This window comes from Lissotriton vulgaris, chromosome 7 (assembly GCF_964263255.1).
Source record: "Lissotriton vulgaris chromosome 7, aLisVul1.2, whole genome shotgun sequence".
In the NCBI taxonomy this organism is placed as follows: domain Eukaryota; kingdom Metazoa; phylum Chordata; class Amphibia; order Caudata; family Salamandridae; genus Lissotriton; species Lissotriton vulgaris.
Genome location: NC_141695.1, coordinates 210,867,505 through 210,939,593, shown reverse-complemented (window position 1 = coordinate 210,939,593; position 72,089 = coordinate 210,867,505). Strand labels below are relative to the sequence as shown.

General features: G+C 45.1%; 1 protein-coding gene across 1 annotated transcript; it reads left to right on the top strand.

The window, feature by feature from the left end:
• Positions 1-15,674: 15,674 nt before the first annotated feature.
• On the top strand, positions 15,675-48,951 carry LOC147701219 (uncharacterized). The gene is made up of 3 exons (XM_086929321.1): positions 15,675-16,219; positions 16,265-16,525; positions 48,802-48,951. The coding sequence occupies exons 1-3, from the start codon at positions 15,752-15,754 to the stop codon at positions 48,949-48,951; spliced, it is 879 nt and encodes a 292-aa protein (XP_086785447.1). The 5' UTR covers positions 15,675-15,751.
• The last annotated feature ends 23,138 nt before the right edge of the window (positions 48,952-72,089 follow it).

Here is a 72,089-nt window from a genome sequence, read left to right as displayed (position 1 = left end):
CTGTCACAAACAGTAAAATGTTTTGCATTTCAAAAACCCATGATTTAGTCTAACTATGATAATTCTTTCTCACAATGTAATAATAATAATAATAATAATAATAACTATTATTATTATTATTATTATTATTATTATTATTATTATTATTATTATTAATAATATTAATCAAATAGATGGCTCCTGATTAACTAGTCTTGTCAGGATCAGATTTTGTGGTAGGAGTTTAAAGGTGAATGGGTCGCAACGTATTTGATTGATTCAGTGCTTTTAAGAAGTTCCCTGGGTTTGAACATTATTTTTATATTGTGATGTATTCCTTTACGTGTGTACTACAGGTGTTGATTAATTTGATGCTTCTCATTTTGTCTAATTCCGTAGAAATGTCCTCACTTGAACCTCTATATTCAGGTTTAATCATTCTAAATTAGATTTGCTTGCGTTCGTGGTCAGTCAGATTGCTTTAAAATGTCTCTTTGAATAAATGAGAAGGGAGAAAGGGAAGAAAATACTCATCAATGTCTGTAGCACAATAAAAGATTTTTGACTGGTGCTATTTCATCTACTAGGTGGTAGCTAAAAGAGGAGCTTCATACAGACATATATTCCCACTGTGATGAAATATTGTGTGACAAACATATTTCTGTTGTACTGTAATGCTTTTTTATGGGGGTGTTGTGCTCTTGTTTTATGTGTTATTCTATTTTGTTCTGCATTATTGCAGTCTTATTGTTGTGTTGTAGCTTGGCACTTGTGCTTTTTTGTTTTGACTGTTCTGTTGTGTTGAGCCCTGTTATGTTTTTGTCTTGATGTTATTTTGCTTGTTATTGTGCTGCGTTTTGCTATGCCATGAGATGTCAGCAAATGTTACTTCATTTGCTGGACCATTTTAAGGTATGTGCAGCTGGGACTACTTGCCCAGGGCTCCAGTATGGGCGGACACAGAACTTCAGCTGAGAAATGTTGGAATTCTGTCTTTTCTGTGTTGCCACCCCAGATTTCTGCTGGCTTTATAACTTTGTGTACTTTATCCCTGCTAACCAGTAGTGAAGTGTTTTTGCCGTCCCTTTACCCATGGTTAAATTGGCTCATTTCTAATTGGAACCTTTAACTGTACTATAAGTCCCTAGTATATGGAGTAGAAACTGTACCCAGGACCCAAAAGTTAAAATGCCTTTTGTGAACTGCAGCTCCTATTGTGCCATGCACGACAGTGGTAGTGCAAACATTGCTAAAAGACTACCCTGTATAGCCTGACTGTAGAAGTCTAAAGACTGCAATTCAATATGTCTATATAATCCTCGTTTGATGGGTTAATAACTTCTTTGAAATATTAATGTCACCCCTATCTACGCTTTGGACCACAGGAAGCAGGGTGCATGGTATTCACAAGTATTCTAAGGTTTTCTAAAAGTAACCTTTCCTTAATATTTATTAGAAATCTGAATTCAACAATGTTGGGTTCTAGTTATTGTAAGTACATGTTAATATTAAAGCTCTAATTGTGAATACCATGCACTCAACAATTAATTTCAAAGTAGGAAGGCTGACTGGTTTATAGAGAAACACAGAGAAGTGATTTTAAATATTCATGGTGTACCTCAGGAAAGATACCAGCTAGTTAAAACATATTTTAACCACTATTTTCAATAGCTATCAAAAGTAAGTACAGTGTTGATGTCAGGTTTTAAATAAATATTAGGAAAGGTTACTTTTAGAAAGTTACCTTTTTGTCTGCCTAAAGTTCCAAGAGACAAATTTGACTAATTTGCATTGGATCTCCAATTTCTTCCAGCTAAGGATTAGTATTTGAATAGATGTGAAATGGAGCATAGGAGCGAAGAATAGGCTGACGTGAATGGGCAGAGACTCATCTATACTCTACAGAATACTCAGCCTGAAGCCTGTGGGCCTCCTTTGACAGCACAATTTGAAATCCTGCTTGACAAGTGTGCTGGGTTTACATATAACACAGTGGGTCCACTTTAAAAAAGGAAGAACAGGATGCCAAAATAATTCTGGTGTATCAGATATCCCATCTGCTGGATTACAACTGCCGTTGGATATAATGTACTTGTAATACTATGTATATCCCTCATTTGTGATGGAGTAACCCGTCTGCCGAACTCTAATCAGGCTCAGAGTCAGAATGTAAAATCTTTGAAATGGACGGCCCTGGTTGGTGTATCCACAATGCACTCCACCTGGGCCGTCTCCACGGATAACCTAACTACCACTCTCCAACAGTGCCATTCATCTCTTCACAGCCACAGATGTATTCAATTTGTTTTATAGTGCTACTCATATCAAAGCATTATATATCACACACATATTATACAGAGACAATGAAACATACATGTGTAAATCTTTGTATAGGAAATGTTAACTAAAACAATGAGACTAGCAAGGTGGAATAATCACTAGTCATCCACACTAGCAGGTGGGACATTTTAAGATCATTTGGGCTGTAGAATCACAAACTCAGAGTTGAAAATGTACTAAGGTGGTTGGTTTTTTTTTTTACTAATAAGAATGCATTTGACCCAAATGACCTCTTTTTAGCAACAATAGAATAATGAAACTGGGGACAGAATAAAATGTTCTAACCTATACCATGCAGTTTTCTTGCAGTTGACAATTCAGAGATCACGGTGCTAAAGTAGGATTGTAACTTATGGACTACAAGCAACAAAAGGATCTCTGTGACAAAAGTGGTAACCCACTGAACTATCCACATAGTTCAGTGGTCTGCATTTTCCATGTTCTTTATAATAAGCATATTAACCCTATACTCTATAGTATGATGACTCAAAACTGACACTAGACAAAACTCTGGTCTCCCACTTCAGCAGGAACATTAATCATTAGAGTGATCTTGACATTTTTAATGTTGCCTGAAAGCTGCTGAACTCACAAGGAACTCTGCAGCAGGTGTTTTTAAACACAAAATGTATTTCCAAACACAACACACAGCGCCCCAGAGGTGAGCACCATGTGCGGCTGAACTAGTCGCACTGCCCTGAAGATGGGCTACGCTCCATAGCATTCAGCCTCAAATTATTTTTAGAGGAGCCTAGACCACCAAGACCATTGACAATCACTGGGGTGTTGTGCTTTTTGGTGCACTTGCAATTTTAAAAAATCATATCTCTCGTTCCCTCAATTCGAGTTTTGTTATTTTTGCGTCATTTTGTTCACTAATTCTATTCTTTTTTTCAAATTCGGTTTGAGGTTTTTATTGTTTTGCATTTTGACTTGGACAGAGAGAATTTTCATCAGTTTGCTCTCCAATTGCTCCTTTCTTCGGACCAAAGTTGCTTGTTCAGCAATGTTCAAAATATCATTCTTTTGTCTGCATTGGTCATCTTCAGTGCCATCTGACATGAGGTTGAGATTAAAATCTCCTCTGAGTAAAATCATTCTTAATTTATTGCTGTTTTGATATTATGTAAAAATAATTGCATATAAGCTTTTGATTCCAAAAATTGAACTGCTGGCTCCAGGTTGTAAACAAATGTTGAAAATTGTGATTGTAGAATAGCTAAATGGTTTGACTGGAAGACACATGCTTATTGGGAGGTTTCGGGGATGCTTTATTTATTTATTTTTTATTTATTTTTTTACAAAATCTTTTTATTAACACAATAACAAAGAAAAACATCAGGTAACTTCAGCAGTTATCACACTTGTCAATGTTACATTCCCATACTTACAGAATATTAAATACAATGATAGGAATAAGGGATCACGGGGACTCTTGCTCCACTTCTTCAAGACGTATCGGGGGCGTACTGATATCTTCACAGTCTCTGTTCCAGGCCTCCCATACCTTTACCCACTTGTCAGAGCAACCCCTGGCTACATAGACTGGCATCTCCCTGAACATGCACCAATCTAAGTCTTACGCCCACTTCGCAACCCAGTCTGGCTGACTGGCTCCCCACAGCTGAGCTATGCTCCGATTAGCTATCATACATGCCAATTTTACCCATTGTTTCCGGTACACATTCAGATCTATGTGATCCCAAACATTTAATATGCACCTGCAGGCCTCCGGTAGTATCTCCAATCCAAGGACATCCTGCAGAGCCTCATGGATCTTCACCCAGTCGTCCTGCACCACTGTACAGTGCCACAAGATATGCATAAAGGAGCCAAGCTCCTCGCAGCCTCTCTGACACTTCCCAGTTTCCACTCGGCCCATGCGAACCAGACGTGGCCCCGTAACATATGACCTTTGTAAAATCTTTAATTGCACTAATCTGAGCCTCATCTGTATCGCTAACACCCGCGGAGAGAAGACCGCCTCTCTCAAATCCTTGTCGTCCAGCTCCAACCCGTCTTCACTCCAGTGTGCCCTGATAGCTACAAGCGGGTCTTCCATATTATTTATAAGCTTTTTATATATTAAGGAAACAGTCCCCTCTGGAAGGTGCCCGTCCAACACCCGGTCTTCAAGAGGGGAAGCGTCTGGAAGTGTTGTGTCCCTAGGGATATGTGTAAGTAGAACATGTCTGATCTGGAGGTAACGATAGTGCTCATTATCATGAATTGCTCTATTGCTGCTTAAGAGAATTAACTGTGTGCACTGTGTCCTTCCCCCACACGTCTTTGATCTGCGTGATCCCTATAAGGTCCCATTTGTCAAATCCCTTGGACTTCCACAAATTTCCCAGCTTCTCAGAACTCCATAAGGGGGTGGCAAGTGTGAGCTTCCCCTCCCACTGAGATATCTGTTGGCCGCATGCCACACGTGCACGGCGTGCGCCGTTGGTCCTGCTAGGAGAAACCGGCGAGGTCTGGCATACAGTGCCCTGGTAAAATCACTCCCTGGCACCTGCCAGTGATCCATAGCATACCCCGGGTCCCCGTGGGGCCCGTACATAACATGATTCCCTGCTGCCAGTTGGGAGGCCCAATAGTATTTCCATAGGTCTGGCAATCCTATACCCCCGTCATACCAGGGGAGAGTGAGTTTAGTGAATGCTATTCAGGGTCTACCGTCCCAGAGAAGGGCCTCTACGTCCCTAAAATAGGATGCTGGTACTGGGTCCATTGTGTTCTGGAGTGCGTATAAGAATCGGGGAAGGGCCATCATCTTGAAAAGCACCGCTCTGCCCAGGAGAGAGAGTGGAAGATCCTTCCAGCTCTCCACATCTCTCTGAAAATGAGTCAAAGGGGGGCCGAAATTATTAGCATACCGTAGCTTTGCGTCGAGCGTGACATAGATACAGAGGAACCGAAACCCCAACGGCTCAATTTGTATTGGGCAGGCCTGCGGTATTACCGGCGGATCTCCCCTAAGGACGAAGAGCACTGATTTTGTCCAGTTTATTGTGAAACCGGAATACCTCCCAAATATAGCTAGCACATCCAGAAAACAACTCAGGGATCCCCTAGGATTGGTGAGGTAAAGTAGGATATCGTCAGCATATAATGAAATCTTGTCCTCCCATTCCAACGTCCGCCGCAGGCCTCGTATCGAACAGTCCCAATGACCCCCCATGCCGCCAAGGGCTCTAGGGTGAGAGAAAACAGAAGCAGGGACAAGGGACATCCCTGCCTTGTGCCTTTACCGAGGGGAAAGTCAGCAGACTTGTGATTATTTACAACTACTCTGGCTAGGGGGTTTGAGTATAGTAGACGTATCCAGCTGACAAATTCCGGTCCAAAGCCCATCTTCCCCAGTACTGCAAATAGGTAGGGCCACTCAACTCTATCGGACGCCATGGTGGCGTCTAAGGACATCAACACTGCCGGCTCCTGGATCTTTGGGGTCCTGCCTAGTATCCTGTGTAGCCTGCGCAGATTGAGGGTTGTGTTACGGCGGGGCATAAAGCTGGATTGATCCGGGTGTATCAAGGTGGTGATTACCTTGACCAGTCGCGTCGCTAGCAACTTTTCAAGAATTTTAGGGTCAGCAATTGGCAGCGAGATTGGTCTGTATGAGGAACAGTGCTATCAAAGACAAGTGTCCTTAGCTTTATAAGATCAGGAGGAGAATAAAATATAGGCCATGATAGGAGACTATATTATTCACTGCCCAGCCCGACAGGATATTTCTTTAAATCAATGCAACCAAATTAGAACAATATTTGTAAGGCACAATCCTGTACCATACCGGGGAAAAAACAAACAAACAACAGATAAGGGAAAGTTTTACAGGCAAAAAACGAGCATTATTGGCCACTTTTAAATCAGTGTCAAAATTAAAGTAATGCCAAAGAAGTGCTAAACACAACAGGATACAACACAATAGTTTAGGTTGTGAAAGCACTGTAAGTAGTCGACGTTTCGATCCCTTATGCTCTAGTTATATGGGACCATCATCAGGACTGACATGTTACAGCATTTGCCTGCCTGGCATAATAAAATTACAACCGCCCGGATGAGCGGGCTAAGACCCAAGGTGTTAAGGTGGCTGAATTGCTGTCACTCGCGAGTATGTATCTGTTGGGACGGATTGTCAGGTCTAGAGATAGGTAGGAGTCCGGGCAGTCTCAGTCGGAACTGCGGGAATAGTTTAGATTCCACCGGGTGGTGGTCGCTTTGCGAGGCTGCTCTAAATGGCATCGATCTGCAGTCAGGGAGCAAGGGGAGCGGTGTCCCGTCCGTGTGCTGCCAAATTGCCAATCTGCAGGCCTTGGTGAGTGCGCATACTAGGGAAGCGGCATGAGAATGCTGCTACTCATTGTGCCAATATCGACAACACTCACCATCCCCCATACAGCATTCTTTTAGAGTAATTACCAGACAAGACACCTTCTTTGTGGAGAAAACTGCTGCAGGTTTATTAGTATTACAAATATGCCAACATTGGTGGGTTATCTTACGGGCGATCCTAAGGCAGGCTGCCCCTCGCCACCTGCCACCTGATGAGCCAAATTACACTGTGGCCCTGGCCAGCGGTGTTTGCCATATTTTGGGGAGGGAAGACCCCTCCCACTGTTGGGCCAGCAGCCCACCCCTTTGCTCACGCCTGCAAGGCATCCCGCGGTTGCTCAGGTCCAAAACCACCAGTAGGACTAACGGGGTGCCGTCGCTCCTCCAGGGTCCAACGCGAGGGTCCGTGCGGCCCTGTTTGGCATGTACCGTGTGCCCCTTGACCAAGTACCTGATCCTTGGCAAGTGCGACGTTTGGCATCATATCTGTCATCACTGTGCGATCACTGGAAGGGAAAACCAACAAGTATTAGCATATCCCACTGCCTGTTAGTTAACCCCCTCAATCAATAGTCACTGGCACAAGCCTGAGATTTTTCAGCCACTGAACATAAAACTAACACAGAAAACACTTGCAACTACGGGACTTCCCCTGTTAAGTAAAACCAGGGCTCTTTGAGGGTGTCACACGCGACATGTGCAAGAATGATTCTTTTTTATTTTATTTTTTACAAGGGAGGGCGCCGGGCACTACCCATAGGCCTGCCGGGAGGGACCGTAAGTACACTGTATTGCAGGGCCAGCACAGCGGTAGCTGCCCTGGAAGGCCCGGTAAGCACAAGGAGCCGGGGGAGGGTGCCGCCTCCTCCACGGGCCTGTGCGGGCGAGATAGCCAAGACCAAACTGCGGGATCAGCATGGCGGAGTGTTAGACCTGGCACATTGGCGTTAGTTTCCCTTCCACTTTTTGCTGATGTGCCTCAGATGTTTTGCTGGTGTTTGATGCTCAGGGCACTGCGCCACGGCCGATCCGTGCCGCAGTGCAAGTGCTCCCAATGTAAAGTGTATGTGTAATTGATTTCCACAATTGGATTATTTGGTTTACTTTCAGTCCCCAGTAAAGTGCACGAAGAGTGCTAGGGCTTGTAGATACAAATGCTGCTAGTGGGCCTGCAGCGCTGGTTACGCCACTCACACAAGCGGCCTAGTAAGATATGTCTCGGCTCTGCCATTGCTGACCCCGCGAACAGTCCCGTACTGTCACGCTGACTGTGCAAGTGCCCACACTTGCCAGTCCCGGAACCTTCCCTCCCCTTCATATCAGTCACCCCTATGGTAGGCCTACGGGGAGGGTGCATTGTAAGCGTAAGGTAGGACAAGCCTAGAGTGTCGCGTGTCCTCGTACTGAATTACCGCCCTTCCTCGTTCTTCACTATTGAAGGGCTACCTGTTCTCTTAGGCCAGATGAGCTGTCGGAGCTATTACACTCTATAGTCCTGGCAGGCTCAGAAAACAAGGTAGCAGGTCGAGTTTCGTATGCCTGAACTCAGAATAATAAAATACTTCCTTTAGTAAGGTTTATTTTAATATCCTGTGTTTGCAAATGCTACTTTTAGAAAGTTAGCCTTTGCTCACCTAACTGCCAGCCCGCCTCTGCCAGGATGTGTATCTGCTGTCTGGGTTTGTGTGAGTGACCGGGCTGGGGGATTCCCAGGGATAGTCGGGTGCTCCAGGTGGTGAATGGGGTGCTTACACCAGGATGTGTGGGCAGAGTAGTCCTTGACTCTGAATAGGGTTGTGCTCCACCACCACAATGCTGGCTCCACCTCCTGCGGAGCGTCTGATGTCTCTGCCCTGCACCCTGAAAGAAGACGGCAGCGTCCTGTCAACAAAGTACTTCAGAACCTGGTTGAACTAGGCTCAGGCCCCCTGGCCTGCAAAGACAAAAGAAACGCAGTATAAATATAGGAGCTCCGCTCCTTACAAATCAGATCCAGTTTTGACCATGACGAACCTCTGCCTGACAAGAAGGACCAAGAGAAGCTGAAGGACGGAATTCGGTCTGTATCCTGTTAGACTGGCCTGCAGTGGTGCCTTGCTGAGAACGGAGAGGAAAGGACCAGAGAGGACTTTGTAGACTTGTGCCTAAAACAATCTCCAAGGGCTTGATAGAGAACTTGCCCCCTGAACAGTACCCCAGGACCATTGGGTTCTATCTGCTTGTGCCCGTCTGCTGTTGGGCCTCAGTTCTTATTCCCTCGCCAAAGTTGTGACTCGGGGGCCTTCGCCCCCTCCCAGGTCGTGACAGCTCGGAGCCTGGTCGCCCCGCCGTAGAGAGCCCCGCTCATCCCTGAGTCGCTCTCCGCTTCAGTGCCAGGCCGCCTGCTGTCCTGTCACCTCGCCGCTAACGGAGCGCTCTGTGTGCCTCTCATCTTCTCCAGCCGGAATCTGCAAGGAGAGCATTTCATAGCCTCGGCCGGTCCGTACGTCGTAACGTACCCGACTGTCTCGCTTTGCGCTACTGCATACCAAGGCTCGTGCCGCACCTCAAGAAAGGCCTCCCCATACAGTGGTTACTGAAGCCTGGTGCTGCACCCGTCTGCCCGAGAACTCGATGCCCCTCACCAATCCATGAGTACGACCCGGCGTACTAAGAAGTAGTACGTACCCCAGGCCTGACAGCGCCTCGCCCCGTTACCTGCATCGATCCCGGATCGCCTCAACCCTCCACAGTCTAGCTCCCCCGCCTCGCTCCTCGAGGGGGGCCGAGCCGGAGAGATCCTCTGGAGAACCATCGGCATCGTTCGGGGTCCGCCCTCACCAGTAGCCGCGCCTGAAATGCCTCGGACTTCCACCAGCAAGGTACACTTGAACTCCGTCCCGAGTTCATATCGGATCCAGGGTCCGCAACGTTCTTATTTCCCTGTCATCGTACCTTGTTGAAACAACGAACATTGAAAGACTAAACATTTGCCGATTGTAATCTGGTGACCTCAACTCACTAAACGTTATTTGGTCTTGTGATAATCCTGCTTGAATCTATCTTTTATATAAAGTATACGTATTTTTGATACAATCATATGACTGGTGCCTCCTCCCCGGGCCTGCGCGGGTGAGATCACCAAGAGCAAACTGCGGGATCAGCATGGCGGAGGGTGCCCTGGACCGCCCGGTAATCACAAAGAGTTGAGGAGGGCGCAACGCGCACACCACCCCTCTTCCCCCATGGCAAGCTTGCAGAGCTAAGTGAAAGGCACCTCAACTGAAAAATAGTGGATGCCAATAATGGTCTGTTCAGTTAAACAATCATATGCAACCACACCAGACAGTCCTTAGAGGCTTAACTTCCCTCCTGGCATGGGCCTACCCAATCCAACCAAAACCGTTGACAGCAGCGAGTCCGGGGCAGGCTGTGACCACCTGCATCCAAACTTGTGTGTGCTGAAAACAGTGCCCACCCACCCATGCTGCGCAGCAGCAGCGGCACAGCCTGGACTGGCATGTCCCCAGGCGTGGGGAACCGTTGGCGCCAACCAAACAGCGCTCCTGCTGTGCCGCTGAGGGCAGCACATCAAAGGACAATGCTCGCAGAAAGGTAAAGGATAACCCCGACCCACGGCTCACCAAGAGCAATCCAGCACATGCGAGTCGCCAGACCAGGCGAACCCGCGTGTCCAGCGGGGAACAAACTAGGCCACCTGGTGAGCCCACCCTGTCCCTAGCGCACTTTCCAGACTTACCTCAGGCTAGCCATGTACCAACCCTGGAGTTTTCAGCTCGGCGGCCTGAAACCAACGTTCTATCCCTAGGTCCCTCGAACCACGATGATGAGCAGGCCCTGTGAGGTCCCAAGCCCTTGCCTCGGGCACTCCCACCACAGCTCTGCTGCGGACTGAGTTAAAGCTCCACCCCAGCAGGGAAAGCAACACAAACACTGAACGCGAGTACTTCTCCAATACAGATTTGTAAAATGTATTACCGTTAAGGCCATGCCCATTTAAACCCACAGGTCAGACGCAGCTAGCCGGCCGGATCGCAGGAGCCACACCGCTCCTACCAGTGAGGCGCCTGCGCCCCCATGGGCTCGCGGGTTCCATTGAGACCTACCAGGAACCTAACTCGCCTCACTAGCTCCAACCTCTTGCGCCCCCCTTGCAGCCTGCAGGCAGTGGTGAAAGGGGGATAAGGCCGTGTTGATGAGGGCAGAAACACCAGTAGAAAAGGCATGGCCCGACTTCTGCCAGGCTGCTGACCCCCCCAGCTATCGCACAATAGAAAATACTGTGTCGCCCCGCACTCGCTAATAAAATCTGATGTGAGGGCCCTAGGAGTTGTGTGCCCACACCCCCAGTGGCTATTCCCATGTGCCCGCGCACTAGGGCAGAGGTGGCCTATCTGCACCATGGATGCCGGCCCTCACGCTCTTGCTGCCCTCCGCATGTCTTTGTGCCACCAACAGCACAATGCCGTGCAGGGGTTAAATAAGGCCGTCCACAGGTCTGAGAAAAGCTACCCCGGCCAGGCAGGGTCAACCTGTTGTCACCCAGATGACCGGGGATATGGGCACAGCCGGCCATGAAAGAGTGCTGAGGACACCTGGGCCTGTAGACCAGACCGTAACAAAATACCAGGGATGCTGCCCAGATATTCACCAAATATTGGCTGCGGCCTGCGGGCGGTGATGAAAGCGGGATAAGGCCGGTAGCAAGGCGCAGCCTCGACCTCTGCCGGACCAAATTGCCGGACACCCCTCCCGCCCTGCCCCTTGACCCACCACTGATACCAGGAATCTCCAGTCGACGAGCGACCTCCCGAGGGCTGGACCAGGCCTCGCAGTGGCACAGGGTCCATCTTGTGCATGCCACATGTAGTGGGAACCAGATTGGGGGGGCAGGGCAGTGAGTCAGAGACTAACCTCGTGGTCACTCTATGTAGCAGCTACTCGGCACGGGGTAGTGGGCAAAGAGGGCGCCCAGTGGGCGGGGAGAGGTATATGTACCTCACCCGCCGCCCCCTCCCCCTGGAAGAGACGCGGCACACCAGACCCCTGAGGGTCCCAAACACTAGGAAGCTGCCTCTTGTGCCTCTTGTGGCACTAACGGCGGGTGCCTTCTTAGCGGGACTCCTTCATGGACCCCGGGCATCCTGCAGACCACTTCTAACCCTACTGCTGCCCCATGCCCACCCTTCTCACCCCAGCACCTGCATCAACTGCTCCGGCCCAGGCATAGTCAAAACAGGTGAATGGGCTGAAGCTGTTCCAGTCCACAACAGGGATACAACAAAGGGAGCTGCAAGGTGCATTAATCGGTGAGTGAGGCGTAGCTGCAGTGCTAGCGCTGCAGCTGGAGGGTTGAGCCGGAGTGAGGTGGAGACAGTCAAGCCGGGCTTTGATATGGTCTGTCTCCCTCTGTGAGCTCCCCTGCCTCTACCATTTTCCACAACAGCAACCACAACTCAACCTACGCCAACAAGAACTCCTGATGCCAACTCTCTGGACAGAGTTACAGGGAACAGGGAATCAGGCCTCATTCAACGTTGCATAGTCCCCAACAAACCAATATAGGGGCCACTCCAAGCAGCATCGGTTGAAACAGCATTGTGAATCTCTCATAATTGGAAAGGAAGACGCTCTCGTTCCTGGCAAAGCATTGACAACAGAACCTACAACCCCATAATCCTTCCCTACACCAACTAAAGGGCAGGCGACATGCTCATCTCCCAATTTTCTGGGTCAACCTCTCCACCATCTACCACCAGGCGTGCTCGTGCCCCCATCCAACCAAAATAACTTGTGGAGGCAAGGGGTTAAGGCGGTACCACCAATTAAAGGACAAACCAAATATCAACCGTCACTTTAAAGTTAGCCGGACACAAGCCCGACCTGAGAAGTACCAACAGACTACCTACCAAAAACCCCTGAGTTTGGCACAAATTAGACCGATTTTCTAATGAGGTCAGGATGAGTAAGGGGGCCTCCCCCCAATAAACTTGGAGGAAAGCATAAAATAACATCTCAACTAGCCTCAAAACAAGCATCAATGCAGTCCAGCTCATCCCTTATAGAAATTGAGTAGGACAAAGAAGACATAACAAATTGCAAAATAGGCATGGCAACAGTTAATGCAGAGGAAACCCGCAGTCATTTATTTCAACCAAAAATGTACTAAAAGTTCTGTTTTCTGAAGGACGCAGGCTCAGTTCTGTTTTCGAGTAACAGTAAAATTCATGGTTTGCAGCCCCCCTTCAGCTGTTATCCACCAGCGCCCAGTGAAGGAAAGCACCTCCCAGTCATCAGACATCAAGAAAAAAAGGGGGATGGGCACAAGCTTCATCCCAACCACTCTCCCGCCAATCAACAATCAGACACTGATAACCTCAAGACAAACCGGGCAAATGGACCAGGTGGACATTATTCCAACCCACAAACAGGATCTGGGTTCAGACACACCCTGCATAGATAAACAACTCTCTAATGTAACAACAAGTGTCACAGCCCCCCTCATGCCTCGACCTCAGAACAGGTCCACAGAAGAACGCGATGCACTTAAAGGCATAGAACATGGCCTAAGTGTCAAAACTGTAAACTAAAAGAGTCTCTGACTATATCCCAGGAGAAGAACCCTCCTCATCCAAAAACCAAGACTTCAAACCTGCGAACAACTTCAATTTCAACCTCAGCTTTGACTTCAATCTCAAAGCTCTCTCCTCCACCAGACAGCGACAAACCATATCACTTGTCCCCTATTCAACAAGCATACCAGGAGAAACTAAAGGGAATCCACTGGAAGAGAGATGCCCAAAATCATACCTGGGCACACAAGAATGGGAGGACATGTTGACAGCCTACTCACAAGACTCGCCCCTGGCCCATAACTCAACAGTCACAGTGCAAGGCGCCGTAGCTGCCCCCAGTGCAAGGCAGGGGATATGCCCCCCAGCGCAACCAGAGGAGCAAAAGCAAATTTGGGCAGACCAGATCAACCGAGCACTGATCAAACAAATACGGACAGCGCCTGGGCATCTCTGCTACAAACAAGGCAACTTTCAGTGGAAGCCCTCCAATATCAATCAGATACAATGGACATCCAGCTAACACTACTAAACACTCTGGCAGTCTGTGTTGTGGGCATTGACGGGAAATTAGGGGATCTGAACTCATTCGTCAAACAGGTACAGTCAGACTCACTCACAGGACAACTCAGCTGCGGATGCGGTCCAATGGTAGACACACTAACATCCCTACCTTCAATGCTCGACAGTTTATGCAAGGACATAAAAAAGGAGGTCATAAGCAAACAAGCTCCACTCAAAGAAACACCGCATAGGCAACCAAATGAAGAACCGGACTACTCTTGCCAACAGGCCCTGGGGAACAAATCCCCAACAAGATAATAGCAGTCAGAAGTTCAAGAAGTCAAGACCCGCAACCATGCCAACGAGCGGCCATCCGATCCCCAGTCCTGGAGAGACGGCCAGACACAATCGACAAAGAAGACTTGCACCCAGAAAGCGCAACTGACAGTAAAAGAAATGCACTGAAAGAGCCAGAACGAAAAAACCTTCCCTGCAGCTCCCTATCCAATTTCCAGGCCCACAATTGAAGAAAAGATAGCCACAGACACGGATCAAGCCAACCCAGAGGCAAGTATTTCAGGAGAATTTCCAAAGCGCTCAAAACAAACTGAAGAAACACACCGCAGGCAAAGATCTGTGAAGAAGCACGTTGCCACCATAGAAAATATTCATAACAGCTCCTCATCCTCAGCCAGGGCACAACCGTGGCACGCAAAAGATGGCTTCTCTGAAGAAGCAACTAGTGATGTAAGCACAAGATGGCGTCAAAGTACAACACAACGGAAGCATGTGGCTCTGTCAATTGGCCTCTCTCCCCAAATCCTACACCAACCCCCTTTTACACAAAACTTGTGAAATTCTTAGCAATGAACAAATGATTTACGTGCAGTGCTTTAAGTTGATACAAACTGAGTACAAAGTCAATTAATGACACGTTTAAGATAATTTAACATACACATACCTATAGAGGTGATCTTCAACAGTCGAAGGCCCCCACCACCATTTTTGAAAGGTGTTTTCTTTCTCTGATGACTACAAACAGCCTTAAAAATGTTGTGTTCACATTACAGAACAAAAATGTTCTTAACTCTGGGCTGAGAAGAGCTGTTAGCCATCCTTAACCCCGCGTTCCATGCGAACAGCCACATTTCCCACAAAACAACAACCAAATGTTGCTTTCCAGTTCGGCACCAAATTGTTTTTCACCGAGTTTTCCACTAAGTGCCTCCTTGGTATATAATCCGGTTATTTTTTCATATTCATCACATTTTAATTTGGATTATAGTTGCACATTTTTTTTAAATAGAATATGAGCCAAAAAATTTATAGTGTGTAAAATGAAATCCAGATGTAGATGAGAATATTTCCACTGGGAGTTAGATGATGTTGTATATAAGCTTTATATATGAATTCCTATATTGACATACATTTTTATAAACTATATACATTCATTCATATATCGACATACATTTTTATCAAAGCTTATAATTTACTATATTGTGGTTTTGCTGAAACCTTTTCTTAGTATCCCACATACATGAAACCCACGCACATCAAAGCCACTGTAGAAACAGCAGAAGCAGACCTGGGGTAATAACCTGTTAACCTGAGAGAAGTGCAGACCCCCAGAGCCTCGAGACCATGGACAGGACATGCCAGACCATGAATGGGAAAGAGAAAGGAACGCCCCCCCCGCCCCCCCCCCCCCCGAGTGTAGGCTACTCAGAAGTGTATCATAACCAGAAACAGCAAGCTGTAACTTCAGGTATGAATACCAGCAACTATTCAACAGAGGGATAGGGCGTGCGGTAATAGAGCCTCCTCGGGCGATGGCTTTACCAGAAACAGAAAGAATGTCAGAACTGGTTTTATAAATACCACTCAAAATCCTTAGCACACAGAACATTCTGGCGGCCTTCATCCCACACAGGAGGAACTACGTTGAAGAGCCACCTACTGCGAAGAACCCAGGGGAGCTAAACACTGACCCTCTTGCTGTTGGAGAACTCTGGCCCATGCCAGAAGACCTATACACCATAGAGAAGCAAGGGCAACCAATCATGAGCTCTCCTTCCGTCTATAAGACCACAGGGATGCCTGAAGACCCACCCAATGCAAAGAACCCAGGAGAAGCAACCAATAGATCTCTTCCCAGCTCTGAGAGTGCGCCAAGGTGCAACGCTGTTCCACCACCAGACTATCCAGAGGATGCAAGCACCAGCTTCCCAGTTACTACCTATTTTCAGCCGGCTGGCAGGATTCCGCGACCTACAGTGTACTGCAACAGCGACAATGTGGTAATGACGACCCACCCTGTGGACCTACCGGCTACCTACCTTTGGCATGAAGGTAACAAACAATCCTATTCTACATGCAGCGGCGAGACTGCACCAACAGCCACTCAATCTAGGAACTCACCTCTTACCGACCCTCAGCCTGCTGGTAACAAAGTACTACTTTCCACAAGCAGCAGTGAGAACGCGGTGGCCAACACTCAATCCATGAACCCACCTCTTACCTACTTTCAGCCTGCTGCTAACACACCACCATATTCTATCAGCAAAACAATGAACCCTCCTCCTCCCTATTCTGGGAATGCTGGCAGCAATCAACCCCAAGCAGTGTATTATCCAGGGAGAGGTGTTGTGGTGACCACCCAGCCAGCCTTGACAACTGTGATGAGAACACAGGGGCAGACGAATGAGAAAGACTACCTGTGGTTCTCGGTATGCAACCTGCTGTTCTGCTGCCTGATACTTGGAATTGCAGCTCTTGTCTTTTCCATCAAGGTACTCTTTAAATACTCGTCTGTGGCTTACTTACGTGCTGCTTTGAAAGGGATGTGTCTGGTGCCAGGGTTAGGATTTCATGGTGTGTCGCTTGCGGATGTTTGAGGTGCCTGGGTAGGGTAGAGGAGGATGCAGGACCTGCTTTGCTTTCATTATATTGCCTCAGTGTTAATACCCCAGTATTTGAACAACTGTGGTGGGCGCATCTTAGGATGCAGATATTTTCCCAGCTGCATGGGTAGTAGCAAAGCCCAGGATAGCAATGGCCGCCTTGAGCCGGGTGTGAATGTCATTGAGTGATCAGGAGAGCCAGTGCTGACAATTCACAGAGCTCTACTTCTGGACAGTAAACTGCATGAGCAGATCTGTGGGAGTGCCAGTGGTCTAAAGTGCTGCAGGTTCTGAATGTGGTGCCACAGAAGCATTGTAGAATAGACCCACCAGCTGGTGTTGAAAAACTGATAGAAAGGAGGTGCAGCACGCCAACTACACCCCAGGGCCCTGATGTCACTGCACCTGCTGCACTAACGCAATGTACCGGTCTCTGGGTTTCTCATTCTACTTGTCTTTCCTGCTCGCTTCTCAATCTCCTCCCTGCTCTCCGCTCAGCCCCTTTAACCATTTGATACTCCCCTCTCTACCCCCTTTCTCAGCCTCTCTCTTCCCCCTCTTCTGTCGCTCACTCGTTCCCTTCTCCTTCCACTCTTCTCTTCTTATTTCACCTTGCCCTCTTTGCTCATCCTTATCTCCTGTCTCTTTCTCCTAATATCCTTTCCCAGCTCTGTCCCATTTTCCTGCTCTCCTCCTCATTCTTTCACCCTCTCCCTTTCTTTCATCCGTTTCCTCTCTCTCTTTTTTACTGTTCCCTTTATCCTCTACTCCCTCTGTACCCCAATCCTGAAAAGTAAACACAGGCACGCCTCCACAAAATCAGAACAGGCAGCCTCTGAAATAGCATCAGTTGGTGCAAGGCGACTAGAGCCTCTCCCACCTCTGGACCCTGCATACCCTGCACCAATGGGAGCTATGCCTCTGGACACGAGCGTTGAGTTGTGGGCAGGGCTGGACTGACTGTAGCGGGCATCGGGCGTTTCCCTAGGAAGCTGGAAGAGTGGAAGCCGATTTTGCAGTGGTGGGGGCAGTTTTTGTTGCTGGGGGCGAGTTTTGCAGGTGTGCTGCTACATTCGCGCCCATTAACCAAAGCGGTGGGGGGTGGGGAGTGGGGGGTGGGAGGGGAGGGGTGATTTGTCAAAAGTGCCAGGGCCGCTTTGGGTTCCCAGTCCAGCCCTTGTTGAGGGCTCGAAGACAGCCAGCCATGTCCTAGGTGCATTGTGATCGCACTGTGGCGCCACAGGGTAAAACCTGAAATCTGCCGAGCTCTGGTACACTTTGAGATCTGAGCTGTGTAAGGAGTGGGCTGATGTCTGCAATGCTGCAAATAGGGATGGAGGTCTAATGGCAATATTTCACTTCATATGGCTGGACAGGAAATGTAAGTGTCATCCTGAGGGTGGATCCTGATTCATCAAATTGTGTTTTATTTCGTTTAGATTTTCGTTGGTTTGTAACGTATTATAAGTACAAAAATACCAGATTAATATAATGCTCAGTACTTTAAATGTACAGACACCTGAATTTAGACTTGTGAAAGTTTTTGGGGTTTATGAAGGGATTACAAGTAGTTTATGAGTGGTCCAGAGATGAGATGCTTGGGGAAATGTTTCAATACCAGCACCACAATGCATTGCACGGGCAGGTGTAACAAGGAGTCTGACTCTGCTTCGCTTTGAGGTGTTCACCTCAGGAACCTTTCAGAACAAGCAATGGCAAAGCCAAAAGGCCAGGAGTTAGCCAATGCTGTATTTGTCATGATTTTTGCAATGTTGGGGTACCTGTCAGGCCCTCCTCAATCTTCAAAAAAAAGAATTAGCTTCTAGCGAAAATATTTCTTTTTTAAAAAAGCACATATTCTTATACTAGTACCTGGCACTTAATAGAAATACTTTGGAGGCAGAACACCTCCACTTCCAGATACAGACCAACCCCAGCCCCACCCTAAGCAACATCCTTGTATACAGGCCCCCTTGCCCATGAGCCCCCATTCACCTATGCCATTGTAGAGCTCATCCACCCCAGGCTCTCCCATCCACTGACCACTTCCTACTCAGACATCTCAACTTCACCTGGACAACCCAAGTGTCCAGAATACCACCACCCTCCTGGAGAACCTCACCAACATTAGACTCAAGCATCTAGTCACTGCACCAACCCACATAGATGGACACAAGCTCGACCCCGTCTTCTCCGCCAGGGGGAACTTCAACTACAGCCACACCACCAAACTCTCCTGGATCGACCATCATAGTATACATCACGCTTCACCATGCCCACCGTACACCACCACCATTATCGCCCCACCCCCAGATACAGCTGTATCAAGACCATCAAAGAACTTTTTGGCAACTCCTTTAGCACCACCACTCCGCCAAAGCTTACAGACGCCAACACCACAACACGCAAACTCCACCGTTTGAGCTCCAACTGCGTTGACACCCTGGCAACTTCTCCGTGTCTGTAGACCGAACATCTGCAGGTTGCTGGCCGCTTGGCAAGGTGATTGCAGGCACCCTGGATGGAAACTACACTCTGTACAAAGGGACGCATCTAGGCATATGCATGACTTTGTGAAACCCTATGCAACATTATGCCTGAGTCAGGTAGGATGTATGTAAAGTGGGCATTCCCAGGCAATAAAGCCTCGTAGGAGTGGCGCAGTGAAAGCTATGAGATTTCACTGCGACAATTCTAGGACGTTAAAACCTTGCGCCTGTCTCATGGCCGGTGTAGGGGTTACGCAGTGCCATAGGGGTAGGCCTCCCCCATGCATTACTGGAGTTGCGTCATGCTTGCGACAAAATTGTGCCAATGTGTGATTTTATAACCAACAGATACGTCAGGAATACTGACATATCTGTAAATCCTTGCGACATGAGGAGCTGTACAGTAAAAAGGGCACATCCATGGTGTCGCAAGAAGGGCACAGTGAAAAGTGTGCCAACGCTGTTTTGTTCCAGCGATGCAACACTTTTTATGAATGAGGCCCAGGACTGCGCCCTATCTTATTGTGGTGCGCATTCCTTAGCTTTGGTTTTCTATGCTCCAAGACACATAGTCTGCAATGACAGTTTGCATAGTCTTGTGAGGGGTCTCTGAGGTGGGACAATTGGAACTACAGCCCCATGCGACCCTCTTCAGTACCTATTGCCCTAGGTAGCAGGGGTAAAATATTCTAGGGACTTATAGGTGTAGCTGAAGTGGTGCTAATTGTGATGCCTTTTTAGGGGATGAACACCTGTGTTCGGAGCCTGGTTGGCAGTGACTCAGTACACCTAAGTCCAAATTGCATCAAAAACCAGGCAAAAAGTGGATGGGTACTGCAAAAGACACCCAGTTTCTTATATTCCACAACAAGATAGCATACATCTACAGCAACTTCGACCCACAGCCAACTGACCTCAGCCACCTCCACACTGGCAAATCCCATGACCCCCTCACTGAATGGACACTGCTCATCACGCCAATCACGATAGCGATCATGACCTCCATCCACTCTAGAGCATCATCAGACCCCTGCCCCCACCACACCACTATCCCGGGGACAGAAGGATATCAGCAGCTCCATCACTGATATCCTTAACTCATTTATCACCACAGGCACCTTGCCTGGCACCTGAAAACATGAAGAGATGAAGCCCCTCCTGAAGAAGGTCTCTGCCGACCCCAATGATCTCAAGAAAAGCCGCCCCATCCCACTGCTCTGCTTCCCAGCCAAGGTCCTGGAGAAGGCCATCAATTGCCAGCTCACTGACCACCTGGAAGCACAAAACTTACTCAACACCACCCAGTCCGGCTTCCACACCAAACACAGCATTTAAGACCACCTTAATAGCTGCAACTGAAATCAGATCCATCCTTGACTGTGATGAGACATCAGCCCTGATCCTACTCAACCTCTCGTGGCCTTTAACACCGCATCTCCCCACATCCTCATCACCAGACTCGACCACATCGGCATCAGAGCAAAGGCCCTCAAATGGATCACCTCCTTCCTCACTGGATGCACTCAAAAAATCTGCCTACCACTGATTACTTCTACATCAGGAGAATCATCTGCAAAGCCTCCAAAGGATCAGTCCCACTCTCTTCAATCTGTACATGACTCCACTGGCAAACATCTCCTGCACCCACACACTCAACATCATCTCATACGCTGATGACACCCAACCCATTCGTTCTCTCACAGAAGACACCGCCACCACCAGAATCAACTTCCAGAATGCCATGACCAACGTCACCGACCGGATGAGATCCATCTGCCTGAAGCTGGCACGGACAGGACAGAAGTGCTCATCTACAGGAAGAACACATCCCCCTTGGGACGACATATGGTGGTCCCCTACACTTTGACCCTCAGTTACCTCCACCAAATATGCTCACAACCTACACATCATCCTGGACAGCGATCTCTCCATGAAGCACCAGATCAATGCAGTAGCATCCTTCTGCATCAACACCCTCTGCATGCTTTGTGCGATTTTCAGATGGATCCCAGGCAACACCAGAAAAACAGTGACCCAATCCCTCGTCTCCAGCCATTTGAATTATGGACACGCTCTCTATACCGGAGCAATCTCCCATCTACTCGAACGGCTACAGACTATACAGAACGCTTCAGGCAGATTCATTCTTCACCTCTCAAAATGGACCAGCATCACCCCCAACCTCAGATGCCTCCACTGGTTCCCTGTCCAGAAAAGATGCCAGTTCAAGCTGTTAACTCACACCTCCAAGGCATTCACAACACCGGACCCTCCTACATCAACCACTACCTGACCTTCCACCAGCTGACCAGAGATCTCTAATCCACCCCCTCACCCTTGCACACATCTCCAGCTTCCTGTGGAGCCACAGCAGAGGTCATTATTTCTCCTACCTCGCAACCAAGTCCTGCTACGACCTCCCTCTCCACCTCCAAACTTCCCCCTCACTCACCAACTTCAAGAAGGGACTCAGGACCTGGATCTTCAACTAAGTCTGTCCATCCCTCAGTGCCTGGATACCTGCTGAGGTGATAAGCTGCACTATACAAATATTGATTGATTAATTGACTTCATGCTTATTGCTAATTTTATCTAATTAAATAAAAGTGACATTAGAAAGTCTCTACATTTTTGCCTAAAACCTCTACTAGCCTTTTCAGATTTCATCCCTAACTGTCAAAGGCAACCTGTTGCCCCCTTGCAAACAGGTGTGATTGGCTTCTAGGAAAGGAATGAAAAGGGTTGCGGGTGGGAGGAGGTGTGATCTCCTCCTAACAGAATGGCCGGGGGATGTGCCCCCCGACTGCACAAGCTTCAAAGGCTGCACAGGCAGATGTAACTGACACTTATGCCTGTCCCTTTCACTGTTCAGGTAGTCAGAATAGCCTAAATCTCAGTGGGGGGGGACCTATTTCAAAACTGGTTTTCATGGCGAGTTTTTCATTTCCATAGACACACCTCAGGGTGTGCCAGAGCTCTGCCTAAGGGACCAAAAGTTCTGCTATGTTGGATTTTGGCAGAGCAGTGCACTATGGGATTCTCTAGGCCCAAACCCCAAGGAAATTATGCCAAAGTAGGTAGGGTTGCCACTAGGAAATTCTTCCTTTTTAGGTCTCGCATAGGCAGTGCATGCGCTGCCTCTAGGACGCATCAAGTAATCAGTATGTTGGGAAAAACTCCGCCTATTGCGTGGTCATTTCTGTTGCTGCTTGCCATTAGTTTAACTGTGTCATTGCTCTTGTTATCTGTTTTTTAATTGGCTGTTGATGCGATACTCACTTCCGTTTAGTCCGAAAGCAGCAGCGTCTAACTACTGTGTTCGTCCGCTTTTTGGCTGGGTGATCACACTCTTTCCGTGCGCATATCCGCCTTTCATAGCCGCCTAGTGCAACACACATCGGGTGTGCTGGAGCCCTTCTTAGCGGGCATCGTGATGTCACCGGGTTTCCTAGTAATGTATCTTTCCCTGATACACAGCCGGTTGATGTGTTTGCAGCAGCAGCAACCTGTTAAATGTGAGTTTCCAAAGCTTCAGTGCGACCAGGCACAGTCCCATCACACCAGGGTTGAACAAAGTCATGCTGTTGGAAGCGACCCACCGTACCTTTAGCTAATATGGGGGTGCCCAGCGCAAGAATGTAAACTTCTCGGACATTGTGTTGAGCATCCAACTTTCCTGCGATTCAGCCTCCCCCACAACCCCACTGGGGCTGCAGACAGTCCCCGGGGGCTAATCCAGCCAGGCGCCTCCTTAGCAGTGCAGGGCTTTGCAGTGGGCGATCAACTTTCGCTGTTCAGATCCAGCCTCCCTCACACCCCCAGTGGGGCTGCAGACAGTCCCCGGGGGAGGAATCCAGCCGGGCACCTCCGTGGCAGTGCAAGCTGCGTTGGCACAGCACTGACCGGCGGACAGCTGCCTCGTGGCTGCACAGAGCCGCTGCCAATAATCCCCTCTTGCGCCGCTTCCCACCGTGCAGCTGCACGATGGGGCTCAGGCTACCACTGCCGCTGGTCACCCTTGTGGGGTTGTTGCATGTTCTACAGGCAGCGTCGGGGTGTCCAGGGAGCAGCCATAACGCGTGGAAGCTCTGGTGTGGGCACCTGGGGCATACCTGCACACAGCCGACGTCGGCGGGGGACTGCAGGCTTTTCTGACAATGAGTGACACTATATCTTAGCCAGGTGCCCTAAGTGTGCGTGGCAGCTTTCACAGCCTTATTTGGCCCCCGTTTACTCACCACACTGCCCGCCATTTCTAGGCCTCCTTGTCTAAGCGCCCTTTATTGCTCTCGAGTTCTGAAACTGTTAATGGAGTCATCGCATTTCCTTTGTAGATCTCCAGTATCAAGGCTGTTAGCGTGGTTGCAACCCCTTTGCACTAGCTTTCTTCCCAACGTGATTTGTTCTGCCGAGGGCCCGTGCCATGTTCAGCATTGTTTATGTGGGATTTGTGTGCATTTTTGGAAACAGCGTCAGTCAATTAGTCCTTCCCTGTCCCTGTGAGGATATCAAATGAATACACAGCAGGTGGGCCCACCATAAATCCTGAGGGTTTACTAAATATTGATCAAGCTAAATAATTTGCCCAACAAAACCAACAGGCTTGCTCGGTGAGTTCAATGCTCTCTGCTGATGTCTGCCTCAAGGTCACAATGCAGCCTCTGAGTCATATCTTTAAGAGGTCGGGAAAATATATAAAATTAAATTGGCTAACAGTAATGTAGGCTATTCATAGCACTAGAAGAGGACTGGCAGCTTTGACTACTGCTGGGGTAGAAAACGTCAGCACTTACAGGGGTTCAATGGGCCAATCAGCGTTCTTGACCCCGGTGCCACTGCACCTGCTGCACCGATGCTAGCTTCGCCCCCGAGTGAAGCACTCATTAAAAAGTGCATTCTTGTTATCTCCTTCGTAGATCTCCAGTATCAAGGCTGTTGGCATGGCCGGAACCCCTTTGCACTAGATTTCTTCCCAACGTGATTTGTTCTCCTGAGGGCCCGTGCTCTGTTCAGCGTCGTGTATGTGGGATTTGTGTGCATTCAATTAGTCCTTCCCGTCCCTGTGAGGATTCCCTCACTTTATCCCGTTTCTTTCTACCTCTCCTTTCTCTTTGCTCTCTCGCTGCCCCTCCTCACTGCCTTCTGTTATCTCTTTTTCTTCTGCCATCACTCTCTTTTGCTCGTCTCCATGACGCACTGGCACTCTCTTGCACTCCTCTTCCTTTCTTTCTTTTTGTTTTTCCTTCTGCATTTCTTGCTCTCGTTTTCCTGCTCCCTCCAGCAAACTTAAGTATTAGCCCCTTGCACTGAGTTCTTCCTTTCTCCCCCTCCCTCTGCACCCCACCAGGTCATTATTTCATCACATTCAAACTACCTTTTCATCGCATTTTCAAAACTTTGACCTATTGGTGTTGAAAATGACAATTCCTTTTATTATTGCAGTTTTTTTAAACATATAAATGAAAGGCATTGTCATTTACAATGCCAATAGCTCAAAATCTGGCAAATGCAAGACTATTGATTTACAAATGCTTGTTGATCAGGAAGTCTCTCTCCCCAACACACTAGTGCCTGGGATAAATGTGGTACCCCAGAGAAACTTCTCCGGAACACATATGGACCCCTGGAAGACAGAGGAAGGCTGTACCTGCTGTTGAACCTGTAGAGAGAGACCCCAAGGGCTATACCAGCTACAACCTGTACCCAGAACACAGACGTGGCCATCAAGGGGTCAGTTGGCTGACCTCTAGTAAGAAACATGGCCACAAAAGCTGCAAGAAACCAACTTTCCCATAGCGGACCAGTACCAACTCGATTTTCCCTCAATCCTGCTGGTGGGCTCTGGGAGAGTGACTCCTACCTAACATTCAAGTGGTGCCCACAAGGTAATAGATCCTTGGCTGGTGCTAGACAGTCCTCCTCTGACCCTAACATTGCAATACTAGACACCTAAAAACGTTTTCAGATATTTTCGTCCATCTAGCAAGCTGAGATTGGGACCAATGCTGAGGCCGTAGCTGCCAATGTTGAATTGCTGGTCGGACTCAACTTGCAGGTTTCCACAGCTGAAATAATTTTCACTTATAGGTTTCGTAGTACGAACATAGATGAAGTTCACCGAGGCCTACGTCAAACAGTACTAGGACTGCTGACAAGACCTTTCTGGGAACAGACTCTTGGTATTCGGCACATGGAGCTTTAGCACTGTCGGCGCCGACCATGTCAAGTTTCGCTCTGGAGCTAAGGCTCACCTCAAGGACCTTTTGATTTGGAGCCAGTCTGGTATGACCAGATGACCATGATTGGCTCTTTGGCTTTTAGGCAATATTGTGACTTACAACCCCTAAAGTTTATTTCTCCAGGTGCCTATATCACATTTGTATCATTTAGTCTCCATTTGCTTATTACATTTTTATAAATTGGAGTGGGATTTTTATTGTATATTTAATTATACTTTTATCTGTTTTAATACATTTAAATTCTTTACACATTTCTACTACATTATGCCTGTCTGCACTGTGCTGCAGTTACAAATGGTTACGCTCAGGCTTAAATTATTGAGGCCTAACTGTACTTGGTACAGAATTGTGACATTATTTCTTGGTGAAGACATACATCCCCTCAAACTAGCAGGCCCACATATTAACATTGGTGTTAAAAGGTGGAATCCAGAACTTGTGTTTAGCATTACCGCTCAGCTATTAAGCTAAAACATTGCAAATCCCTACATTCACTGAATGCAATAATTATTTATGGCTTTTAATTGATATTATGTCTTTAAATGGATCATTTTCTGATTACCTATTACGTTTTGGACTACCTTACCACTGCACTATTGTGCTAGCAGTGAGCTCTGACCAGGACATGATGGTGATGCAACTTGATTCTTCCAGACAACAGTAATCTCTCTTTCTTCCCAATCCCCTTTTCTCTACTTGTTGACCCAAACCAATATTGGATTTTTTTGTCAACACGAAGGGCCATTTTAATATTGATATAATTCCTGAAAGGGCTTCCAGAAAGGTGAATGCATATGCTTGTTCTGACAGAATTGTCCATCTGTATGAATCATGTGCACGCAATGTGAATCTCTAAGCAACAGACAACTTTAGCAAAATTGTCTAGAATGATGACTGCTTTACATTCAACCAACCAAGAGTTAGGCTAGGACTTGTCTGCCTCTCCAGGGGTTCTTGAGTGTCCTTGAGGGCCAGTTTTTCAGAGTGGTGGAGACAGGGGGTGCGGCCTCCCACCACCTCTCCCCAATACCTCTGTGTGGGGCGTACTGGAGGTGGCAGAAGGTGTTGCTGGTCCCTAAAGACCCTCAACAGCCAACAGGACTTCACCCCCGAACCAGCAACTAGTCAGGAGGCGCATTTGCAGAGTGGTGGAGAAAGTGGATGGGGCCACCGGCGAGTTGCTGTTTTTGTCTTTTATTTATTCTATATTTTAGGAAAGGGGGCTGCGTGGTCCACCCTTCCCTGGGCCATTTTGATCCCTAGGGACCCCATCTCCTGGGGCTGGCCTTTGCAAAGAAAAATGTGTACTAATACTAAAGGGAGTTAGGCTGCGCAATCCCACCCACCCGGGGACCCCATTCCCGGGGCCCTCCTCGTTTTAAAAATGTTTACACTAAATTTGGCACAGAGGTAGATGTTGGTCCAGAAAGAGCCCTTTTATGATTGGTGTAAATCCATTCATTAGTTGCGGAGCTAATAAAGGAAAAACAAAATTGTAATTCTAGGGACTAAGACCCTCTATGAAGCTCAGAGATCTCATGCTGAGATCTGATTGGCAGCCAACACTTCAACTAGTAAGTTTTGGCAGCCATTTTGGGGCACAGCCAAGTCCCAACAAAAAGTTTTTAAAGAAAGAGAAGGGGCAGTGTAGAAATGCCTTGATCCCCTAGGTCTGGTGGCGGGTTCCCAAAACGTTTTTTTATTTTCCAATATTGCCACGAAATCCCGGTGGATCCACAAATTTGCGGCAAATTTTTTTAAAAAAATCTTCATTTGTTTTATATATGATCCCGATACATTTTCTTTATATTACTAGATGTGAACAGAGGGCCAGGCTTGAGCTGACCTTGTCAGCGCCTTAAAATGAGAGGTGGCAACAATCTGCAACAGAAGGAATACCAAGAGCATCACAGCAACCTGCTAACAGCGTACAAATCACAAAGCAATAGTGACATGCATTAATGCTGACAGAAGAGATAGGGACATATTTACACAAGGATATTGCCACCAGAATGTCTCGTTTAGGGACGTTCTGGAGATGATATGCACTTCTCCATATTTACAAAGCAACATTAGGCCACTTTTTGAAGCTTAACGTCGCCTTGTAAATAAGGCCCCTTTATACTTATCACTTGGTATGAAAGGGGAGTGCAATGGCTGCTGCTGTGAGCGTTCCACCACAACACCATTCCTTTTGACACTGCCCTAGATTTACAAGGATGTGTAAATCTGAGGCAGCACCAAAAACTAATGCCAGGAAAGAGCAGGTGTTAGAATAATAGACAAAACGAGGAGAAATACTTTTATTTCTTTGTGTTTGTGCTGCATTCTACACGGGGAAGCATGGGGAGATTAAGTGATTTGCCCAGAATCACAGCATGTTGAGCATCATTGACAAGACTCGAACCCGGTTCCCCAGCTTCGAGGTCGACCACTCGAGCTATAAGGCTGTGCAGGATGGGACACCTTCCTGCAACAACTTATAACAATAATTTCCTGCAATGCAGGCACCCTGGCAGTATGGTGCAAGGGAGCCTGCGTTGGCGCTTGGCAGCTACATTTAGGGCCAGCGCTAAGGAAAACACAGGGGTGCGCTGTATTCTTGTGAATGAGGTGCATCCCTGCATTTTGAAAATGTTGGAGTGCGTTGTTGCCAAATTTGATGCAGCTCCACCTTCCGACATGTTCTCATAAATGTGCTCCATAGTGTTGAGTGACGTGCCTTTCAGCAGACACAGTTATAGTTTCAAATCTTAAAGCGAGCGCATCCAGATTCATGCTGTTTTCATGGAGACAGGAACAGCTATATTATTATTAAAGTCAGTCGCGTGCATAAAGTCCAGAACATTTGCAGATATTCCAGTTCACCTTATAGTAACAAGTGTCTGTCTGTGCATGTACAGTGTATGTCCTTTAATGATGGATGTTTGCGTTTCCACGTTGTAGTATAATGCTTAATAGTTAAGATGATTTGGCAGAAAGCCTGAGGGAGGGGCGTGAGATTCGAAGTGGCCTCTTTATGAAACCAAGGCATAGGGACGCATAGCTGCGTGTCCAGGATCACACCATTTGGCCGTGTGCAAGCCCGGATTAAAAATAATTGCTGCTACATCGGCAAACTTGTCCACCGGTCCTCATCCCTTACAATAACAATAATTGATAGTCAGTTCTTTAAAAACAATTCAAATAGAGTTTATTAGGCGTTTGCGAGCTCACGATTTTCAAAAGAAAAGTGTGTGTTTGGTGCACAATGACCCAATGTGACTTGTCCGAGAATTACACCATATGGCCAGATTCGAATGAACGTCTTCACAAGGGCATGTTTACAGGAGGGCATGGAAATTTGCTGCATAACACAGGCCTGCACCAAAATCCCCAAAGTTGTAGGCGCATATTATCAAGGGCCGGAAATAACATTATCGTTGCTTTAGCGTCCATTTTATCGCTTTATTAACAAGGACACACGTGCGCGTGTTTCCTTGCCTTAGGGCCCGGTTTCCTATCGACTCGCCTAGCATCGCTAATGAGATGCAAGGTAGGTGTGCCCCTTACAACTACATTATAAAATATCGCTAATGGTGCTTTGCTGTATTTACAACAAAGCCCGTCCGGTTTAGCGCTGATTTTTTCCGCGCTAACTGGGCCTTAACGCTGGAATTTAAGCATATCTACATTGGGGGGTGGGTTTTGTGGCTAAGACCACAGGCCCTATGATCAAGGATATCGCTGTTTTCCATGTAACATCGCTGGAATATTTATCGCCATGGCGCTAAGCGTTGTTAATACAGCGCTAACATGGCGATAAGTTCCAGCGATAGGAAAATGTGCGCTAAGTGCGGTCAGTGATAATTGTCGCTGCCGCTTGATAATATGTCCGTATTTCGTGAACCATTGAATGGGTCTAATTTCTGTAACGGAATGCAAGGGATATTTTTCTTCTTTAATTAACCGTGGGGCATATTACCAACAACTAGCGATAATTTTTGTCTCTAACTTGTTTAGAGACAAAAATTATCGCCGCACATCGGCGATTTTTATCGCAGATAAACCTTGCTATTAGCAAGGTTTATCGCAAATGCGATAAAAAACGGCCGCAATGCATGAATATCGCTGAAAAGTCAGCGATATTCATGCATTATCGAGCAAATGCTCTTAGCCATGTTATCCACCACCCATTGGATAACATGGCTAAGAACTGCTCAGGGCAGGTGTTAGCTTTTGGAGATATTCCCGCTTAGCGCGAATATCTCCAAAAGTTGGTAATAGGAGATAGCGATGTTAGCGACTGTTTTCAGTCTCTAACATCTTGGCACGCCCACTTTGCATCTCATTAGTGATAAATATCACTGACATGCAAAGTGGGGCCCAAGATGGTCGCTATCTCCTACTAGCTGTCGCTAACTGGTGTTAGCGGCAGCTAGGTAATAGGGAGATAATTTTATCTCCGCTTTCTTGGCTTTTAAAGCCAAAAAAGCGGAGATAAACCCCCTTGATAATATGCCCCCGTATTTCTCCCTTTCTTTGGTTCCCTTTTCACGTCCACGTACCAGAGGCATGTCATGTTATCGATCGGTTCAGATTACCTTGCAGCCAATCTCTGAAGAACCAGATGAAGGGTGTTTGCGCGCTATATAAAATCATTATGATATTTTGTCACGTTTGCTTGGAGTGGATTCGAGTAGCATATGTTTTCCTTGCCTCACCACTATTTTGGCGCGTTGAAAGAAAGTGCGGCGCATTCCTAGAGTATTATAGTTGCTGCTAAAAAGAATTGGCTATTTGATGAAAACGCTGGAAAATGCAGAGAAAACATGTGCCCCAGTATACATCAATTAATGCTAAAAGCCCGCACTTTCTTTGGACTCAGGCACGAAAATTGATGAAGTGATACGAAATTCATATCTTTCATATTAAGCATGGTTATTTGACTCTTCTAAAGTGAGCCAGAAAGAAAAACGAGTTCTCACAGACATCAACAATCAGTGAATTATGTGAACTGATATGTAAATACGCGCTCACAATATGCAATTCAGAGAAAAGATACTTCTGTGCACATTAAATGCAGCCGGCTCTTAGGGGCTGATAACGATACTCCGCCCGCCATCGTAGTGGTGTTTGGGACCGCCCGCCTGCCAGACATGCGGCAGTCTCACCACTGTGATTAGGATGCGTCCGCAATCTATGGCTTTTAACATTGCGGGTGGTGCTGCTGGCTGCAGCACCGTACGCAATGTTAAAACTGCTTGCACTGCATTTCCCTGCACTACATGGCCACTTGGTGCATGGAAATGCAGGTGGGTACCATGGGTACTCCCCAGTGAAGCGACACACCCCCAAACAAGGGGGGCCCACAACAGGCCCCCAACCCCATTCCCCGCCAGCCTTTCCTTGGTGGCATTGCCACCATGGAAAGGCCTTTCTAAACCCACATCCTAATTTGGTGGACGCTGCCTGCTAGGCACCGCCTCCATTTCAGTGGCCCTGAACCGTCCGCCAGGCAATCGGTGCGATTGTGTTTGGCGGTGAAGCAACAAAGCAGCGAACGACTTTGGGTCCGCCGCAGTATCCACCGCCATCCTAATTTGGTGGTGAGTAATAGACTTGGTGCTGGTGGAAGGACCACCACCGCCGGCCCATCACAATGACCCTCTTAGAGTGGGGTGTATGCTTCCATCACTGGACACATTCCCTACGAGTTTCTCTCACTGAATGGAAACTGCATTGTTCTTGTTGCAAAGTAGGTGAGATGCCGCCCTCTATCGCTGTCCTCTATAGTGTCCCTTGCTCACTGCACCATCAGGATTCAAGCAAGCCGGGCCGACGACAGCTGAAATGCCAGAAACCGGTCCCCGGAAGCTTGTTTCCTTCCCAGTATAAGAATTGGCTTGGTAGTTTAGTCAGCCCTGTTCCCATGATGCACTGGGCCAGGGACAGACTGATTTGCATATAGCCAGGTTCTGAGCTGGGATGGTGCAGTGAGCTAAAAACGGTGATGGATCAAGCGCTGATCTGTGGACTGGGTAAGAGTGGTCTGCTTAATTCAGACACTCTGTTCATCACCACCCCCTTTTCTGAATCGCTCTATCGGGTGCAGTCCTACGCGGCACCCCAAGTAAAGGATTCCCAACGGGAAATACATGGGACATTTCTTACGACTGCTCACAAACCGGGACAGTAGGCGTTTGTGCGCAGAAATATCCGGGACACATAGTTATCACGATGCTGTAACCCCTAAAAGACAGGGGCCCTGCACAAGTGTGTGGGCGGCAGCATTTAGTCTAATGCTAATGTATATCTGAGATATGGACGCTAGGGCTCTTCACCACAGTCTACAGAGGCCTTGTATTTTGTGTTATGCCACTGCCTACAGATTCAGAAAGTACACGGAACAGGACGGAACAAAAGGACATAAGCATGCTTTGAGCGAGCTATTTTCAGAGAGTATAAAACAACAGTTCTCAAAATGAAAGCAGAAAGGGGTTTCTGTGTATTTTTTGCAGCCTTTTATATAAACGACCCCTGCCAGGTGCATTGGAACACTGACAACAGAAGCAAGACACCGTTATGAAGTTAAGCACGCAGAGACCAAGTGATTTGCTCAGAAGTATGGGAAACTGAGCCAACCCAGGATTCGACCTTGGTTCCAATTCCAAAACTAATGTGACGTTTCAAAAGGCTATCCCAGCCCACATTGAGGAGAACCCAAGAAAGCACATACTATGGATGTCCTTCCTCTGTTGCACCTATAGATTATTCCTTATAGGATGCACAGACCCTCACCCACAGAGGTGACATGACTTCATCATTGGGTAGTGAGCCGTGAACCAAGGTAGGCAAGGCTGTAGAGTCAGTGGACTTAGATGTTGCCACGTACACATATCCTATAGAGGCCCTGGCACACTATATTTTGAGTTCATTGGATTAGTAAAACGTGAGTTCCTGAAATCTGGGATCCACACCACTTGTTTCAAGTCTTGCATGTTTACCAGATTACTTAGCAACTAGGCTAAAATTACTAGGATAGTAGGGCGACGCATAAGGGTTCTGATGGAAATCCATTGACCCATCCAAGCAGGAAATTGTGAAACATGTTGACTACAAATTGGACCAAAGAATAATTCTTGTCCAGTTGGTAGAAACCATGTTTTTAAGCTTGCCATAGATTACTCTTCAAAAATAAAGACAATGTACATTGATCTTCTATATAGGGCGACCACGTTTTAAGAACCAAAAACGGGCGCAGGCCAACCATAGAAGTAAGACTGAAGGTATAGATCTGGCCTGACGTGTTGTGTATGAATATATATAGAAAAGAACAAAGTTTAAATTGATGTTATAGTAAGAAAAGAAAATGTAATACTTAGGAAACAGAAATAAACCATTTGAAAATCACGAAAGAACCAAAGGTTACAGGGACATTATAGTTATGCTCAGATTTTACAAACACAAAACCATGGCAATTCAGCAGCTATAGTTACATGAGTTAACTATAACTTACACCCCCACAATGCACTGCTTATGACCTTACATTTCACATCACTCACGACATGGTGAGTGACTTCACTGTAGACATCTCAAGTAACATCATTTATGACATCACTGATTACATCATCCACAGAACCACTTACACACCCACTCACACACCCATACAACCACTCACACACCCACTTACACCCACATAACCACTCACACACCCACTCACAGACCCACACAACAAACCACAGACCCAGTTACTTACCAATCCAACCACTCACACGCATACTCACACACCCAAAGAACCACTCACACACCCACTCACAAACCCACAGTCACTCATAGCCACCCACAGACCCATACAGACACAGACACCTAGTCAGAGACCTAAAAACCAATGACACACACACTGTTTATGGGGATTTTTCATTTTATGAACACGACTACAGACCTACAGCTGTACGGAATTACACCTTACTTAACAGAGAGCTAGATGTTGATCCAGAAAGCATGTTTTTTGTGATTTGGTGCAAATCCATTTAGTAGTTCCAGAGATACTTAAGATTAAAAGCTTATAGTTGTCTGGGGAATCGAGACCTTGCAGTGGATTTGCGGATCCAACTGAAACCTGATTGGCTGTCAACATTTCAACCAGAAAGTGTTGACAGCGATCTTGGGACTCACCTTGAAGCAGATTCCCTCAAAAAATAAAAAAGGGGGCAGAGTAGGAATACTCTGACCCCCAGATATGGTGGGAGGTCCATAGGGACCCTGCCGGTGATTAAAAGTATTTTTCCTAATTTAATTTTACCAAACATTCGTGGGTGGATCGGTGGCAAAATGAAAGAAAAAAAAGATGTACATGCTCCCACGTGGCTTCTAAAAGAAGTCCCCGGGTGGGCTAAATCCCTGGGGCATATGAAAAATAACGGAGGGTGTGCATGGGGCCACACTCCTAGAGTTTAATTAAACTGCTGGGACCACCACCTCCCCGACTTTTGTTTTGAATTATGTGGGGTGTGCCTACACAGCACCCTCGTGACCCAGAGACCCCCACCCACCAGGGCTTAATTACCTAATAAATTGGGGGCTTCTTGGGACACCTCCCTGCCCCAGAGATACCACTTCCCCAGGGATTTGCAATAAAAAATGCGGGGCATGCGTAACTCCCTGCATCCCCAGGGGCCGCCACCTCCCCGAGGCTTTCATTTTAATTAATGGGGGGCTGCTCTGACCTCCACACCTTTGCAGTTTGCTGAAATCAAATAAGAATCTTCATTATTCAAAGTAGCTTATATCTTCAAATCAGACATCATTCTTTTAATAGTCTAAATGTCCCAATCATCTGAAAGAGGACCAAGTATTATAACTTCATTTCTTGAAAATATTATCACATAGGGCAATTGCAATGTGTCAGTGGGTCAAATAATTTCATATAGAACTTTCTCCTAAGCTATGCGCTCCGGCACAGAAAATGCTGTAATGTTTGCAACATAGAAACCTATTAGGGTACTGCGGGATAAAGAGTGAGGGTGTAGTTAACGAACCACACAGGATACAATTGTTCTTGCAGAGACACAATGCACATTGAGTAGCAGTAGAACAACAAATATAGTTGCCAACCACATCATAAAACAAAACTTCCTAAAGTGATCCAGGCATAGGACCATGAAGGAATCATATATTTGTCACAAAACTTCTGACAAGCGAGGACCATTCTTCATCAATGAGTGACTGTGAAATGGGTTGGAAGATCTGCGAAATACACAGTCATTTTCTGCATTTTTGGTCCCTCTACACTCTTGAAAAGGTACCAGTTCCAATGGCATATAATCAGATGTAATTTCATAGTAGATCATGGAATTACATTTGACAGCTGCCACTTTCATATCAGCAGCATCAGCTGTGATTGTTGCACTCAGTGTTCTGCGTAGAGTGTGAATCTCAAACATCCCTGGCTGGGAAGGTTAACTAGAAATGTTTCTACTTTGTTGAGACGGTATGCTGTTCTGAGTAGTGATGCACTGCTCTGAATCCTTCTTGGTGTTTGTGGCTGCTGACTGTAAGGGAATGGCCGACACATAGTGTTTGTTTAACATGGTCAATGGACACCTGTCTGTTCCTTCTTGATCAAGCAGAAGAGGCAAGAAAACAGTCCTGATGCCTAATACCCCAAGAACAGTGAAAGGCGGTTTGTAGGATGGCTCAACTGATTGTTTCCTCTGGATCTAGGTCTCCAACTTTGGGAATTCACCCATCTATAGCAGTAATAACCTTCTTTTCACAGATGACGGCATCAGAGTGGTTTGTGTTAGACAATTTGTCTCTCACTTCTTGGATACTCTGTAAAACATTCAAACATTTCTCCAAGTCAAAGTTAGCTTAATCTGAAACCATTCTAGAATTATCTAAGTTAGGCACATACATTGGAACTCCAAAGAGAACCTGCTAGGGAGTGCTTCCTCCCAATACTCATCTAGGCAAGTTAGCCAATGCTCTCCGAACTACATACAAATGTTGGTACAAACCAAACCCAGTCAAATCTTGTTTAATCATGCCTTTAGCCTGCTACACAATGCGGTCTGATTTAACTTTGGGTTGCTCAATTGCAGACAAAATCCCAGAGCAAATATTGAATCCCTTTAAGTCTTGGAGGCAAATGCAGGCCTGTTATCGGAAAGAAATGAAGAAACTGCTCCCAATACACTAGGCACTGCAAATCCTTTACGACTGCTGAAGCGTTTGCATTGCTCCTTGGCCAAACCCTTAGGAATTGAGAACATGAATCAATAGCTACCAATATATATTTATACCAATTAGGTGAATTTAAGGGACTGATGTTGTCCAAACAAATCACCTGGAGGGGGACATTTGAGATCAGGAGGGGAACTGGCTAGGGTATTTTGACAGTAAAGGGTATCATTTGCTGACATGTCATTTGGTATAACAAAGTACCCAGTCTGTTTATATAAATTAGGCCACCAATAGCGTTGCTGTAACATTACTATGGTTGCATTTATTCCTGCATTTGCAGGGGCCAACTCCTCATGTGCTTCTTTGATTAATTCTAATCTAGACTGATTATTGGTATTATTCTGTTTTCCACCCCGGGCATGGTGAATACTGGAATATTATCTAAATTATGGGTGTAGTGTTTCTGGGAGTAAAGCCTGCAGGAAGTTTCACAGCTTGCTTGGTTGCATTAATGGCTGTTAAAATAGCTGTGTCCATCTTCATTTGAGATCTAGTTAGGACTGTTACTCGCACAGTATGTCTTGCAGCTTCTGCTGCTTGTTCAGTGGCACAGTTCCCTTCAGCATGAATACAACTATGCTGATGGCCCAAAGTGTGCCTCACATGGACCAATGACCCTGTTTTGTAAGATATCTCCCTTTCCCCAAAACTGTGTATTCTCTATAGGCTTTCTCTTTGAAACCTTCAATCTATTCAGTTGCCACTGTTGACATTGTAACCTTGCACGCAGAAAGGTGAGTCGGACACAATGAGTGTGGAAACTGATGAGTAAGTCTGCTGTAATGCAAGTAGCAGGGCATGCAATTCTGCATGATGTGCTGTACTGCCACCTAAGAGTTTGGTGTGGGTGCATTGTGGGATGCACTCACCATCCAGTGCAGGCTGCGGAGCATTTACATTTGATTCAGACCACTGGTTGGGCAGAGCCATCTGTGTGAAAGATGCTTTGTTAACTCGACAGATGAAGTGCCTGAACTCAGAACAGCATCCTGTTCCTGTTGGAGGAAAGCTTGTATACCAAAAGAGGAATCATTTTGAAACTTTACATCCACTGCACTGAAAGAAGAGGCCCACTGTACCCATCTTGGGTACAGTGGACACAAGCATTAGGAATTTTTACCTTTGTGGCCACCTCTAGTGCTGGCATGGGAGAAACAATAATGATATGTTTTCCCTGCACCAAAGCGCACTGCTTCAAAATCGTTGTTTGCGCAACATTCACGATTTTTTAAATGCAAGCAAATTGCGCTTAAGCCAGGGAATACAAGTGAGACTTGTAGGCAATTGGGGACCTGTTCTTGAAATGCAATGGTACTTCCATGGGCAGTGCATTTCCCCTTCAGTAGCGGGCCTCTACGTGAGCCAGTTTGAAAGTAGTTTTGTACTTAATAACACCAATCCTTTCGTTTCCAGTATTTTATACTGGAAACGATACATAGACGACATCTAAATGATCTGGCACATCGGAAAAGACCTCAATTTATTTATGGATTGGCTCAATGGCAGAGACCAATGGCTAAAGTTCACATTCACATCAAACAATAGACAACTGGACTTCCTTGACCTAACAATCTTCATAGAAGCGGGAAAAATGGAAACAAAAACATATACCAAACCAACGGCGAAAAATAGCCTCTTGTCCTATAAAAGCTATCATCCAAAACCCCTAGGGGACAACTGGCCATACAGCCAATTTTTGAGGCTCAAGAGAAATTGCAGTAAAGAAAGTGGCTACAAGGTACAAGCACAAGAATTGAGTCGAAAGCAGAAAGAAAGAGACTATACACCAACCACAATACCCAAATGTCACAAAAGAGCAAAAAAACAGCCGAGAGAGTGTCTCCTACAATCAAATGTAAAAGAGCCCATCCCTGATCTAGTGACATGTGTCACCACGTTCTGTCCAGCTACATATGACATACAAAAATAGTCAATAAAAATTGGCGAATACTCGCTACAGGCAAACACAACTGGCCCAAACCCATATTTGCAAACAGGTGGACAAAAAACATCAAGGACTTGCTGATTCATACACGACCAGTCAAGACAAAGAAACCAACACAAACAAGGAATGCAACATGATTCCGGTCACCGGCTACTATCCGTGGGGTACCTGCCTAGTTTGTAAACTCACGAAAACGTCAAAATCATTACAACTAACAGAGTCCTTAAACTGGACACAGCGGCAACATACAAATTGTAATTCTACTCACATAGTTTATCTGATATGTTGCCCATGTGACAAAAAGTACATAGGCATGACATGCAGGAAAATAAAAACGAGGATCGGAGAACATAAGAGCGATATCAGGCTAAAGAAAAACCCCACAAAATTACGTTCACACTTCATTGAAGCAGGCCATAACGCTGAAGAATTGAGGTGGACTGTATTAGAAATGCTTACGGACAAGACCATGAATGCAGAGAAGCTACTGTTTGAGAAAGAGCAGAGATGGGTGAACCGCCTACAGACACATTTGACAGGACTAAATGATAATATACCGTGGCATCAATTTGCATAAAAATTCTGAGAACATCTGGAATGTAGAACCAACACCGTTTTCTTACATACCTCTGTTGCAACAGAGCTAGGCCACATCAGTATGGAGACCTACCAGCTATTGAATGATAGATACCTACACACTTGCTTTGCTATCTACCAATAACTATTGACTAACTATCATAATGACATTACACCCATTCCTGTCCTGAAAACTACAAGCCATTAGACGTGAGATCTGCCATACTATACACACAGGTTATACTTGACCTGTCTGTATGGCAGCACTATGATCCCCAGAGGCATTGACCCCAGAGTTCTTAAAAAGAAGCGAGGGACACTGGTATTCTGCAGTGTATTCTCTGTAGGTCACGCTACCCGGAAAATTCACAATAACTGAGTGTTGACACATACTCACTCTGGTGCCTCAGCAATGTCTATGAGACACTTTTCCTACTACCATCTGAGCGTGTATAAACATCGATACCGCAGTTAAGCAAACTCTAGGTTACCATCCAGGAGATTGTTTTCCCTCCTTATATATTGATCCACAATGTGTAACATTGCAACCCTAACAAAGCGGCTTTAGTATTAGTATCGCTGCAATAAAATTATTACCTAATGAGCACTAAATGAGGTTTTCCAACCCTTCCTTTACAGTTATACATCATAGGAAAGGATATCTCAGTCACAAACGTGGGGTTTAAATGCTTTATATTATGAAAGACACAGCCGCTTCGAAGTACAATAAAGCTTTCGATTTTCAAGAAGTAAGTAAGTAACATAGTCCTCTTTCTATGAAGACGCGTCAAATAGGTAGAGGAAACTGGTCTCTATTGACCAGGGGCAGAGTCAGCACTAGACGTAAAACTGTTCTCCATGCGGGTGAGAATGGCGCCAACGGCGTCTGCAATTCACCGAAGGGTAAGATTTAAGCCTCTTACAACTGCGGTTCTCTCCCCAGCTCGGGACCAGAGAATCCCACGCTCCCTGCTGAAGCGAGAGGTTTCCAACATTAAGGTAATACAATATGCGTCTCACTATTAACGTTCCACCATTTAAACAGGGATTGATGCATTACGCACCAGATAATGCAACTAATACCGCGTTTTTACTGAACGCTTGACACACTGTTTAAAACACACCTTTACAGTGAGCGCTTCATGACGAGGCTAACGAGACCCCTTAACAATCAACGCCTCTTCTTGCTAATTGTCTGCTTTGATAACCCCTCCCAACTATGGACTAACAGCGATTTCCTTTAGAAGGAATATAACTGTGGGTTAAAAGCAATTCATGATGAGACTAAGATACCCCCTAATGAGACTACATAATCACTTACTCTGCATGAGTGGGCTTAAACAGTATACTTTCTGCAACCACAGAACTAGCGCAATATAACCATCACACACCTGGTCACACAACATACAGCCCGTGGCCATTTATCTGATTAAATTCGAGGGCTAAAATCGCATACCTTCTGTAACCTCAGAACTAGCGCGAAATAACCACCCTTTGGCCATTTATCTGAATATAATCATGAATTTTTTAACCCCAGTCTGCCAAACCAACTTGACGACAGCATAGATCTTGACAGAGGGGTAGAATCCACATAGATCAAAACCATATAAACTAAACACACAGTGAGACCATGAGATCCGTGTGTACATTTGCATTGAATAGATTTCGCCTTGGAGTGTGGCACAGACGTTAGCGGTCCTTAGTGGGACTTTCCGTCTGAATATAGTGTATAATATTAACATGTTTTTTCTAAAAATCTCAAATTGAAGTTTTTACACATAGTGATGAACCCGCACCCCCATATCTGTATGTTATGTTTCTTTTGTTTTTATTGTAGGAAATCTAAACAAGTTAGAAACTAAGTGTTGAGCCTAACACTATTGAAATACTTCACAAGTTGTGTAAGTAACACATTTGTTGTCTGTTGTGTCTGTCCTGACGAATGCTCCGTAGACCCGGCTGGGCAGAATGGAGCAGAAACATGTCGACCTTGTGAACCACGTGTTGTAATGAGATTCAGTAAAACGATCTCAATTTATACCCACCATTTTTAATAACAAAACTCTACCCTTTTACATTAAAATTTACTTACGGTGGAGCTTTGCTTTTTAAACACTACCTCCTAATTCCTTTTCACTTTCTTTGGGGGTCTCCCACTATCTCTGGACACTACTACTCAAGCCAGAGGTTGCCTCGGGTTGAGGCTGGCATACAGCCCGTTTTTGGACACCCAATGACAATGCCGTAACGCGTATGTGGGGCGGAGAAACGATATACACTGCACAATTAACATAGCGTTTATGAGGGTGATTCAATTTAACCTACGGTCAAATAGTTACAAGTGTCCATTCTCTCTTCTGATAATTTGGCAATTGGGACAGTCTTTCCTTTATTGTAGATCACATAGGTGTACCCATAGTGACTGGGTATGACTCTGATAACTAGCTTGGTTTTGCTGTCCCTAGTTTTCAAATATTTAGTCATAAGCATGTCTGCTTGTAGAGCGAAGAAGATACCAATATGTGTTTTCAGCCACTGTATGGAAGAAAACGTGGGAGAAATTAGGTCATACAAAAGCTTTGCACTTTCTGGATAGTTAGGCAAATACGTTTGTCCCAAGTTAAGAAACCCCCTGCAGGGATTGCAACTTTTTCAACATGTCCGGAGGCTGCAAGGTAGCGCACTCTGGAGGAGGTCTGGAGCTAAACCCTGGCACTCACTGGATAATTCCTATCCATGAAAGGTCGACCTCAGGTAGGCATTCCTCGATTTTTTAAAATTAATCTTGTAACCATGTAATAATAATAATAAGTGAATGGTTAAGCCTAAAGGTGATGATGTTAACATAGTCAATACTCTATCTTCCCTGGTAAGGTGTAGCTTCAAGTCAATATCAGTACAATAGGTGTAATTAATGTATGACAATACCTCAGGATCTGGGTGTAACATCTATATAATGTACTCTGAAAACAAGCCAGGACTATTTTTATAGGCAAATGTCAGAATAAAAACTGCACTCTCACAAAAATAAAAGCAGTTAGATATTCACTTACTGGTGCTACATTTTGACTGAAAACCCGATTGGAAATATCCAGGGTTGTTTTGTAATTTTTCTGCACCAGGTTCATCATTAAACCTACTGTGTGTGCATTTTGTACTGCATATATTTGTGTATGCAAATTCAAATTTATATAGGCTAAGGCCATCTGTTTTGGAGATGGGAAAAAGGGGTGTGTTTTGGGTGATAGACAAGGCCCTCTCATGCCTTGATACTGCAATTGGTCTACTACTGCTTTAATACCATGTTTTGCCTGGTTTTAAAAGGTATTTTGGTTGTAGTTTACTACATAGGGGAATAACATGTGGACTGGAGTGTTTGTCCCACCCTGCTTGATTTCTATATAGTGCTTGTGCTGTCTTACAGGCCATTCACTGACAACCATGTCCTTGCTATCCCCAGGTACTGTGGTAAAAAAGTCTATCCTCATGATTTCCTCTCCCCCAGGGTGCTTTCCTAATAAATGCTAGGATGATGTGATAATCATCAGATAGTTGGGTCCAGAAGACTGCTTTGATAATATGTGCTATGTCCCCTTTAATTATTTCTATTTTTAGGTTGTAAATCTTATCAGGAGTATTAAATGTTGAGTTTCTATCTATATGAATTCAGCAGTTGCACTCACAGCCAAAGTTTTCTAAAGCATCTGATGTACTATTGTGACTTCTGCGACGCTGTCTAAAAGCACTCTTGCCAAAGTCCTGCATCGTAGAAGGACTCTCATATGAATAGGCATGTTATTTAGAAAGTCCTTTCTTTTCCCTCTTTATGGTGACATCAGTCTAGGTCCACCTTCACTTTTCCTACAGTTTCCCTCTTTTGTTCGGTATTCGGATCGGCAACCCTTTTCGGTTATTTTACCTTCGGTATCCCGAGAAGAATGTGAAGAGCGGCTATAACAATACTGATGCAAATGTGGAGGTAGGCAAACTCTGCCTCCGCGGCGGAGCGGAGTTTGCCGCTCCCTCCACCTCCCAAATGCTTTAAAATGATAAAAAGAAGGAACTTACCTGTGTTTCTGCTGTCTCCCCTGCCTGGCCGCTCTCCTTCCTGCTCCTCTTGTGTCCTCTTCATAAAAAAAAAAACCCGCTACATTGTACATCTTGCGAGTGCTCATGCGCACGCACAAGATGTACAACTTAGTGTTTTTTTCAATGAAGAAGGACGCGAGGCGGCGAGGAGCAGAAAGGAGAGCGGCCAGGCGGGGGACAGCTGAAACACATGTAAGTGCCTTCTTTATATAATTTTGAAGCATTTGGGAGGGGGGAGGGAGTGGGGACGGAGTAGAGAGGAAGCAGAGGGCTGCATCGCTCCACTGAGTTTTTTTCAAACTCAGTGGAGCTATGCGTAGAGGCACTACACCAGCTCTGCCCAGCCCTCATTATAACCACTCTTGCAGGTTTCCAGAGAAGTGGGTCCTCTAGTCAATGTTTTTCTTTGTCTTTCTGTTTTTTCTTCCCTCACTCTGCAGATTTCTCCTTAATGGAACCCTCAGTATCATGTTTAGGTTTTAAATGTGGTTAGCGCGACAAGTACCGAGAGAGGTGATTGCTTCTGTGATTATTTTTTAGATTCCCATTCGGAGGGTTGAACTGGACTGCTTTTAGTCTCTAACGTATAGCCAAAACTGAAGCCTCTCCCTTTATGTTCCTTAGAATGATAGAGGAAACTGTACAGAAGGTTCCCATTAACTTCATTCCAAAATCCAGAGCCGCTCTGTGCTTTGTACTTGTTTAAGTATGTCAGGGAGGACTGCCAATGAAGGCGTACCATGCATACTGATATTAAAGCATGAAAAGATGCTCCCCCAGGAGTTTCACTTCTCTACCAGAGGGTGCGCAACGTTTACAACGCGCGCATTACCACGACCTACTATTACCACGCGGTTGTAACAACGAAAGTTGTTACAACGCATTGCGCTGGGGGGCGCTCGAGGATAGTAAATCATTTAATTTACTATCCCAACACCTTCCCTACTATCCATGGGGACTGGTGTTGGAATAGTAAATTAAATTTTTTAAATCTGCGCCCCCCCAACGCAAGTCGTTGTAACGACTTGCGTTGTTACAACCGCGTTGTAATGGTAGGTCGTTGTAACGCGCGCGTTGTAACGACATATATCCCTACCAGAGGCCCAATCCCAAGTCAGTATTTTGTGCTTATCTTGGGGGATGGTGTATGGATATGCTGCTTCTAACTGGTTTGTCTTCTGAGCAATTCAAAAAGCCATTTCATCATTCATTAGGAGCGCATTGCCTATACTAGCCATAAAAGTCTGTGGACTAATTGTATTTGTGCAGGAGAGACAGGTCTTTCTGCAACAGCAGGTCTGGAGCTCAAAGTACGCTGGACAATCTGCACAAGTTTCCAGCATAAGGTGGCTGAGTTATGTAATACCCCTACTAACTCTGCGTGAGATAGAGTTTCAGGACAAGGAATGGGAATGCAGACAGCCAGGAATGGCCACGTAGCCCCATCATTGTTTAGATGCCACAAACAAACATTTTTGTGTGTGTGTCTGTGTGCATGTGTGAGTGTTTGTGTGGCAAGTGACCAACAGCCAATTTTGGTGTTCTTGGAAAGTTAACGAGATTTCCAGATATTGATAAGCCCTATACTGGGCCGACGAATGGACACCACATATTAATGAAACTTCCCTGAGGCAGCTTCAACAAGCTAGAAATCCATCCAGAAGTAAAAAGTCTCAAAGGCATAAGCTGGATGTGCAGCTATTACACAAATAACTGCCCCTTCCCCCCCCCTCACCCCCCCCCACACTCATCAGGGACACCTTGAGCTTTGAGGTAGGGAGTTTCTGCTTCCCTGCAATTGGCCTCTATATTGATGTGTTGCCATGATTAATAGATTCAATTTAAAATTTGAATCCGAAAATTAGATCGACAACAGAATGAGAATAACGTTTTATGAGTCAAGCTTGACAAAACTACAGAAATAGGTGCTTCTTTATTCTCTATTGGAGGTAATTATGATTAATACACTTGGCTCCGCAATGATGTAATAATGGTTCACATGTGTACATGTGTAAATTAATCAAGGAGTAACCGTAAGATACAAGTGCCATGCTGGGCGCCAAGTGTTGCATAAGTTACGACTTTGGCATAACTTAACAAACAGAGCTTTCCCACCCACATGTGACATGGGTGAGCTTAGTTCAATGTGCTAGTTATGAATGTGAAAGACAAGTGATTGTATCCCTAAAAACACTTCTCAATATGTAATTGATACAGAGATATTGCTTTTGGGTTACTAACAATCCCATAAAGGGATCAGGGGCATGGTGGAAACCACAACAAATCTAATTTTGTTATGCACAGTATCACACACACAGCACTAAGAAGAATGAAAAATGTAAAGTAAAAAAGATATCAATACAGGAACAATCTGTTTCCTAGTACATCTAAAACAACTACAAAGAATATTATAAAACAGCAACAAGACACATTATCAATGAGGAGAATAAAATAAGCATTTCTAGGATTGCTAAAATGTAATAAAAAATGTTAGCTAGAACCCAACATCATGATGCCTACTTCTATGCACTATGCTATGAGAGCATGAAAGGCAGAGCAACTTGCAGTCTAGAACTTCTTATGGTGAAAAGACACACTGCATATCGTGTTCACTGCAAAGGCTGTCTTTATTAGCTGAGGCTTGAAGACAGTGTGGTAGCAGTCAGTCTGGCATCCTCCAGGACTTACCTTTATCAGCTCCAGACTTCAGATGAGATGTAACAACTGCAAAGTATGATATGCGCTGGCAACACATGTGCCTGTCTCTGGCAGAAACACTGCTGATAATCTGGACAAAGAGCCACTTGTGTGGTCAAGTGGCAGTCCTTATATCCTGAATCATATTAGAAACATGAATTTCCGACATAAGTTTAGGAATGTCTGACATAGACTATGCGCATTAAGGTATGCATCCCTGATATTTCATTATGAACAAATAAGGCTAAAGGACATCAATTCAGATTGCAGTATTTTGGTTATATGTTTGTTTGTGTTCTTATTAAACCTTGACATGATGAGGAGAAAACATTTGACCCTGAGGAATTTCATCTTTGATATTGTATTTCTGCAATTATTCAAAGAACTTGAACATATCACAGTCCCTAGAAAGATACGGTATGACAACATCAATGATTCTGCATTAGTCAGGGAATATGGCGGTGTCCATTGTCTAAGCTGAGGAAGATGGAGACCTCCTTGGACCAAGATGGAGTTGGACCTACATAAGATGGAGTTGGCCCTTAGAGAGTTTGCATCCATCCATCTATCCATCCATGCATCCATCCATGCTTCCATCCGTCCATCCAATTATCCATCCATTCTGCCTGCCATCCATACATCCCCCCAATCATCCATCCAGTCTGCCTTACATCATACATTCCTTTATCCATCCACTCTGCCACCCATGCATCCACCATATCTGATTACTGCTTTTCTTGGGAGAATGTATGCCCGGGTTCTGGAGTCCAGAGTGTATCCCTAGTGTTGGAAAGAAGCGATTGTTATTCCCCTGAAATCAAAACCTAATGTGGATCCAGGAGATAAAAAAATTCTCTGACCTACCTACCTGTTGCCCTTACTGGCCAAGATCCTTGGAAAGCACATAAATCAAGAATTATTGTCATGTTTTATAAATAGATTTTGAGCTTTTAGATCCCCCCCAGAATGCCTTTAGGAGAAACCACATCACAGAATCTGAGCGTATTGTAGTGGCAGATTCCATTCACCAACAAGTAGATCAGGGAGGCACGGCTATTCTAGTTATGCTAGATTTATTCAAAGCCTTCGATACTATCTCTCCCCTGTGATTGGTGCAAAGACTGCACAGGGTTGGCTAAGGGGTTCTGCCCCCAATCTTCTAGATTCCTTTATGGCAAATAGGACCCAAATAGTCAGCAGCAGAGATTTGAGAGCTAAACTCTTCCAGCTTCCCTGTGCTGGCCCACGGGGGTTCTCCCTTAGTTCCACATTGTTCAACCGTTACATAGCCCCTCTGGCTAAACTATGCACCTTCGGCTGTCAGGTATTGTTATATGCAGATGATAGGCAAATCATTGTTTCACTATCAGGTGATTGGGCAGGAGTAGCTGGCATGTTTAGGTTGTGAATGGGGCAAGTCAACACCTGGATGCAAGAGAACTGGCTCAAGATGAATGCCTATGAGACAGAGATTGTGATCTTCGAGGCAGAGAATTTGGTTTGGTCCAACCACTGGTGGCCAGAGATTTGGGGCTCACTACCTGTTCCTAGAATCGCTGCAAAAACCCTGGGGGTGATCTTCGATAACACCCTGACATTTGACTCTCAGGTTAATAGGAGATGGAGTGCTTGTTTTTGGATCATCAAGAGCCTGAAGAAGATCTTTCCCTTCCTTCCAGAGGAGCTAAGAGTGTCAGTGGTCATCGCACTTATAACATCTCACCTTGACTAGTGTAACGCTCTGTATTTGAATCCCAACCAGTACTTCCTTAATAAACTGCAGGTCAACCAGAATATGGCTACGCAGCTGGTTTTACACTTTCCTAAATATCTATCGGTGATGGAGGGCTTGAGGACTCTTCACTAGCTTCCAGTAAAGAAAAGGCTAATGTTCAAAGCCCTGTGTCTGGTTTTTAAGGTATTTAACCAACAGGACTCTTACTATCCAGAAGCCTCTCATCCCTACATTTATTTAGCCATCCACTCTCCCATTTATACACTCTGCCATTCACCCACTCCCCATCCATTCACTCTTTCATCCTTCCATGCGTCTGTCCCTCCATCCATCCATCCATCCCTCTATCCCTATAATTTGCCATCCTTTCACCTGTCCATTCACCTATCCATTCCTTCATTCACCTGTTGTAGGGATTCTGCACACATACGGAACTATGCTCAGGAAAACAGGACCTCAGTGAATAGTTGGTGTACCTACCACATCTGTACCCAAAATGCCAAACCGACTAGGTATAGTGTCTCATTTGTTCTCCATCTACAGCGGAGCTATCAATGCTTAGATAACCCAGAACACGTCACTCTATCTTGGGAATCGTGGGAGCCAGACACTCTTTTGCTTACTCACTCATACCTGTCCATAATGCAAGTAATCAGAGACGCGGTATAGTTTAGAATGTTTATTTCAACTAACACACTCTATGGTGCAGTACACGAGCCAATACTAGCAGCAAAATGCATAAACACAATGCAGTGAGCATTGTTATACCATAAAATACAAACAGGGGTAGCATGTTATAAAACGGTGGAAAAGGACTATATGACCTGATCACCCTCCCAGTGACAAGAGATACGTTATTATAAAAAGGAATACCTCTGGGCTTTGACAGCAGCAGACTCCATACCTCAAGGCCTATATGCAATGTTCACATCGCATGACAAGCACAGCTCTTCTTGCCGGAAAGGTGTCTGCAAGTGTGTCAAAAACAGCTTGCGGTTACAATATTAAAGTACGCGATTTCCAGGAGTGCAGCTGTGTATAGCAGGTTATGTCTAGGTGCGAGGGACTAATCAGAATAGAATAAGAAGGGGCATTGTTGTTTAACCTCGAACATCGTGTGCAGACTAAACCTCAGAGCACAGCAAAGAACTTGCAAGGTAGACAGTTCTCATGTGAAAGGAGCACAAACAGAGTCTTGCGAAATATATGTCTGCAGTGTTGTGAGCAAAAGCAGCCTCATGGCAGGGAAGCTCATACTAATTTAACAAATGTCGACAATGGACCTATAAGCCTTAATACATACCCACTCACTCATCCATCCATCATTCCTTTCACCTTTCCTTACATTCAATATTCCTTCCTTCCCTTTTCTATTTACCCCGTGTTTGTTGTTTGTTGCTCTTTATTTATTTATTTATTTATTTATTTTGTGTACTTGTTAAGCGCAGCCTATCACCCAGAGGGCGTCTTGGCGCTCTTGCTTGCTCTTCATTGATACTGTATACTTTTATTGTGTTATGAGCTTCTGTCTGCTGAGTTGTAGAGAGAAGAGGCCCTTAAGGACCCCCCCCCCCCACACACACTGTAGCTGCTAAAGTGGGTGTTCACAGCCCCCTGTTGTGGATTAAGACAGAGATGGGGAAATGATAGGGTGAGGGATTTCAGGGATGTGAGATTTGATGGTCCCTTAAGATGAATTGCCAAGTAAATCTATGGCTTCTGTATCCATTAGAGTGTAGTAGACTCCAGCCCGTGCCTACAAACACATCTAAAGTATCTCGGGCAATGCAATCATCCCTGTTTCACTGTAGAGCAGCTTCCTTGGGTGCTATGATGTTATGTTATGATGTAGTTGCCTTAGAAATTGTAGCCCACTCATTTACTACCATGAGGTTTAATGTTCTTTGTTCTGAAAAGGGTTTTTGTGCAGTGATGGGTTGCATGTAGCTGCTGGGGTGAAACAGATGTGAGAGTCCTATCGGTGCAGTGCGTTTGCTTATGGGTTTGAGTGCAAAGACTAGATTTGGCGTAAGGCACATGATAAGGCTTAACTGATGTGTGGGGTACCTGGGTTCTGGTTTTGGCTCTCCTAATGCCTAGTGAGTTTAAGTCAGCAGAATCAACACATATGTGGCTTCCTAATAACTACTGTATTTTCTGTTTTGCAGACAAAAGAAGCCAATGCCGGAGGACAACAACATAAAGCTAAAAAATATTCTACTACAGCACTGGGCTTGAACATTTCATCTTTTATAATTGGGATTATTATTAATGCTGTGTGGATCGCAATATATGTTAATATATATTTGGGGTACTAGAGCAAAACAAAACTCTGAATGTATTATATATTTTCAGTTCATTCAGGCCCTTAGCAACTATGGTCTGATCATTGGCAATCCTATGTTTTGGACCCCCCAACCTTTAAGAGGACCCTAGTCCTTCAGAGGGGACCCATTCAGCGCAAAGACTTTGAATATTTATGAGATTTTGGAGATCTGGGAGCCAATTTTCGTATTGTGCAGAGGTCCCCTATTATTTTTGCATTATGCCACTGTCTGGGACTGTCCTGAACTGTCCTGAAAGTTTATTGATGGGGCCCCTAGAAAGGTAGGTTACCTAGGCCAGAGCCCACTTAGCCCAAGCCTTAAAACGTCTCTGTATGCATGTATATTAATAATATTATTGCTGCACAGCGTGAGCACCCGGCTACCACTGCAGATTCCTCTGAGCACTGAAAAGGAATGGTTTCCAGCACTCAATGTTAGAAGTCTTTATATGCAGCTGTGTAGTTTTAGAAAATATTATAGTAAGGACTGCTGCTGCACCCAAGAAGGTTTATCCAGGATGAATAGGTACTTTGCTCAATCTGCCCTTAAAGTCCTTCATTGAAGAAATGACACTGTTGACTCCAGGCATCCTTATCCTTGAGTTTAATGTCCCAAAAGGCAAATCATGTGTCGCTTCAACACATGGCAGTGTCTATACAACCTCCTACCATCCAGCCATACCATGGTCCCTACTTTTTAAATGGTGGACCTCCATCAAAGTCAACCCACTGTTCAGATTCCTGCTTGTTTTTATTTTACCCCAGTCGAAGTAGACTGTGCTGCTCCAAGGTTGAACTGGCTGTTATGACCAACAGTTTCTGTGCAGGACTGTATTTCATCCCTTTGCTGATGATGCAAAAGGTCTTAAAAATGATGCAGGCATTAGCTTGATCAGACCACTTACAGTTATCTTTACCTATTTCTGCCACTTCCTATCATACCTCATGTCTTTTGTTTATGAGTAGCTCATGTGAAAATAGACCCACAGATATCCTAGAATTCCTAAGAAAACTAGCAGCTCTGCAGTGTTGCCCACTAACCTGGCCACTTCAAGACTCACAAGGTATGCCTTCAGTGACAAATTGGAGAAATCTATACATCAACATGCACACTTCACTAATTCACGTCGAAAGCATAACCTCTACTGCTTGAAAGGCAGGCAAGTAAAAACTGCCAAATGGATAGAAACTGTGGGCCCGATTCACAAAGGGACTTACGTGTAGTAAAGGTACAAGTGTGAAATCTCCGCACTTGAGGTGGAGTCTCTGCAATGCAGTTCTCAGTACGGGGTTTTGCTCGAGTGCGGAGACTCTGCATTCGTTACTTTACTGCAGGTAAGTCCATTTGTGAATCGGGCCCCTAATCGTCACTGGAACAAGTTTACAGATCTCACTTTAAGTAGACACACATTGGGGCATATTTAGAGGAGTTTATCGCCACAGAAGTGTCACTTTGCATGACGTTCTTGTTGTGATAAACCCTTTGCCCTGTTTTCAAAGTGGCATTAAGCTACTTAACAGGGCTTATTGCTGCCTTGTGAATAAGGCCTACTTTCACATAGCACTTAACATGAAAGGGGCGGGAAATGGGTGCTGTGGTGAGCATTCTGCTGCAACACCCATTGCTTTTTTGTGCTGCCCTCTATTTACAATGGTAGCATAAATATGGGGTAGCACCAAAATTAAGACCAGAAATAACCTGGTCTTAACATGGTGAACAAGGAGAAATTATTAATTTCTTCTAGTTTTTGCTATTTCTATGTGTGCTGCATTGTGCGACACACGTAGAAACAGCAAATCACCATGAATTATTGCTTATGTGCATGAAGAGACACCTTCCTGCACATAAACAATCATTCCCTCAACACAGGCACCCTTGCACTGTGGTGCAAGGGTGCTTGCTTTGGTGCTAGGTAGGTGAATTTAGTGCCAGCGCAGGAGAAACACAGGGTACACAGTATCATTGTAAATATGGCGCATCCCTGCATTTTTAGAATTGCGGAGAGCGGTGGTAGCAATTTTGGCTTAACGCTGCACTCTGCCATTCTCTTTTAAATATGCTCCATTGAGTGCTCATTACATTTGTGAAACCATCTGCTATTAGTTCTTTACACGATTATTCGCAAATATATGACTTCATCTTCTTTTCCTTTCCTGCCACCTGCAGCGTTTTACCAACCACTCTCAATGCACTAATGACTGGGTTCTCTAAGAACAGTTGAACAATTAAGCCCGATAAATCAGAGCTTATCAAGTTCAATAACCATGTCCATATCTGGGACAAAATTGTAGGCCTTCAAGGACCTATACTGAATCAAGTAAACCCACTTTATAATCACTACATTGCACACAGTTTATGCACACCACAAGTCAAATCTTTAAAGCTTATCTCTTTTATCCAACTGAAACCCTACAAAATAATCATTCAAGGTCCTACCTTCTCCCACATGGATGTTGTTTCCAAGTCAATGTACCTAGTTATTTAGACTTTTGGAGCAACCTTTATATCTACCTCCCCCATTAGAATGCTTAATCACAAGTCTCCAATCTGTCGACCCAACATGTCAAACCTTCTTTCAACTTTAGAACACACGAGAGTGTCGTTGAAATCACTGTGCATCACAAATGGGTCCACTTTGGGCAGTGTTTATGTTTCCTACTGCACAAGCACTGTTGCCCAGATGCATCAAACTTCTTTTTTGCGAATCCTAATTTGCGAAAATTACCGAAACGCAAATTAGGATTCGCAAAATGGTATGCATCATTATTTTCGCATTTTTTTTGCAATTCGGTAAAAATCGCAATTTTTATCGAATCGCAAAAAAAATGCGATTTGGAAATTGTGAATTCGCAATTCCCATTCATTCCTATGGGCTGAAATGCCCATAGGAATGAATGGGAATTGGGAATTCGCAATTTCCAAATCGCAATTCAACAAAGCATTTCAAGGATGGAGAGGGGGGTCCAAATGACCCCCCCTGCACCCATGAAATGCACTTTTAGCTATAAGTTACAGACACACATGTCCTAAGGACATGTGTGTCTGTAACTTAACAGTTTAAAAAATGCATTTTTGTGTATTATTAAACATTTTTGCAAATTACCACGAGGTTCAAACTCGTGGTAATTTGCACTTGCTATTTTGAAATTCGCAAATTTTTAAACAATGATGCATTGCATTTAAGGAATCGCAAAATTGCGATTCCTTAAATGCAATCGCATTTTCGAAGTTCGGTAAATTAGTGATTTTGGACAAAATCTAATGATGCATATCAACAAGCATTTTTGGAGTCGCAAACGGCCGATTTTAAGGAATCGCACCGTTTGCAATTCCAAAAATGGTTGATGCATCTGGGCATGTATGCTTTATTTGCTTCTAATTTTCCGAGTCAGTAGCAGGCCCACACTTTTGCAAAAGGTAGAAAGTCACTCTCTGTTCTGAGGCCTTCCACTGGAACTACCAACTGCTTCCCCTCTACCAGAAAGAATGTTGTTACCGGCTGAAGCAAACCATCAAAGCCTTTTTGTTCAACTCGTTTGAGTTTTAATAGGTATTCCTAGTGGGTCGCAAATAGACCCACCTCATGTAGGTCATATTTGTGACCTATTAGGAATCACACACATCACAGGTATGGTTGCCTGCTGAGGTAAGCAGAACACCATGTCTGTGATTGCTTTTCAATAAAGAAATATATTTTTTTAATGAAGCCCGTTTTCCTTAAAGCAAAATGGGATGTGTTTTAAAAGAAAAAATGAAACTTTGCAGTTTCCTTTTTTTATGAGTAAACAGTGGCCCGTGAGAGCATCGGCTGCTCGAATCCCTGTCCGTGAGAACCACTTCTTGTTTGCAAATGGGTTGCCACCTCATTCAAGGAATTGCTCAAATGTTTTGCGGCCGAATTTCGGTCACAAAACATCTCATTCAGATTTGGATTTTTTTAAATATAGATGCCCTACACACGCTCCAAAATACTAAATTGCAAACACAAATTGAAAATCAGGGCCGAAGTGCAATTTGTGTTACTAACCCCTTCCATGCTGATGACGAACCCCAGCCGTCATGCACTACGGTGCTCGTGTGCTGATGACGGCTGGGGTTAGTCACGGCCCGCCCCTGTTCGTGTTGTTTACAGCACACCAGGGGAATCGCGGCCGCATGGAAGGGGTTAAAGCATTTTTGAGGTTGGAAACAGTTTGATTGTCATTTCCGACCTCAAACATGAATAGTACATGTGGCCTTTCGTGAGTATCTTGTTGTCTTCGCAGCAACGGCTTCAGTGGAATGGCACCACAGTGAATGGATGTGGAACTGAACCAGAAACCCTGGAGGGGACCTGGAGTATACTATGAACATACCAAGACTATCTCACATTTTCAAATAATTGTATTACCTAGATGAGACCTCAACAAGCATCATTAAAATAATTAAGGTTGGTAAAAAGTCAAACATAAGGGTTGTTTTAGACATGCTGTGTCATTCAACTTTAGAGCTACATCTAAATGCTAAATTAGTGTTGTTTGCTTTGGTTCAAAGTTTCTTCACTTTTTATACAATCTTAATTCCACCCCATGGGAGCAATGGTGACAGTAAAACATAAGTTGGGAAGAATTTCATTAGAGAAGTTTACAGGATATAATTATCTCTTCACCAACACCTGTGTGGAAACATATTTCACCTCAATCATTAAAGAACTGGTAGCAAAATAACTGTGATAGAGTTTTTGAAAATGTCTAAAACTGTGTGAAAATAATTTCTCAAAATTAGTAGTTTTTATAATGCATAGAGTTGTAACAGATTAATTGATGATGTTGCAACGAAAATGAATTACTTAAGAAATTTAGAGGGGTAGATAATGCGGCTAATTCTTATTCTACATTTGTGTGTGTCTCACCATTATTCTTAATATGGATATAATGTCTGATGTTCCATTCAACTTGCTATTCAACTTGCTCCTGCTCCTTTCCCCCTCCCGTAAGCTGCACTGCAGTCATCTCTTCCTGTGTCACAGTCGTACAAAAAGTCAATGAGGTAAATGTGATAGTAATGTACAACGTTATTAGAAAGACTGTATTGTGAATGAAGATTCCACCATGTACCCAAAGTATCATTTTCAATGACTTCAGCTGGAAGTTTGGCTGTGGACATGCAGAATCTGTGAGCCATTGTTAAGGGGGTGTTTCCTTTTGTGCCGATCATCTCTGCAGGGTGGTTGCTGAGGGAGACCATGGACGATTTCTTTTACATAAAATGATGGGTTAGTGCTTATGTATTTTATAATTATGTTAATGTTCCTCATTTGTGAATACAATCCTAACCATGGTCATGTCATGCTGAATTTGCAGAATCTACTTTTAGAAAGTGTGATTTGTGTGTAAAAGTTATTGGACATTAGCTGTTAAAGCTTAGTTATTGATCAGGTTTGGGTTATATGGGTGTTTGCAGCTGTCATTAAAACTGATGGTACTGGATACTTATCTATGTCTGACTTAGAATCTCTATGGGATGTATCTGAAATCTTTTGCGAGTCTGACACTTAAAATACTTTCCTGAATGTTGTTAACTAGGGACTAATGTGTTGTATGATTTTGTATATATTTGTATTGCTGTAGTTTGCCCCATAATTTATCTGTACCGCATTTAACTTTTTCTGTATTATAAATTCAATCTGTGCTTTATTTTTGGTGTAGAACTCTGTTGTGTATGCTTCTAATACTTATTTCTGTTAAACTCTGCTAAAATTGTGTTATTCTGATGAGAAGTGTAGTCTCTAACCGCTAGATCACCTGACGACCCGGGAGCCAGATCATGTAGATTACATTTCGGGGAACCCAAATATTGGGGTTCAGATGATTATTGGGGTTGGGAACCCGCAACACCCATTCTATCAGTGTTAGAGTGTAAGCTCTGTAACACATCCTGTCAGTGTTAGAATGTGCACTCTGTAACACACGATCCGTCATTTTGTCTGTCACAATATGAACTGTGTACAACAGGATTCTTCATTAGCACACCTGGTGTGAGTGTAACAAAATTAACTCTGTTACAACATGATCCCGGTAATGTGAACTATGTAACAAAGTCTCCCATTACCTCCTCGTCAGCCCTCCCCGTCCCAGTCCTTACTAATGAGCATAGCTCCCCCCACCAGAAACTCCCAAGCAACTAAAAACCCATCCCTTCCCTCCAGGCCACACCCACACCCGAAGGCATATAACCATGTGACCCGCTCATCCACATCCTGTTTGTTTTTTCTGCGGAATTCATTTCCTGGCAACTTCGTTGTGGACGTGTTCTGGGGCCTTCTGTGGCTGCTCTCCGTCAGTGGCGGTGTTGGCTGTGCGGCCTGCTGTTGGGCTTGTGGTGTGTTGACGCCTGGGTCGGTTCGAGGTTCCTCTCCTCTGGGGTAGCTGCTCGTTGGGCTTGCTTCAGGGTTGGGGCTCCCTGGCCGTGTTCTGTGTGGATGCTGCTGGGTGTTCTCCTCGTGCTGTTATGTCCTGTCGTCGTTGAGTGATATGTGGGACTGTGTCTCCTGGGTTTGGGATCGCTGGCTTGCGTTCTGCTCGGGTTGTGTGACTTTCTGCTTGTGCGGCTTGAGTCTGTTTTTCCGCTATGTGAAGCCGATTCTTGCTTTGGTATCTGCTCATTGGTAAGGACTGGGACGGGGAGGGCTGACGAGGAGGTAATGACCGGTTACTCACCGGTAATATTCATTACTCCGAGTCGTAGCCCTCCCCGTCCCAGTCCTGGTTCCCATCCCTCCCTCCCTGTTCGGCTTCTTGTGCTTGGTGGTACAGGATGTGGATGGGCGGGTCACATGGTTATATGCCTTCGGGTGTGGGTGTGGCCTGGAGGGAAGGGATGGGTTTTTAGTTGCTTGGGAGTTTCTGGTGGGAGGAGCTATGCTCATTAGTAAGGACTGGGACGGGGAGGGCTACGACTCGGAGTAATGAATATTACCGGTGAGTAACCGGTCATAATCAGTCATTATGACATATGCCATCAGCTTTAAAATAAGAGCACTGTCAAACAGTATCCTCAGATTCCGAACTATCAACATGCAACATCTGTATCATTTCCTGTTCATACAATCTACCTCTGTTATTATGTGAGCTCTGTAAAAGAGAAAGATTCATTGTCTCATATTCCGAAAATGGCATCATATGAGTTCTTTGACACAGGATTGCTCAGTATTGCACATAGTGTCACTGCACAAATGTGGGCACTGTAACACAGGAGTTCCCGTTATCACACATTTTATCACTGAGTGTTACAAATACAGCTCAGTAAACAAGATGCATAATTCATTATCCCACATTGTATCAGGGATTCGATATGAGCTTAGTAACACTGGATTCCCCATTATATCTATTGTGTCCTATTCACAAAGGTATTGACACCTTAAACATAAGTTTGCATTCCCAAGTTTACAATCCTAAGCAGATTCCTGGCAGGTGTGAATGCATTTACTTTACTACTGTGAACTGCTACTGGCAAATCTTTGTGCAGAGGCGACTTCTCCATTATGACGGAGGAGCATCACCCCCTGATAAAAAGAGAGCAGAGGTAAACAAGAAAAATAAAATGATATTAAACCAATGTTATTATCATTTTATTTTTCATTCTGAAGGCTGCCAGCCGAAGTAGGGGCAGGGCCATCCATACTGACGCTGCAGGCTGCAGCACCAGGGAGGAGGGATAGTGGTAGGCACTGCTAAGCGCACTTACTCTTTCCCAAACCCGAGCTATGTTGTACAGCAGGGTGGAGAACTAACACAGGCTCCCAGTCCCTTGTTTGAGCGCAAAACCAGGCCGCTCAGACCAATCCGAGTGATGCTCTTCAGGCTGGGAATGATATTCCCAGCTTGAGAGCAGCGCTCGGATTGGCATCTGAGAGCCTGTGCATTGTGCAGCAGTTCCTGAAGTCTGATGGAGAGCAAGGCGGCAGCCGCCGGAGCAGTGTGTAAGTGCACTTTTATATATTTTTAATTTTGTCTTCCATGTTTTGGTTTGTATTCCCCCCTCTCTCCGCCCCACCACTTCACAAGTTCAACAGCTGTTACTGAACAAGTACACCCACACGAAAACAACACTGTTATTTTTAAAGGCTTCATGTCAACCTAATTTTAGTGTAGAATAAATACAACAGCAGAAATGCTAACACCCGTGAAAATATATTGAATGCCAAAACACAGAAGGTAAATATTGCGAAACCATACAACATATGATATGGTGCATCTCTTGTTTCTGGCCGCACTCCCTGGCCTGCAAAACCTTGGTGGGACTCCATGTCCCAGGGTGCACCGGACTGCTCCAGTCGCAGCTGATCATGGGGGAGGCATGCAAATGCGCTTAAAGCTCTGACTCTACCCCTGTGGCACGGGATGTGCGCGGTCAAAGCCCGGGCCAAGGACGGGCCCGTACGGTCCGGAGGAGACTGGGCTGGGCCCTGGATTCTGCTGTTGGCCATGGACACTGGACTCAAACGCGGCTGAGCAGTGGTTGCAGCTCCGCTAGCTCTCGTAAAGCTGCAGAGTGAATGCAGATACTCCAAGCAGGTCTCGTGCTGTGCTAGACGCCAGTAGGCCCAGAAAGTTGCAACGTTAGGGTTGGACTAGCTGTGACAATAGTACAGAGACTATAACAAGCACCACAACTATTGTATTTGCAATCGCCGAATCACTGCTGAACTAAGACTACACCTTTAATATACCAGATACTTTAACATTTGAGGTAGTCTTAGGGGGAGGGTTCCCAGCCTGTTTTCTATTTTGCCTTATACTAGACAAAAGGAATCAAATCTGGGCCCACTTTCCTCCTTAACTCCCTTACACCTTACCTAGCGAGTATCCTCCCACTGGCCCCATCCCTTCATAAGTATCCCTGAATTCCACACAGAATGCACTAGGAAGCACCATATACCCAAAACATGGGGAAGAGAAAGGCAACAGAGGCACTCCCTGGAAAGAGTAAAACACCTAAACTGAAAAGAAGTATAGGGGAAAATTGCACAATAGCTGATATAGATATTCTCCTAGAGGAGGTTGAGCCAATGCTAGGGAGACTTAGAAAACAAGCATTGGAAATGCAATAGGTCTCGCAATAGAAAAGTTTGAGCTTTTGGTGTGGAAAATGTAAATATTTTTAAATTTTTGTTTATGTTTTTCAAAATATAAAAGTATTAATTTTGTTATTAGAAATGCCAATAGTTATAAAGTTATCAAATGTTACATATATAGCATTAGTAAAGGTACATGTTCTGTTTTCCCCTGTCTTACATGTATTGATCTGACAAATCACAATGTTTTAACAAGAACAGAAGTGAAAATATTTAACATCTTTTTATGACATTTGTAATAAAGCTTGAAACATTGACAGAAAATATTTGAACCAGTTGTTGAATGGTTGCACACATTGATGCTGTGGTGGCACTGAGTGATGTTGTTTTGGCGACAAGTGATGCTGTGGCATTCAGTGATGCTGTTGTAGCGCATAGTGATGCTGTGGTGGTGCAATAGATAGAGTGAGTGCGATAGATAGATAGAGGGAGGGTGATAGATAGAGGGAGGGCGATAGAGTGAGGGCGATAGAGTGATTGAGGGCGGTAGAGTGAGTGAGGGCGGTAGAGTGAGTGAGGGCGGTAGAGTGAGTGAGGGCGGTAGAGTGAGGGCGGTAGAATGAGGGCGGTAGAATGAGGGCGGTAGAGTGAGGGCAGTTGAGTGAGGGCGGTTGAGTGAGGGTGGCAGAGTGGTAGGGTGAGGGCGGTAGAGTGGTAGAGTGAAGGCGGTAGAGTGAGGGTGGTAGAGTGGTAGAGTGAGGGCGGTAGATTGGTAGAGTGAGGGTGGTTGAGTGAGGGCGGTAGAGTGGTAGAGTGAGGGCGGTAGAGTGGTAGGGTGAGGGCGGTAGAGTGGTAGAGTGAAGGCGGTAGAGTGAGGGTGGTAGAGTGAGGGCGGTAGAGTGGTAGAGTGGGGGCGGCATAGAGGTAGAGTGAGGGCAGTAGAGTGGTAGAGTGAGGACGGTAGAGTGAAGGCGTGAGGGCGTTAGAGTGAGTGCGGTACAGTGAGGAGAGAGGGGGAGAGGGTATAGAGGAGAGGGGAGAGTGAGAAGAGGGGAGAGGAAGGAGAGAAGAGAGTGGTGAGAGGGGAGAGGGAATGGTGAGAGGGGAGAGAGAGTGGTGAGAGGGGAGAGAGAGTGCTGAGAGGGGAGAGAGAGTGGTGAGAGGGGAGAGTGGTGAAAGTGTAGAGGGGAGAGTGGTGAGAGGGGTGAGAGGGGTGAGAGTGGTGAAAGGGGAGAGTGGTGAGAGGGGTGAGTGGTGAGAGGGGAGAGTGGTGAGAGGGGAGAGTGGTGAGAGGGGTGAGAGGGGGGAGAGGGGTGAGAGGGGAGCGGTGAGAGTGGGGAGAGCGGTGAGTGGGGAGACCTAAAAACAATAGTGTGACAGAAGACCAACAAAAGCTACTATATACAACTTTAGCTCCAAAATTCCAATATGTGTCTTTCTCTTTCTCCCTGACTAACTTAGAAGATGTTATTATCCTCAGTGGATGGGATGTTTTAAAAGCTTTACAGCCTTTGTGCCACGGAGTATACCAATCATTAAAGCCCCTCTCCCTCATTAGCTCAGCAAATCGTTAAGCCCTCGCAGCAGGATATGATATTTTCTGAAGGTGCAGGATTGGTGTCAAATTTCAAATTTCAAAGCTTTATTCGACATTTGTCATAAAAGCATCCTTCCTAACCCTATTACAATAAATACTACAGCTTAAAATACTTCTAAAATACATATTAAACATTGACAGTCGAATGCTATACATATTAAAAATGCAAGAATTTTTTTTCGAAGATTCCTAAAAATTATTTTCCTTTTAAAAAACAATTCATACAATGGAGTGATTAAATTATAGCAGCCATATTTCATGTTATTGTTATATTTGACTTTAGAGTACGAGTGCGGATTGCCCATGCCCAAGCGAAGAATTTAGCTATAGCAACTACAAATGGTGTGGAACAATCGGATTCTAGTATTCTAAGGGCTGTCGATTGACTATGGGTGCCAATATTTGAGCACACTGGATTTAGCCATTTGCGCCTAGGTCTGTCATATAATGCGCAACAGAACAACAGGTGGGAAATGTGCTCTATTTGATCCTTGCAATAATAGCAATGTTCATCCCACATTGGAGACCAGTGTTTTTTAAAGGCATTCACTGGTAATGTTCCTATACGAAATTGGAAGTATAGTTTCCTATCATGTGGTCGTTCAATTATATCCCAATATGTTTCGCATGATAGGTACATTTTAATATCACAAAAGCGAGTTGTCAATTTTGATTGGGATCCTTTACAGAACATCGTTACATACACCATCTCCCAATATAGTTCTTTCAATTTTGCTTTCGAAGGAAAACTAGCCACATCATGAGTGCCCCATAGGTGTTCCAGCTTTAACATTACAAGAAGTCCCCGTAGTTCTTTTAGCCATTCAATACAGTGAAAACGATCAAACTTGACAACATCTGCCAGAGCTGCAGCATAATGGCTTAGCTCTGGGGTCACCATCAAGCGTCTCCAGTACAAAAGTGGCCGTAATCTAGCTATGTCCTCAATGTTTTTTCTGCCAAGGTCCAGTTTCAGAGGAGTTGTGGGTGTGCTTTGGGGGACCATTACAAGCCCTCGTAAAAATCTGTTTTCTGCGTGACCCAACTCTCCCAGGTTTGAAAACCCCCATAATTCGGATCCATATAAGCAGGCGCCCAATACTTTCATATTGTATATTTCAAGTGCACATTTTACCGGCTTTGTTAGCGAGGCTCGATGTTTTAAAGCAACTACGCCTGCAAGCTGGTTAAACTTCAATAGTGTCGTGTTAATGTGCGATTTCCACTTCATGTTTCCCTGTAAGATGATGCCTAGGTAAGAAAAAGCATCCACTTTCTCTAGAGGGGTGCCTTTGTATTTTATTACACCTTTGAAAGTGGACTGATAGTTTAGGCACATGAATTTTGTTTTGGTGGTGTTCAGTTCAAGGCCCCTACTATCACAAAATTCACCAAAGGCATCAACCACTTTTGGAGACCGCTCGGCGTGCGTGAAAGTAAAAGCGTGTCGTCCGCAAACATTAAGACGGGGACGTGGGAGCCTGCTATAATTGGGGCATCGCTTGGGGATTTCATTAGATGGTCGACAATTCCATTTATGTAGATTGAAAATAGTGTTGGCGCTAGGACGCACCCTTGCCTTGCTCCTCGTTCTACTGGGAAGGGGTCTGTAACTTCTCCCTGCTTGCCCCATCTGATTTTAGCGAAATTGTTTTCGTGGAGGCGAACTAGGAGAGTGAGGAGTTCCTGGCTTAATCCTACATCGGCCAGGGTCTGCCACAGTTTTTCTCTAGGGACTAAGTCGAAAGCTGCTTTTAAGTCCACAAAAACGGCATACAATGAACCCTTTTTTAGTGTGACATTTCTCCAATAGATAGTTATGAAGTAAAGGACTTGGTCAACACTACTAGTCAGTGGACGAAACCCTGCCTGGTAAGGAGACAGTATGTTCTTTTCATCAATCCATTGTTGCAACTTATTCTGGACTAAGCGCCCCATCAGTTTTTGTGCTGTATCAATGAGACTGATGGGTCTGTTGTTTTGGGCTAGAGTTTTATCTCCTTTTTTAAATATGGGGATGATTTCTGCTCCCTTCCATGAAACGGGCACTTCCCCTCCCATCGCCACGGCATTAGCCAACATTTTAAAGTAAGTACACCAGGAATTCCGGTCCGATAAAAATACGTCAGCCGGAATACCATCCATACCTGGAGCTTTTCCACCCGCTATGCAATCCAATGCTTTACTAACATCCTTCTCATTAAATATTTGGTGTTTAAAGAAGATGGATGGGGGGGGTTGATCAGAAATATGGGCTGGATTTCGGGCATACTGTGGTTTGAAAAACTCAGTCCATTTATTTATAGCAACATTATTTTGTGGTTGGGCAGCTATCCCTCCCCTCTCCCATTTTACTATGGCCCAAAATCGCTTAGAATCCTTAGCTGCACAGGCCTCCTTCAATTCATGCCAACCTTCCTCATCCCAACGTTTCTTGGCCTGTTTTTGGGTCTGTCTATAGATGTCTCTCGCCCTCCTAATTGCTATAGCATTGCCTTCTCTCAATTCCGAACTCAGATTGAGTCGTGCCACCCTACAGTTCTTATCATACCAACCTTGCCTTGGTTGATCTTTTTTTACCTTGTAGGGATCTACTGTTTTAGTGAAGAAGCTTTGTATTTTAGAAAAGAGGTTTTCATGGGCCTCCATCATGTAGTCTTGGAAGATAGGCTTCCCTTGGTAGGACTTGATGTTGTTTACTTCATCGACTACTAGTTTTTTGAGGACCTCTAGTTTTGCTACATCCTCTATTAGGATTCTCCATTTCAGGTGGCGTTGGTTATTCGAGCATGCAACATCTTGCGTCACCATTCCATTGTTATTGGTGTACACTATAGACTCATAATGGGAATAAAGGGTCAATCGTAGGGGGTTGTGATCACTTTCTAGTCTTTTTTCTACAACCATGTCTAGCATTTTACTCCAGACCCTTACATCCAATAGTAAATAATCAATTCTACTAGCTGATCGGCCATTATCAAACGTGTTATTCCCTTTTAAGTCAGAGGGCGAGCGCCCATTTACCGCTCTCAAACCTCTAGCTAAACAGAGACTCTTTAGCTGGATTGCCACTGTACTCCATTTTTTAATGGCCGGCAACTCCAACTGGGGTATTCCCCACTTGGCATCCTCCTCCTCAGACAAGATCCTATCCTCATCACCCAAGGGCTCAAAGGTGGCATTAAAATCCCCGCCCACTATTATGTGAGTTTTTGGTGTTAACATTTCAATACTCTGCTCTAAAGTTGCTACAACCTCTGAGGATTTGCCACTAGCCACCCCCCTGGCATAAACATTAAACAGGACAAGTTCTTGACCATTTTCCCAACTAATATTAAGTGCCATAACGTCATTAGATGGTATGGATCGTTGTTTTATTGTACAGTTCAAAAACTGTCGTATCCAGATTAACAAGCCTCCAGAGGGACGTCCTAAACGATTTCTGGTTGCTGGCATGTAAAAGTTTAGATACCCCTGCCGAAAGGTTGGAGTCAATGACCAGGTTTCTTGTAACATAATGATGTCATGTTGATCAATGAAATCAACCCATTCCGATGTAGTTACCTTGTTTGCTATGCCTGCTATGTTCCAAGATACAAGGGACAGTAGTGTGGTTTCTTGTTGTTGCAGTAGCTGGCCCTTTTCATCATTGTTTACAAATACTTCACTTTCTGCTATTGTTATTTCTCCCTCCATTAATGTAATCTTGCTCCCTTTCGCCTCTCTGATTCTGATAGAGCCCTCTGCAGCTGTTTTTGGCTCTCCGGATACACAGTTTTCACATTCCATGGGACCTGTTATCTGTTTGCCTATTATCTGCTTGCTCAAATGAGTACATGTCATGTTTTCTACCCTTCCATTCTTTTGCATCATCTGCCTTTTAGGAGAGACTGGTTCACGGCTTGCGAGTCAATCGCATTCATTTAGATCGGATAAAGCCGAAAAACTATTTTCCAGATTTAGCCCCCAATCGCAGATGGGGCCACCCCTAGCCCTTCTGTTTCCAACTACTGACCACTTAGTCCTTAATATACTTGGCTTTGCCACAAGACCTCTTCTGCTATAAAAGAAGTCCAACGTAAGTGGAATTATTTCTGCCGTTCTGCGTTGCGGGGGAAAATATTAAGCAGAATGTCTGGTAATACATCAGGGCCCTTAAAGTTTAGTACCACGCAATCTCCAGCGAATTTCTTGGCTTTGGTCCCTATCCACTTTACTCTTCTTGCTGTTAACAAATCTTCTGACAGCTTTTCTTTGCCCCAGGGAGATATGTGCATATTATTACTTAACCACTGCAAAGATTTATTTAATAGGGAATCTGAAGTCTCGATCTGGCCTATTTTCAGCGGTGGCACATTGGCAAGTACTAGAATCAGGGGTGAGGCTTCCACTATTAACTCCACAGGGTTTGTTCCTATATGAAGATCAGGAGTTAAAGCATTCCCTTGGGTTGTCAGAGGGTCTGCAGCTATAGGGTTGTTAAGATCATTACTAGATCTAGTAGCACCTGTCTGAGTTGGGTCCGGTATAACTTCTGCTCTCCCTGACGTATTTCCCCCTAATGTGTTTCCTATCGCTTGTTTTTCATCCATTTTACCTATGATCAAGTTTGGTATTTCCCCCACGCTATCATTTGTTATTTTTAAAAGGGTCTCCAGTTTGTGAACTTTATCAGACAGATGGTCTATTTTAGATAGGAGAGGTTTAATTAATCGTGATATCTTAGATTCTAACATGCCCATAAACTTATTCGATATCATATCATCCCATCCTGTGGAGCCATTCCCTTCCTCACTTATTTCTTCTGTGACACTTTTATGTTTAATTTTAGGGGGAGTTGCTGGTTTTTTCCTACTAGACCGTAATCCTGGTCTTTTAGGGGGAACCTTAGTGGACCCTTTTGCTGCTCTTGGTGCGGGGACTGGCGTTGGTGGAGTGATGCTCTCTTCACCTATCTCTAAATCATTGCAGGACATATTTATCTCATCCCCCATTAATAAATCGGCATTTGTATCTGGATGTGGGGCGATGGATGTTGTAGAAACATTTAGTACTGAGCAATCATTATTTTCTTCAGTATGTAAATCTATTACATTCATTGCATCAGAGTCCAATCGAGTCAAGCCTATCGTTTCTCTTTGTGCACATGGAGGAGAGTCGCTAAGCCCCAAAGAAGACCTCCGTTCACTATTTATTTTTGCCACCACATGGACTAGATAATTGTCCATAGTGTTGGCAGGGGTGATGGGAGTTTTCTGTTTCGACATATAGGAGCCAGACAATCCTAATACAATAAGGCTAGCTTGTGAGATGTTAACAGCCAAATATTAAGCCTTCAGTCTATAGGCAGTCAATAGCAGCAGGGCGAAAAAGCGAGTAACTCACAGTGCTGATGTTATTAGAGTCCTGGTCCAGTCCAGTCGTGGCCAGTCTTGGACTGTCTTAGACTGTCCGCCCTTTGTCCGGGCTTCGTCTGGGCGTCCCGCGACGCGGAGGGCGCCGGCAATTTCAAGCGCCTCCGGGCGCGGTGACCCCAGTGATGTCTTCCGGGTCGCTGGGCAGTCTGGGGTGTGTAGTTTCCCTCCGCTCGGCGGCCGCGAGGTAAACTCCAGCGGCGGAGGGAGGAAAACCGACTCGTTTGCAGAGCGTTACAGGGTTCAAGCAGCTCAACGTGGCAGGTAGGATATCCCCAGTCAAATGGCAGCAGAGCAGGATTGGTGTCTGTATTGCTTCAGTACCCAAGAATATTAAAATGTCATAAAAGAAACGTAGCGTCCCAGAATGCCACATAACGCAGCTAACCCGGAAGCATGATTGGGTTAAGCCTATTAGCACAATTCCAGCGGCTCTGGCTTTATATAACAAGGCATGTAAAATTCAATATCTCTTTTTCTGCGTTTAGTTGATATAGCTAGCATTGGTCTGCAACTTCTCCCAGCTCAATTTCTTAGTGCGCTGATAGTATACGTGCTATGGTAAAGAGAGGAATGTGTCACAGTAATGCAGAGAGCTGTAATAATGTCAACTTGTTATTTACTTTCCAAATCTGAATGACTGAGCAAGGCGAAAGGAGAATCAATCAGCCACAATGTGACCCAACAGGCGGAAAAAACACTGCAATTCTTAGAAGCCAGCAATGTGGGGGAATGGAAAAGCACATGTAGTATTTCCTCCTGAGGAGGTAATAGACCACAGGAGCGTAAACCCCGCCCAATCTTTGTGAGTCAATCATTTTCTAGTAATTAACAAAATGAGGTACTCCGCCTATTTCATGTGCTCACTGGAACCACCAACCTCTATGTATGAAAGCAGTTGGCACCCATGAAGCGCAGTCTCACTCTTCTTGATTTGTAGCACCACACAGAAAGGACACACCATGAAATGTACACACTGCCCACTTTAATACATAAAGGCGGCCAGGAAACAGTTAAGAATAACATCCCAGCTACACCCTTACAGGTAGAAATAAAACCATGCGTTCAAACACTCCACGACCAGCAATTGTGACTGGGATAGTATTTTAGAATAAATATTGTCCGGTTAATTTCAATTAAGGCTGCTTTTAATACATGACTGCTCCATGGAAGATCGTGCATTTTCTTTTAACTCCGTAGCTTGTTAAAAGAAAGCAACGGTTTGCTCTTTCGGGTGGTTGCATCTGTGGCAGCCTTTTTAGCGCTCCAAGTGTGTCTAATTGAGCTGAGGCGAGACCTGCAGCACGTGTATTTAAGTGAAGTCGTACATTCAGGGTGATGTATGCCAATAAGTAGACTGCTGGGGTATTGATGAAATAAATAAGTGCACATGTCCAACATGTAGGACATTAATGCAGAGCCAACACACTACCCTAAACTCTGGGTAAAGGTGGTGTGCCCGATCGGTGCAGCCAACCAGCAACACACAGGAAGGTCAATGAAACACGTTAGCAAAGAGGAGGGTCTCCTGGCAGGTCTAAGCAGCTCATCTGGTGCTGTAGGCCTTTTCCTCAGGACCTTTTAGGATTGAATTGTCCCCATAAAAACCAGGCTGCTAGAAAAGACACACCTTGATGAGCTACTAATACTTAATATGGTGCAAGTCACAGTAGGCCTGTTTTCAAGTGTGCGTTGTATGGGTCTGTTTTGCATAAATGCAATGCGTCATTATGACTGGAAGTACGTGTAGCATGTCTCTTCTTTACAAAACATCTTTAGAATATGTTCACTTTACAGTAAACGATTTTCAGATACGAATAAACCACCCATTCCGCTTGTCTGTGCATGCTGGATACTGTAGTTTCGAGTTGTTTCCATTTCGAGAAATAACATTTGAAAGCACCAGGTTACAAAGGAAAGAAATGTGCCTAGTGTGTCCATTACTGGCACACATAAGAAGCTCGGTTACCTCCAAAGGCAGCTTGAGTGCAAGACAGTATTAGTGTACCTTAGACCGAGCAGAGCATGTCTGTGATATCTGGTGCAATGTCAGCAGTGCGCACAGTCCTCAAAGTCACTTTGCATTCTGGGACTTGTAGTCCCTAATTTAGTCAGTAACTAAAGCTACAGGACACAGAATGCAAAGAAAATGGTATGGCTGAGTTAATCACTCACACATGCCGTGGATCAGCTGCAAGGGTGCGGGGAGCATGCATCCTGTTGTGTCCTAAGCTCGGAAGTAAGTGCAGCTGCAAAGAGCAGGCAGCCTGTTGTGTCCTCAGCTCGGAAGTAAGTGTAGCTGCAAGGATGAGGGGTGGAGAGCAGGCAGCCTGTGGTGTCCTCGGCTCTGAAGTAAGTGTAGCTGGAGGGGTGTGGGGTGGGGAGCAGGCAGCCTGTGGTGTACTCGGCTCAGAAGTAAGTACAGCTGCAGGTGTGTGGGGTGGGGAGCAGGCAGCCTGTGGTGTCCTCAGCTCGGAAGTAAGTGTAGCTGTAAGGTTGAGGGGTGGAGAGCCGGCAGTCTGTGATGTCGCCAGCTCTGAAGCAAGTGTAGCTGCAGGGGGCAGGCAGACTGCGGTGTCCTCGGCTCTGAAGTAAGTGCAGCTGCAGGGATGTGGGGTGGGGAGCAGGCAGGCTGTGGTGTCCTCGGCTTTGCAGTAAGTGCAGCTGCAGGGATGTGGGGTGGGGTGGGGAGCAGGCAGCCTGTGGTGTCCTCGGCTTTGCAGTAAGTGCAGCTGCAGGCGAGACGGGGAGGAGGGGTGAGGGCGATGAGAGAAACTGAAAAAGACGAGTCAGGGGGATAGAAACGATCAGAAAGAGAGGAGGCGAAAGTAATGGAGGAAGGAAATGGTTTGCACGCGAATGGAGTGGGTGGGAAATCGGAGGAGGGTAAAAAGGGAAGAGAACAAGTTAAAATGAGTCAGAGCGCGTGTGCAGGGAGAGTATAGGGGAGGTGCTGGCGGCTGGGGAGGGGGAGGAGAAATGCGTTCCTTTAGATTTATATTTTCAGTCACTTGTCCCTCGCTGGGAGAGGCGCACAGATCTGTGAAAAAGCATTTGAGCAATTAGGCCCATCGTTTGCAATGTAACGTAGTTGCAGTGCTTTCAACATTGTTTAGTGTGTAAATCTTTTAACTTACTTCACTTACGGTGTGCAGCAGTCCACGGTAGTTCTTGGCGTACCCCTTTCAACAATGGCCCACGGTAGGAATTATTTTCTTTAATAAAGATGAATGCCCAGCCAGACTCAAACAAGCAGCTGGATACTGAGACCGAAAAAAATAAAAGGAGACACGGCCTGGCGGCCGTGAAAATTAAAGTACTGAGTCAGAGCGTGTGTGCAGGGAGAGAGAGGGGAGGTGCTGTCGGCTGGGGAGGGGGAGGAGAAATGCGAGTAAGGCTGTGTGATGGGAGAGAGAGGGGAGGTGCTGGCGGCTGGGGAGGGGGAGGAGAAATGCGAGTAAGGCTGTGTGCGGGGAGAGAGAGGGGAGGTGCTGGCGGCACCAAGCTGGGGAACAGATGGCGATGGCTAGAGATTTGATGCTGTGCACGAGCATTATAAATTCATTGTGCTTGCGCATTGAGCTAAAAGCGCCCATGCACTGCATCAAATCGCCAGTCTGGTTAAACTCTGAGAAAGCCCCTACACTCTCGCCAGCTCGAATGCGCAAGCGCATCGATAGGCGAGACCTAAAAAACGAAAAATGGCACCTAAAAAAATGACCTCTTTCTACACAAGGCAGAGTGGGCCCCAACAGCAAGAAATAGTGCACTGTGCAGACCCTGTAGAACATGTAGCCCAGGTAGTAAGCCACCAGGGAGCTTTGACACAACTATCACCAGTGGGAGAAGCACAAAACCACCCAACGGTCCCTCACAGAGGCTAGAGGGGATTTGAGACTATGTGGAAAAGCCACTTGCCTCACTTGGGAGACCGTTGAGGAGGGGGAACCTTGGGTTTTGCTCATGCAAGCAGATTTGCGACCCGAGCAGACGAAACCCCTTCAGCTTTAAATGGAACACCAAGGCCCTCTAGTTGTATACTAAAGGAGCTACCAATTGATAAGGAACCCAGGCAGCTGATAAAAGGATGCAACTGTAGATAAAACACTGGGTAAATACAGGGACTAGTAGAAAATGTTCGCGTTTTAGTAAAAGAAATACAGGATTAAAAAACCCTATAAATTCCCTGATGATGCAATCGTACACCACTGGTGTGCCCCCCATGAACCCACATGTAGGGAACACGGAATTGCTAGCACAACTGTTCAAACCTACTTGAACGCAAACTACAAACCAATGTAATACTCAATAGGACACATGATAATCTCCCACAAAATTAGTCTGCTGAGAAACTTCAAGGACGGCACTTGAGCTCGGGCACAGGAGGCAGGAGTATAGGCTAGGTTCCACAGGTAATAGCCGAATAAACCAAATCCTACTAACACAACCCCAAAATTAGCCACAATCAACTCAGCAAAGCATCCCCAGCATGTATTGGGAAAGCCACATACACATGACACTACCAAGGCCACAACGGCATGGTGACTACATGCCCAATAGAACAGACAAAGTCGAACTACATGGGAGGGATCGAGGCCAGAAAACATAACTAATTAACGTACCTAAGGCCGCTAAGTGAGATTGGGAGAATGAAGAGGCGCTCAAAAACAGTTATCCACTGGATTAGTTACAAACAACACTGATTGTCGATTGTGTGCACAGACATAGTGAGGGCTGAGTGCCTGCAGGGGAGATATGAGAGCATAGACACAATTCAGTTGTCCATTGCTAAAAAAGAAATAGAACAGGGACTTATCACAATGAATCTGAGAAACAAGTGCAACAAGCGGGGATAACCATGCACTTCAAACTACATGGGCCACCTAGTATCCTAACATCACGAACAAGACATAGGCATCCCTTTGTTATTAAATAACTATAGGGCAAAGCCACACCAGATCTCAAAACTATAGATTGACTGAGTACAACAGACCAGTCAAATTTGAGCACAGGCCAGCAACAGAAACAAGGGAGGGAAGCACGTGGGTGGTATGATTCCGACTACGCAAGATGTATCGGGACATTCTTTTTTTTCAGTTTAAGAAAGTTTTATTGAGCAGAAGAAAAAAAAAATGTTACATCATAATATCACAGCATAAGATAACGCAAAGTCAATAGGATATAATCATGAAAGACATTTTTGAGAAATAAAGAAAGAGAAACAGTAAAGTAAAATCATGTAATAGGAGATAACCGTATAAAGAGGAAAGAAGAAAGGAAAAAAAAAAGAAGAAAAGAGAAAAAGAGGAAGAGAGGAAGAGAAATGAAGGAAGGGGGGTTAAGGGGGGGGAGAAGAGGATAAGAAGGTGGAGAAAGGTAGCCAGGTAAGATCAGACTTAATTTTTAAGGTGACAGATGAAGAAGAAGCAATAGCAATTCTATGCTCATCACACACAAAATTCCACCATGTCTGCACAGACAGTTTGGAGTTATCCTTCCAGCAAGACAGGATTACTTTGTATGCAGTTGCAATGAATAGATCAAACAGTTTTGCATTATAAGAATGTAAGTCCAGAACATCAGATATAGAACCTAAAAAAATATGCAATGATGAAAATGGTTCAGAAAAATGAAAAATACGCATACAGTATTTCCAAACTGATTCCCAAAAGGTGATAAGTCGTGGGCAATCAAATAAAAGGTGTTTAAGTGTGCCTGGGTGAGATGAACAGGACCAACAAAGGGGAGAGGAGGAAGGGGAGAATTTGGTAATGCTTATTGGGGTAAACAAAGCTCTATGGTAAATGAAAAAAAGTGATTGAGTAATACGGGCCGAAACCGAAGTCTTAAACAGTTTGGACCATAATCGATCCCAAGTATCAACGGATAACGATAAAGAGAAATCAGTTTCCCAAGCAACTTCCATAACAGTTTTAGGTCTAGGACCAACATTCTCTAATAACATTTTATAAATCAAAGCAGCTTTGGGTATTTGCTGAGTGAACAACGGGTAAAGAGGGGTGGAAGGAGTAAGGGAGGGAAGGATGTCAAACATAGGGAGGGTAGATAGGTGAGACACAATGGCATTAGTAATAATATCAAATTCATTACGGTGTTGTACAGATAAATCAAACTTAGTAAGCATTTCATCAAATGAAATAATGGATGAACCTGAGAAGAATTGGTAGACAAACATAATATCCTTTTCTTTCCAATATTTGAAGTAGAAAGATTTACCCTTGTATTTAAGATGTTTGTTGTACCAAATACTGGAGGAAAGAAAAATCTGTAATGGCGATAAGTCTTTTGAAAAAATATTGTGTAGCAGTGTATGGGAGTATTTCAGCACAGGGTAATGCGTCAAAAAGGAGCAGTTGGACATAAAAAGGGATTGTTGAAAATTGAAATCCTTCAACAGAGATCTCTCAACTGCAATCCATCTGGGTAATGGGGTATCAGTAAAATCAAACGCCAATGAAAAGGCTTGTTTTAGTAAGAAGGCCGAATGGTATGATTGGAAGTCAGGGAAGCGAACCCCCCCTTCAGATTTAGGGCGTAGAAGTTTTGGTAAGGAAATTCGGGGTCGCTTATTGTTCCATAGAAATTTAGAGCAGATGGAATTTAATCTATTGAAGTACATTTTAGGAATTTTTACAGGAAGCATGGAAACAGTATATAGTATGTGTGGAGAGATCATCATTTTGATGGTGTCTAAACGACCCCACCATGAAAGGAAAAGAGGAGACCATGTTTGAAGGAGTGAGTGAAGTTTTTGAGTAAGGGAGGTAAAGGTCAATTTGAGTGTGTCACGCAGGGTGGAGGAAAACCAGATGCCCAGATATTTGATCTTGGAGGGACACCATGCAAAATCGGTGGATTCAAACATATATTGATAACAGGATGAGTTAAGGGGTAGTACTTCCGTTTTGGAGAGATTAAGTTTATAGCCAGAGACAGATGAATAAAGGTGGACCTCTTCTAAGAATGGGGGAAGAGATGAGACAGGGTTGGCCATGTAGACCAAGACATCATCAGCATATGCCGAGATTTTTGTCTCAAACGA

Excerpts from the sequence above, each read along its gene's own strand:
- LOC147701219 (XM_086929321.1), top strand. The coding sequence starts at position 15,752 with ATGCCAGAAGACCTATACACCATAGAGAAGCAAGGGCAACCAATCATG. Across the intron at positions 16,220-16,264 it reads CAAGCAGCAGTGAGAACGCG|CCTGCTGCTAACACACCACC; the intron begins GTGGCCAACACT and ends ACCTACTTTCAG. Across the intron at positions 16,526-48,801 it reads CTCTTGTCTTTTCCATCAAG|ACAAAAGAAGCCAATGCCGG; the intron begins GTACTCTTTAAA and ends TCTGTTTTGCAG.